Source organism: Sinohyriopsis cumingii, chromosome 2 (assembly GCF_028554795.1).
Source record: "Sinohyriopsis cumingii isolate HCF-2022 chromosome 2, ASM2855479v2, whole genome shotgun sequence".
Classification (NCBI taxonomy): Eukaryota; Metazoa; Mollusca; class Bivalvia; order Unionida; family Unionidae; genus Sinohyriopsis; species Sinohyriopsis cumingii.
Window position 1 is genome coordinate 61,316,172 of NC_142962.1, and position 72,089 is coordinate 61,388,260.

The window sequence follows — 72,089 nt, forward strand, 5'->3', positions numbered from 1 at the left end:
ATTAAAAATAACGCCCCATAACAGGAAGCTTTCAGAAACGAAAAACAGCAACGAAACGTAAAACCACTATACAAAAGACGAACCGGAAAGCAGCCCAAGGTGGATTCATAGGGACATTGCTAGCAGAAATAGTGGGAAGTCTACTTCCTAATCTGCTGGGAATAGGACGTGGGAGAGGACTAATAATACCTGGTACCAGGAGGTAGATCACTCTGCGATCCATCATCTAAACAACGTTGAGATCTTAAATAAACCGAAAGATACAGCGGAATTCAAGGAGTACTTTCTAAAAATGAGTTATCACTTCATCCTGGAGGGAGAAGTTGTGTTATAAATAGACAAATATTGAACGATGGATCTGGCACGCATTGGATAGTTCTTTAAAAAATCAATTATTTTAATTCGTTTGGGCTACCGCCAAGTGGTATTATCAAACAGACGTTGCTAGCATCCCAAAAGTAAAAAAGAATTATTCCTCAAATCAATTACTTCCAGTTGAAACTGCAGCTTGTGGATATTACTGCGTTATGTTTATTACACAAATGTTCCAGTCTGCAAGTGATTTTCTGAAATTTATATTATAATTTGCACCTAAACTAAGCTTGGAAAGCAATACAATTGCAATTTTATCTAACAGACAAATATAAACATGTATACGTATTGCCTGAAAGTAAAGCAGATAATGCAAACTAAACTACGTAAACTACCTGTGCCTGGAAAAAGAACATGTTTCTCAAACGTGACTCACTAATACCTGGAGATCAGACATGTCACAATTCCTGATGTTATTTTAGTTGTGGATTAAATGATAACAAAAATGCAAGACAGAGCGTGTACATGTGAAGCTGACCACGATCTATGTCTCAAGCAAGAAAAAATAGTAACGTATTGCCAGTGTTGCAATCAACAGACTGTAATCGGATCCGGCTTACATATTCACAGGTTAATTGGCGAGTTACCGAAACCTAAATGTGGATGGACCCTGCAACGCTCTGGTATACAGGTCCTTAGAATCCTCTTGATAAGCAGCTTGATGAAAATGACAATTCTTTCCCCGAGGAGGAGCCGTACAATCAGGTGGATGAAATTGCAATGCGAAATGATATATGTTACCCAGACAACCAAAACGAGAAATCTGGCTGCTACCGTATTATGCTTAATGAGCTAAAGGATATGAGACCGAAGGAGATAAGGGTTTGAAAAACTTGGGTTTGAAAAGCCCCGGCTCGGTAAAAATATACTTTATGACGATGGAGTGCAGAGCGCCCTTGCCCATGAACTTCACGAACCTAAACAAAGTTTCCTCGACGGAAGGTTGTCGCAAACTTAGTTGATGATATATGAACAATAGATTTACCTGATATGTCACATATTGCAAATTATAATGACAATAAAAGGTACCTGATGAATCCAATTGGCATTTTTAGTAAATACGTGTTAACTGTTCATGTTACAGATAAAACCAATACCGATTTGTTGCGAGATATAATCAGCACATAAAGAAAACCAAGTAAAGTATGGACCGACCACACATCCCAACTTTTTCAATAAGCAATTCGAGCAGTTTCTGGAACAAAATAACATCAACAAACACATCACAGGCAATGAAGGGAAAAGTGTCGTCATCGAGAGATTTAATCGTAGGCTGAAAGAAAAGATCTATAAGCAACTTACAGCAAGAAACACTTACAGATACGTCAACAATCTGCCAGAGATTATTTCAGATTGCAATAACACAAAATATGGAACAACTTGTACGTCACCAAATGAAGCTACTAATAACCTAATAATGGCAAACGAGACTATGTACCAAAGACACAATTTTAGCGTGGGTGGTAGAGTTAGAATTTCACAAGTGAAAAAATGTTTGAAGCAGGATTCACTCTTAACTGGTCCGAGGAGGTATTTGATGTGGATTAATTTTAGCAAGAATACCTGTAAATTACAAGCTGTATCATTCAGCAGGAAAAGAAATTATTGGAAGTTTTTATTAACAGGATCTATGGTGGACAGAGCAGGATATATTTATTGTCAAGTGAGTGATAACAAGAAAAAGAAAGAAACGTTTGGTTAAATGGAAAGGTTACGACGAGAGTTTTAATAGCTGGATGCCAACTAGTGAAATAAAAAATCTTTGATTAAATCGCTAGCAATCCAGTCGCTATAAATGTTTTCGCATTTCAAAAAGATAGACTTACTTTAAACTGGCCTGCATCGCGATATCAAATAGTGTCTTCATGCTGTTGCCATTACGCTCTCTCATCAAGTTAAATCTCTTCACAAACAGATAACAAGTTTTATATTTTTTCGACGGCAATAAACCTCTAACCGTCCACAGTTCATAATCGGCCATAATAACTCCCAGAAAATTTTATGTTCAGAGGCAGTAAAATTAAACTTTTTGTATCTTCTTAGCGATGTGATATTTTACATTATAACGCGATTTTCCTGTTACATGAACTTGCTCGTCTTGATGTACTATACATGGCTCATCTGCAAATTTATCTTCATCGACAGGAAAAACATGTTTCAAGATCAAATTTGAAATGTTTTGCATGACTGTCAGTATTGGATTTTGTGAAATTCTGATTCGCTGGCTGATGTTCTGTATCATGATCAATATCGGTGTAAAATCTAAGTCTTTTCGCAAAGAAGAAATTTGTTTGAAACATCTTATTCAATAAAACTTTTATATAAATTACTGTAATAAAATGCCGAATGAAATAAGAAGGATTAGCATAGCTAAAATCTTATACATGAACTTCTTATTCGACGCTGTCCAATTATTTATGAGCACTACGATCTTCACTCAGCATTTGAAATGCTGCTGACAGTTTCGGAGGAACTTGAGAAATATTTTTAAAAAATACTTGTTAGATACGATACAGACACTGTTTAGAAATGGACTCACTGCTATTTGACAAGGGAAAATCTAAAAAATATTCTGAAAATTGATATATAATGGAGTGGTTGGGGTACAAAGCACCCTGCAATCGCAATTTTAAGTCAGTTATTAAAGATGGACAGATATGTTACTCGAGCTAATATTATAACTCCCTTTCATCTAAAAGAGGCTGTGAGAAATATATTTCATGGATGGTGACAATAACGCTCTAGCTCGCTTTGGAGTAGAAAGAGAAAACAAGCATTTGATTTTGTTAAGCAGCGCAGGACTTGATCATATACTTTGATACGGAAAATTTTTGTCGAATAAAACAAAGAAACATTTAACAAATATCTCAATTACTGCCTGACGAATAGTGACGTCGCTAATGTATTAAATAGCAGGTGGTTCACATTGAAAGAAGATTCTGTCCCCAAATGTTCTTCAGAATGCAGATTTATAGACTACAACAGCAGCAAATTTTACTGCAAGTAAGTTAATGTTAAAATATTTTGATGCAACTGAAGTTGATGGAAATGACATTTCTTCATCTGTGATAGCAGTGGTTGCTACAACACGACGGATTGAATGTCTAAAATTAACACCACCTCCCCTACCAACACGATGAACGTTATCTTTCTGTGTAACAAGCTACAGATTTTCAAGTATATTATCGATTTTAATTTTCTTCCTGTGGTCGATGACAAAACTCCTAGGAATCGAACCATACAATATTTCAAATATGAAACGATGTGATGTCTAGCTAATTTGATTGGTATTAGTAACTCTGATCGTCATATTCAGATATCTGGTATTTCTTAGGCTTCCAATAACATTCTTTGCTTTTACATTTGTAACAATACCTCTGTCAAAGGCTTCGTATAAATTATAAATAGGCTATGGTTTTGATGACAGTTTTCGATTCGATATTAAACGTTTACTTACAAATTTCTCTGCCACAAATTTATATCATCTGCTTTAGCCAACAATCAGATCCTAGCTTGCCACGCACAAGTGTCTAAAGATCATAGTTCAGTTGTATATCAAGCTTTCTAAGCAAATATATCTCTAGAATCCCCACAGAGCACCTTGCAGTAGAGCAGTTTGCAAATCCTTATATTGCATCAAAATCTAATCGAATTCTTACAGGGCAGATTTCATGTCGTTGTCGATACTATATTTCAGGAGATATGGAAGAAAGTAGATGAGTATGTAACATCTGTGTCCGGCTGAAAATTTTAAAGATAACGGAAGTACTGTTCCACGCTATGAACGATAATTCATTAGAGTTAGTTTATATGTTGAGCTACCAATTAAAATCAAAAACTCAATATGTTGCATTAATATAAATAATTATGATAAAAAATGTTTCCAATGATCCATACTATTGGCGTTATTTCCTGCACGAGACTATCCTTATCCTTTTCGCGAATCAAATTATATTGGTTATGTTGACAATCTCAAATTAGCGGGATTGTCTTTCCTGTTTCTGAGTGTCAAATTCCTAAATTAAAAAGATAGAACAATCTCCTGTTACCTGGATGCATTAATGTATTTTGGTGTCGATGAGAAACAAAAGATATATCTCAGATACATCTGCGATCCAGCATCACAAAACCCCCAGTAACTTTACTACTTTATAAAGACCATTACGAGTGGATAAAAAACTTGAATGGGCTAGTCGGAGGTCAGCATAAAAAGGATAAGGAAAATAAATATTTATCTTTTAGGTGTTCGCACGGCTATATATTCCAACATATACTTGATAAACTTCTCGAATATTGCTCTAATGTTCAGACAATTTATATGCCTATCGAAGACGAAAACATGTGCAATTTACAAATTAAACACAAAAGATAAAGGTTCCTCTTATAGTATACGCAGATTTTGAGTCTGTTTTAATTCCAGTGCAAGGAGCAGAAAATAACCCTGATAAAACTTCGACAAGAAAAATACATGAGCATATTCCCTGTGGACCGTTGTATAAGATCGTTTGTGCCATTAATAAATCTTTATCAACACCAGTAAGTATTTATCGCAGAAAGGACCAGCTGTCTGGTTTGCTAAGAGCCTTATCGACGAAACTGATCTCATCATGATGTCACTAAGACAGTAGTAATGAAACCACCAACATTAAAACAGGAATCTGAATTTTCCGAATCAGAAATATGTTATATTTGGGAGCAGGTGCTTTTGCCTCCAGGCAGAGTAAAAGATCACTGCCATATTGCTGGAAAATATCATGAGTCAGCACATGACAAATGCAACCTAAAATATACCGCACCGGATTTCGTACCTGTTGCCTTTCACAATTTCAGAGGATATGACGCTCATATTATAATTGAAGCATTCGGCAATAAAGATGCAATAACCCCCTAAAAATTAATGACAGCAATACAATAAAGTGCATCTCAAATAACACTGAAAAGTATGTCAGTAACACTGGGCAAGTTGAAATTTATTGATAGTCTGCAATTTATGGCAGCATCGCTGGACGAGCTTGTGCGAAGCTGTAGTAAATTTAATTTGATTGAATATTTCGCTGTAACTGCTGGCAGTTTTTTTACACGAGAAGGTATCTTTCCCTACGAGTACTTTGACGACTGGGATAAATTTGATGAAACATGTCTACTTGGCAAAGAGAAGTTTTATTCAAGGTTAAATCTTGAAAGACTTAGTGACAATAATTATTCCTATGCGAACTCGATATAGGATTCCCTCAGCTGTTACAATTTGGGAGATTATCGTGACATGCAACTTACCACAGACGTTCTGTTGCTCACGAATATATTCGTACATTTCAGAGATGACAGCGTTGGTAACTGCGGACTCGACCCAGCTTGGTACTATTCGACACCAGGATTAAGATGGGACGGATTACCCAAGCACAGTAATATAAAACTTGAGCTGCTAACTGACCCTGATATGTTCAACTTTATAGAACGTGGAATCCAAGGCATAATAAGTCTAATGACAAAAAATATTCCGGGGCTAATAATAAACATTTACCCGACTATGATAGTGCAGAAACAGTGTATAGCATATCCAGATAGTAATAACCTATCAGAGTCTATGCCGGTCTGTCGATTTAGGTGGATCAGCGAAAAACAGTTTTTCAAAAAATACTGATAAAACTATACTGGATGGTGTTAGTGTTTTGTTGAAGTTGATATTGATTATCCTGTTGAGCCTCTTGACGCACATCACGGCTATTCATTCCGTTCTGAGTCGATTTTTATTATTAGAAAAACAGAAATATTATTCGTCTAGTGCTAGCACTAATGGTAAATCTGTTATTAAAAATAGATTCTAATCTGCTTGACAAACGGATATATATTTTACACTATACAAAGCTTAAGCAATCAGTTGATCAACAACCTGTTCTAAGAAAGGTTCATCTTGTGCTAAAATTTAATCACCTTGGATGAAGGCTTATATAGATTCAAACACAGCACGACTAACAACTGCCAATTCGGAAACTTTTTTTTCAAGTTTATGAATAACAGCGTCTATGGCAAGACCATAAAAAATACTAGGAAACGAGTAAATATTGAGATCATCAATAACGTGGAACGTCGTAATAAACTTTTAACATCTGACGATTAAAAATATTTAATGAAAATTAGGTACCCACTTAACAAAGAAAGAGTAATCTAAAGTGAAATACTTTAGTTTATGTCTATTAGTCTAAGCAAATACGAAAACAACTTTATAGAGACAACAACATCTATTTCATTATTGATTACCTAGTTCTAGGACCTATCACTGAATGATCATCGTTTACATACAAAATAGGGGTAGCTTAGAAAAATTCATTATAGTATACTATTACGGATTTTTACTTGTATCCCTGGCGATTTATATTTATATTTTCACACAAAATTGCTATACCTAACATTAACACAAAATTGCTATATCTAACATTCACACAAAATTTTAATCCGCTATTAATATATGATAATGAACAGTCAAATTAAGAGGGATATGGTTGGGCACTGTGGCTTGTAAATTGATTCGGGTGTATACGCCATCTGTCCTGAAGAAACTGCATCAGTGTCATTATTCTATCTATTGTATTCTATCTATTATATTATTCCATTGTATGCAAAAGTGCCTCAACGGTGGATTTTTTGACTATATTCAATTTGTAACACAATTTGTGTTCCTGTGTAGTGAGTGTTATTTTCTAAGAGCTTCCACCAGGACATACTGGACTTTGAACGCCACTACCAAGGACAGTATAACGAGATCATGATGGGAGACGAAATTTGGGGGCTAATTCGTGAAAGGGATTTACAGTTTAATTGTAAATCTCGATGAAAACCTACTCACTTCTAAATTTTTGTGGTCATTTAGTATTACTTTAATATAAATACATGTTAATTTTGATTCGTGTTGTATTTTTTTCTGACTTTATGTGAAAGAAAAGACACAAATTCGCCCATTTTCTCATTGGAAATAGGTAAATTTCAAAATATCACTGTCCTGGTCACACAAGCAAAGTTTGTCTGGGCTAATAGCCATTTTCTATACTTTTGAGGCAATTACGAAATTACATTTACTACCCGAGGGAAAAAAATTGTCACACGGTGATTTCAGGGATAGCCAATTAGAAGACCTTTGAGAGCCGCAATGCTTGAGGCATTCTTCTAAAATACGTAAATATTAATACCAGAATGACAGCATGGGAAGAGAAGTTTGTTTTGTAGAGAGTAATGGTAATATAAATTAATTTGTTGAACACTATTCATTGTTATTCAGTAAATTTTGCTATAAACCAAAAATAAAAAGTACGTAAGTCACAAGAGCTGAACCACAAGGCTTGCATGAGCCGCGCCATGGCCAACCCTACATATATATATATATATATATATATATATATATATATATATATATATATATATATATATATATATATATATATATATATATATATATATATATATATATATATATATATATATATATATATATATATATATATATATATATAGGATTGTTGTATACAGACCTTAAAGGGTAGAGAGACTAAAGAAAATTCAGTATATACTTGACAACAACGCATTATAACAATTTCTACAATAAAAAAGGTTATGACTGTACAGTCTTTAGTTCTGAATAAAAGGTTCCGGAAAATAAATCCAAGTAAAACTCTTTCAAATTACCTTTGTAGTGAATCAATGAAATGGACTAGTGTGCTGCAAATCTTAATACAGTGCAGTAGGATTGTGTGAAATGCAAACTATTTTTTAAATGACTGGCATATATGTGCCTAGATGTTTATGATACAATTTGAGTCTGATATCAACATGTATTAAGCCAATAGCAATCACATCTTTCATCCGTATATCCGTCCATTTGTCTTTGTATCTTTCTGTTCGTCCGATCACACTTCTTGTAACCGCCATCTTTATACAACCTTTATATAATTGGTTGTTTTTTATAGGTTATTTGTCAATTACATGTATATGTGCCTTATAAAGGTTTTGTCATATAATGTCCAATTGTGAAGAAATTTTGGCATTATTTATCCTGTCTATGTTAACTCTCCATGCTTACCTATCACAACTCCCAACCAGAACCACTTCTATATTCCCCTTGACATACACCACTGTGGATCTTTCATACTCGTTACTGTCGTCCGCGGCAGTCTATGTGAAAGCCCCAGTCAGTTTACGGGTTAGGGATGCGTGATTGATAAGCGTGACCTTACACACCCCTCCACTCACTGTCAGATCGATATAAACACTTATTTTTATTATCTTGATAAATTAATGATTTTAGGGAGCTAGCACGAAGTAAACTTGATGAAAACTAATTTAAAGACCAGAAACGTTGTATTATATTGTACAAGAAAATACTGTTACAAATCTATGGTCTTAAACAAAGTAACAGAAAAGAACGAAAACAACAAATTTTGTAAATTTCAACAAATAATTTATTTCTCTAGAAAACAAAGTGAAAATTTGAAAAGAGCTATCATTATTGTGAATTAAATATTAAATGCCAAATAGTCCGAAAGGTTTTAATACAAGTCCAAATGTATAAAGTTGCAGTTGAATACCAGTGGTATTTCCAGTTTATAATAGTTTCAATATATAATTTCGCCCAAATGAAAAAATAAAATAAATGCAAGAACAATATACTGATTCTACTTCAAGGTGATAACGAAACAATGAATAATTTCTCAAGTAAACAAAACTATATAAAAGGCTAACTCAAAAATAGAACCAGGATGATGATCAAAAGTTCATTCCTAGAACATTCTAAGTTGTCAAGAAGATGATATGTATCACTAAATTATAGCTGAGAACATGGCAAACATCAGGTATACCGGGTATTTCCATGGGGGATCCCAATGTCCTAGACTCAGACTAAGATAAACATGTCTATTTCCCTTGATAACAATTCTAATATTTCAACAAAACTCATAGCGAAGTATTAGTTATGTATTATCTTGATTACATAATCAATGTCCTTTGTCAGGTACACAGCAAACTAGATTTTGGGCAAAGTAAAGTTCACCATAGCAATGTATGTAACATATAATCATTAAGAAACGCCAATAAAAAAAACAAATTGAATATACATAACAACATCAAATCGCTATTGAGCGAAGACAGCTACGACAGCTATATTGTAACGTTCAGTAAAAGGATTTTTGAAGTGATCATCTATGGCGATTAGATCAATATGTTAATCTATTAGAAAATGCCTTTGGCGTATAATATGGAATCCCCACCTGACTATCATGAGCTATGCGAACTGATAGTTCACGCCGCAGAAGCAACGCAGGGTGACAAACGACAATCACTTGTCGTCGAACAGAACAAAGATCCTGATATCTCCTGTTTGTTTCAAAAGAATATTAATTAAACTGAAACCACATAAGTACACGTTTGTTATTTCATTAAAATTGTTGATGACAATTGACAGGAAATACTTAGTCTGGCCCATGAAATCATTTGGTTGGTCATTTAGTGATAAATAAGACTCATCACAAAATCCTGACTCATTTTAATTGGCTAAAATTTGAAAGTGATGTTTGTAAATACTGCAGATCCTTTCATACTTGTCAAATGGCAGGAAAACCCAATCAGAAGATACCTAAGGCTCATCTACAACTCCTACCTAAGACCAAACCAGGTAACCAATACATGTTGACCAAAAAGTGTGTGTCAACAAGATTCCCAGAAGCAATTCCTTTGAAGAATATTAAAACTTAAACAATAATAAAAGCTTTGATAATGTTTTTTTTTAATCAATTTGGCTTTCCCAAATCTGCCAAATCTGATCAAGGGTCAAATTTTATGTCTGTGAATTTCCACCAAGTTATGGTTGAATTTGGCATTCAGCAATTTAAGTCAAAAGTGAAATTAAGGTTCGACAGAACTTCAATGGAGAGAACTTTTGAGTCTGGTGATAGAGTTATGTCTCTCTTGCTCATTCTTCAAAATTTCCTTCAGATTAGCTATTACGTATCTTACAAAGTGAAGAATAAAATGAATGAGTTCAATTATAGTAATAGTACTCCTGGGATGTAAATAAATTAAAGGAGTAGCAGTATGTAGAGAAAGATAGCCAGATTAATCATGCAATTTAATTAATTGTACCTATCTCTTTGAGGATCCAAGTGAAGGAATGCAATCGGACTCTGTTGATTTTGGATTAACAAATCTTCTGAATTCAGAAATTATGAATAATCTGGACCAGAAATATTCACATTAGCAACAGCAAGAAAGGAATGAATTCAAACAGTTATTACTTACATACGAGCACATTTTCCAAATGTTTCTTCATGAACAAACAAAATATACCATGACGTTGAAATTATAAATTCCAAACTGTGAAACAACACCCATTCAGGACGAACCCTCTCAAACAGGAATGCTTGAAATTAGAAATCCAGTAGTTGCTAGAGAAAGATTTCATAGAGGCCAGTAAAAGGGACTGGAGTTCACCATGCATACTTGTTTCGAAACCATATCATACTTTCAGCATGTGCACTGATTATAGAAAGATGAACAGTGTGACTAAAACAGATTCATTTCCATTACCGAGAATCGATGACTGCAAAATTGGAAATGCAAGGTATGTCACCAAATTTGTCCTTCTGAAAGGATTTTGGCAAATTGCACTGACGGAAAGCGCAAATGAAATTTCGGCGTTCGTGACTCCAGATAGACTTTATCAATATACAGTTATGCCGTTTGGGATGAAGGGTTCAACAAGTACTTTTCAACGTTTAATGAACATGATTATATCTGGTCTAGATAATTGTGATGCTTAAATCGATGATGTCATCATCTACAACGACACTTGGAAAGAACATTTAGCAACAATTTTGGAAATTCTATGACAGCCTCACTGATGCAAGTTTGACAGTCAATTTATCCAAAAGTGAGTTTTGCCGTGCTTGTGTAACATTTCTAGGACATATGTTGGGGTATGGGCAAGTTAAACCTATATAAACTCAGGTCAGGCTATCTCTGAATTCCCTCTGCCTATCAGTAAAAGGCAACTGATGCGACTTTCGTGCATGGCTGGATATTATCGGAAATTTGTTCTTGTTTTCTATAAATGCTGAACCCGTGACAAATTTACTGAGCATTTGATAAGTTAAGGGCCGTACTTTAAAATGCACCAGTTCTTGCAGCTCCAAATTTTAGACAATCATTTAAACTGTTGATGCAAGTGATGTTGGCGTTGGAGTAGTATTGATTCAGGAAGATAAAAATGAATGTGTTATTTTTCTAAGAAAACAAACAAGCACCAGGTACATTTTTCCACAATCGAGGAGTGTTTGTCATTGATATTGGCATTACAACACTTTGAAGTTTTCATTAGTTCAGCTCCTTCTCCGATTATTTTGATTAGTGATTACAAACCCCTTACTTTCACTGGCAAGATGAAAAACAAACATCAGAAAGTATGAAAGTGGAGTTTGTCGTTACAGGAATATAATATTGATATCAGGCACATCAAAGGGAATGAATGTAATAGGCGATGCACTTTCACGTGTATATAAATACTTTCCTTTATGTATACTTATGTCATTGATAAGATTTCTACTTATGTTTTTTACCATATGCATATTTGACTTTTAGTGAAAAGAAAGTTTTTTTGTATAAATCTTTATTTTTCTTCATGAGGGGAAGTGTTATGTATATTTTATTTAATTATTAGTATGCTAGGTTTCTTTCATTACATGTTATTGTAAAGAAACATTGATGGATTTGACGTTGTCCAATATTGATTTCAGTTCTGTTTGACCGAATCGACATTTTATTTTTTTTATTTCATTCATGTAAACAACTAATAATAACTTCATTATTCTCTGTAGGAATTAACTCATTGACCACATTATTAAAAGATGTTTGCAAAGACTGAATATTTAATACTACACATAAATAGATATAAACCATACACACGAAACTCACATAGACGTGCCCGAATGGCTTTGAAAGCTGAAGTTATTATGTGTGTTTAGTTTAATAATTTGTCTGTTAGTTTTTATTAAATATTCTTAACATGTCATTGTAATGTAACATTGTTTGCTGGACTTACTTTGTCCAAAATTGAGTTCTATTGTGTTTGACCTGATTGACTTTTTTATTTTTTTATTTCATTTATGTAAACAAGTATTAATAGCTTTATTATTCTCAATGGGTGTGAGCTCATGGACCAAATTATTATTCAGGTAAACCTTGATTTGGGTCAGGGTTTTGGAGAATCCAAAGTTAATTGTATAGGTTATTATGTTTTAAAAAAACAAGGCTCATTATATCATGCTGGAAAGTTCTTTTCCATTAGGTAATGGTTGTTTTTGGAAAATGATAATTTGCGACCTGTGATCAAACAGAAAACTATATTATATTGTGACTCAGAATTGTACCGGTTGTCCTTAACATCTAGCACTTTATGTTCTATTATATTGTGTCCAGTTTGGGCTGAATTTTATTTACTTCAAAGTATTGAATTCGACTGACTATTTTCTCTGGAATACAAAGGTGCTCTGACACAATTCTTGGATAAAGACATTCATTGGAATTTATACTGAATTCAAACCTTGAATAATTTTTATGCATAACAGACTCGTCATCGTCTTCAACTTTAAATCTCTTTGGGACTTAAACTGAATTTTATTCAGGACTTTTTGCTATTAGAACTTGTTTCTTTAATTCTTGGAATAGTTTTGGATTTAATTCGCAATACCGTGGTTTTTTCCCCTTCCTTTTTTTAAGTTTGTATTCTAGGGAAATAAATTACTTTTTAAATTGTACAATGTTTGTTGTCTTCACTCTTTCTGTTACTTATTTTAAGAGCATAGACTCGTAACAAAATATACTCCTGGTATACTTTGGGATTAATACTGAATACGCCAATTAAACATGTAGAGAGGCACAATCGTTGGTTTAAAAAATGTGCGGCAAAGGTTGAGGATATTCAAGAAAAATTATTTTGATATAGACGAAAATATATAGAAATATTAGAAGGAAAAAAAGCGGTATAGACATAAACAGTATCAATCCTGTTAGAAGAAATGAAATATAGAAAGCAATGCATTTTGTCATTCTAATCATAATTTCATGATGGTTGTAACGACTATACAGATCGAAGTTACCAATGCGTTGGAATTAAAGATTATATTCTCTAATGCTCTCTTGACGATTAAGCAATATAATTTAAAACTGTGACGAAAATCCGTGATTGTTTAAATTTCACATCAAATTTGTATTAAAAACTATGCTATCATATACAGGACGATATAGGTAGAATATCGATCAATAATAAAAGAAATGTTTAAACTATCTGTATCAGTTAATACTTCTTCATATAATTTATTGTCATTTCGAAAGTATCACAGTACGAGGGTGTATTGTGTCCAAGAGGTGTGCCGTAGATGGAAATAGAGGTCCCTAAACTTGTATACGACACACACTCATAGACAATCAAAACATCCAAAAACGCTTTTTCGTTTTCTTTGCACCTAAAACAATTTCAAACCGACAGAAACTAAAAACTAACAGACGTACATATTATGTTTTCTACGATGCGTGAGCTTGCCGAACTAGCGTATGGAGAATTAGGACGGAAAGATTCAAAGCCTATAGACGAATACATAAAACATGTTAATGTAACAAGCATGCATTACATTTGTGAGAGAGAAAGAACTTGAAAAAAGTAAATGATGACGAGGCGCATGCATAAAATGTATAACACGTCCGGAGAATATGTACGGTATAAGGAAATAGTGTCACTCCATTCCCGTAAATTCATATGAAGCATTTTAACACGTGCCGTTACTAAGTATGGCCACTTATGAGGCAAATGTAGAAGTCCCGAACATGAGGAATTCTATTTGATTTTTAAATATCCAAAATATAGATTATTCCCTATTTATCATTTTTTCCTTCTGTCCATCAGTAGACTTGTAAAACATAATCCAGCCAAATGTGTAAAAATCATTAGACTATATTACATTCAGCAATGACTTCATAGTTGGCAGTTTCATGAAAAAAGGAAGTAATAGTTATACAGACAATCAAAACTGTAGACAGCTTTAGTAGTTTTGCACGATCACTCATACTAATATTTTAAAATATCAGCCGCTTAAAAGTAATTTTATTTTTGCCTCGTCACGATCTCCTCTGTCATTAATCATGCACAAAGCATTTATTCCAATGTATATATATCAACTAATAACTCTAAAATCTTCTCCACTTTATATTCAGGATTTGCTCATCATATTATAATGTTATTAGGCTCTCTACATCGTGGAGGTTATTTACTGATTTCTTAAATACGATTGATTTAACTGGTTGTTAATGTTCAACTAAGTGTCCGACCCGAAATAAGTATGTACTTTGTGAGCATCTATAAATGTTTATTTTTATTTTAAAGTAAATGACTTGTTAAAAAATTGTCTTTTTTAAGTCCGAAACCATATAATCTGTTATCAAGTGTGTACCTAAATTAAGGCAGATAAAATGTTTACCAACGAAATCTAGGCAGATAAAATGTTTACCAACGAAATCTAGGCAGATAAAATGTTTACCAATGAAATCTAGGCAGATGAAACTGCTATCAATGAAATCAAAGCAGATGAAATGGTTATCAATGAAATCTAGTCTGATGAAACTGTTATAAATGAAATCAAGGCAGATGAAATGGTTATTATCAATGCACCAATTATCAACAATTACATTACCAAGTTGTATTGGATTGTGTTGTTCATTTTTGAAAAACGGTGCGGCTTTTTCAAACTGTTTTGTATGTGTGTCGATACCAAACCCTGACAATACATCATATTTTGTCAGTCTTCAACATTAAGACTTCTTTCTACGCTTCTAGGGCATTCCTACATTTCTTTTGTACCGTATCAAAACCCCCTTTAAACTAAAAATGGGAAAACAGGGTCTGAGGTTCTTTATAGTTGTATTGCCTGGTAAGTTGATATTTTCTCCTTATTAATATAGTCATAAAGCGACTTCTATTTATGCTTTGTTCACTAATTTTATTATGGATTCTGAAGTAATTTCTCATATAACATGACGAATACGTAGCAGTTCAGCTTACCTAGGATAATTTTCATTCCTACAGTAGCATTGTACCGCATGTGTTTATCGCTGCACAGTTAGCAACTCATTTCACCTTGGTATATGTACCGTATTGTTGGTGTAGTTTAGCCAAGGTGTTAATTTGGGTTGTGTTATACCCAGCATGCTGCTGTCGAGTGTGATGTTGACCCAGAAGAAGATGAAGGTCATCATATGGTGAAGAACCAAGGCTTCTGGACCAGCGGGTCTGCAGAGAACAACCGATTTTGCGGATCTTTAGGCAGACCAGGAGGGGCAGACCGTTCGTGGTGGCTCCTCGGCCATTCGACAGAGGGTTGGGGATGAAAAGACCTTTCGGATTTGTGTTCGATATATGACCCAATGTTTTTTTTAAATCATATTTCACTATCTGAATGAAAACTTGTCATATTTCACTATTTGAGCGAAAACTCGTCATATCCCACTATTTGAGTAAAAACTCGTCATATTTCATTTAAATCACAATACATTATCAGGTTCGTGCATATTTTGTTAAATATCCAATATTTGGATTTTGTTGGCGCACGAATCAAACAGTCTTTTTTATTGAATCATTCATTAAAAAAACATATTTTCGTCACCATCAAAAGTTATAATCCGGCTCCAACCCGGTTATCTTGTTATACTTTCTATCTATCTATCAATCTTTCTGTCTGTCTATCGATCTATCTATCTATCTATCTAGCTAGCTAGCTAGCCAGCTAGCAGTTGAAAAATGGGTTCAACAGAGAATATACAGCTAAGGACCACAAAGTAAAGAAAAGCATAGGACGGACGAGAAACTTCTTCAAAAATTAGCAGAACAGAATGATATGAGAACTCTGTACGAAACAGCCTAGATGCTAAGAGGTGCCGATGGAACCACTCGAGATGTAATTGTCAAAAGAACAAATAGAGAAATAATTTCATCAAAGAAGCAAAAAATAAATAATGGATATAATATTTTGAGACAATTCTCAACAGACCAGAGCCCACTCAGACAAGCTAATATATCGCCAGAGAAAAAATGATCTGCATGGGCAGGATAGTAAAAGGAGGAAGTAATTGATGCCATCAAGAAAGTAAAATGTTGAAAGTCGCATGGTGAAGGTGAGATCAGAAAAAGAGAACAACCGAAATATGCAGCAGATAATATGGAAAACAACGAAAACACTTGAAAACTGGATGGCAGAACATATCATTAAGATCACAAAGAAAGACGAAGCTTGGCCATTGTAACAACATGAAGAGAATTAAAGAATTCTCTCTGAGCAGAACATTCTTCAGTCGGATTATATTAGATAGTATCGCACCTAATTTGGAGGGAATCATCAGGACAGACCAAGTAGGATTCGACAAAGGTCGCTCTTACACAAATCAAATACTTACTGCTTGATGAATTAAACAAATAGACAGAATGGATTAGTATTTCTTTGTGATGAAAACTACTTCGAACAGACATTTGATAGTGTCTATTGAGAAACTCTTTAGAATTTGTTTTAGTAATGGAATACCTCAGAAGACTGTAAACATAATCCAGATGCTACATAATTACCCCAACAGCAAGATCACATTTGGAGATCTGGTAACATACAGCTTAAAGGATAGGACAGGAATGAAACAATTCGATCTATCTATTCCCTGCCTTTGATTCATCACTGCAAAGGACTGGTTCATGAAAGAAACAATCAAGGACAAACAACGACGAATTCAAATGTCGCTAACATCTTTCTTCGAGGATTTAAACATAGCAGATGGTGTTCGATTATTGTCTAATCGCTACCAAGACATCCCTCAAAAAACAGAGATGCTGTCAGCAATAGCAGACACAATAGGTATGAAATTAAGCATACGTAAACATAAGCTTTTCAAGAAAGATTACACAGTTAAACAAAACACTGTCATCAGCATGTAGAATGTAGATGATACTATACTACAGAGTTATATACATTGGCAGCAATGTTCCAACCGATGGTGACGGTGAAGCAGAAGTTGTATCTAGATTGACAAAAACCACCCAGACCTTGGCTATACTCCATGAACTTTGGAGATCAGAACAGATCTCTTCATCCCCCCCCCCCCCGGACAAAACTAACAATCGATAAATCAAATGTACTAAGGAGTGAACTATATTGATCAAAATGGTGGAAGACCATCTTATCCATTAGAAATATGCTGGGCTCATTCCACACCAAGAGCCTTAGAAGAATAAAACTAATTGTGTGGCCTAATATGATACGGAATGGTGAACAGATGACAACACCCAAAGCAAGGCGTCTATCAGAAGAAGTTAGAAAACAAACACAAATGGAAATGGCTTGGACACGTCTTTAGGATGAATCCAGGTAGCCTTCCCAATAGGGCACTGAAATGGACACCACAAGGAAATGGGAAAAGGGACACCTGAAATGAAAAGGAGCTTAGACCGATCAGTCCGAGATAGGCAACAGCTGGTCACCAAGCAGCGCATCACCTAGGTTGGAAATGCTTTTCCTCATGTACTATCTGTGAGCATGACAACAACTGAGTAAAGTGTGAATATATAAGTGGACGTTGCTTCTGGCAAGGCTCTGCGACAAGGATTGTCCAAAACGGACAAAGCTACTTTATGTTGTCCATGAGAGAGAACGCTGTTTTATGCTGTCCATAAGGGACATCGCTTCTTTATGCCTCCACAAGGGACAACGCTTCTTTATGCCCTCCATAAGGAACAACGCTATTTATGCGTTCCAAATGGGACAAAGCTACCTCTATGCTGTACATAAGGGACAACACTACTTTATGCTGTACATAAGGGTAAACGCTAAGTACGATGTTTATTGAGCGTAAAATATACGTTACAGGAATACCATACAATTTTTTTCTTTCCCATTTACATATTATATGCCGATATTTAATATATTAATATTACTCCTCTGTAATTCCTTGCAATGGCCATTATAACTATTTGTACCAAAATCACAAATAAAATAAATGTATCACGCAGTGACTTATACAAAAGTTGAATAGTTAGCACATAAATAGTTGTTTTGTGTCATTGATTTGCTGAAATAAAGTATAAATTTGTAGATTTCACAAAAGTACAAAATTTATAAAAATGTACAGGGATGTAATCCCGCTTTAAATGACTACAAAATCCATTGATGTATTTGATACCTTTTAAAGACGTCTTTTAAATTCGTTTTATAAGCTAAGTTGTCGATCAGGATAATTCTGCAAGCCAACTGTATTACTGCATGCAACACAACATCTGATGATGGCAGTACCATTTTAGCATCTCGAGCATTTATAGAGATTTTAAATGTTCTCTTTACTTTTTAGTTCATCTTGCTTACGTGAGTTTTTATTGAATACGTGCATCTTTAACAGGAATTAAACAGAGTAAGATCATATTCAAATCAAGTAATCATAAGCATATTTTAATTCAGTTAGTGATCTTTTAATTAGGTTTCTCACACGAGAAAAAAGACAACTAGTGTATGTATGTATGTATGTATGTATGTATGTATGTATGTATGTATGTATGTATCTGTTATATTTAATATTTCACCTTTATTCTACAAACTTTAAGGTCATAATGAAAGATACTGCTGGAAATTTGTTTAACATGAAGACCATTCTTCACTGTTCCAGAAAATTCAAAGCAAACAAAATGTGTAACTAACATTACTGCTTCTGAATTTCATCATGTATATGAATTCATATGCCAGTCTGCAACAATATTTTCACTTGGAGATTGTTCTCTTTGAATCAATGCACTTCCTGTTGACCACTGAATTTAAGATACCATGCTCTGTTTTGAACTGTTGAAAAATGAAACCTGAAATGGAAATGAAAAAGTTGGTCGTTCTTTTTCTGATCACAGCATTTGAGATATTCTGTAAGGTGGATGTTTGAAGATTACTTTGACAAGGTAAAGGCAAAATACATAATTGTAGGTTGGATTAGATGGTACTTTGAACACAGAGTCTATCTCATAATGTGAAAATAGGAACCAACTGTTTTCCCAAGGACACACTTACCCAGCCGACCCAGTCTGAAAATTCATCCTTTGGACCATGAGTCAAATTGCACTACCGATGGAGCTACCATAGTTCAGTAGCAAACATATAAACTGCGCTATTGATGATATTTCTGCAAGTCGCATCGCATATTCCAAATCTGACTACTTCTGGATAAAGATACCAATGGGTACCTGGATATTCTCCCATTGATAATAACCTGGGTAATAAAACGAACAATTGGGTACCCGTTAAGAAAAGTGTTCCAAGCTCAGATCGAGACAGACTAATGATTAAAATTCGAGGCTCGTGTCGTGTACGCATTTATTCACCACAGGGGCTTGTGTGGATGCTTACAGTTTACTTGTCATGCGTGTTCTGTATAATAATACAATCCTTTCTTGAGTGACCTATTTAAGAAATAATGCTGATATTTCAAGCTTGACCGTCCTAACTTCATGCCTGTCCATGGTTCGTGTGCCAATTATCTCGTGACTTAAAACACTCTTGTTTTCAGATCCTGATGACATTAACTGGGTCAAATAAAAGAAAGCACAATATGAATGTCCGTTTAACTTGGCTACCGTAACATGCACTTCTTAAACCAAATGTTTGGAAAACAATGAACGAATGGACAACTATACAGACTGAAATATTTTGCTGAAATATTTAAATATAAAGGATAAAAGTTTGCTACTTAATCGCAGTAAAAAAATCGAATAAAATCCCCTCATGTGAATGTGGTAACTTCTGTCTAAATTTTAAATCAAACAGTTCCAAGAAAACAGACGGGTTCTTGAATGTGAAACCACTTGCCCTAGATTCATTCTATTATGATACTACACATAGCAGTCTAGCTTAAATTGAAAATAAATGGCGACAGATATCATTAAAAAAATACTTAGAAAAAAAGGTATGTATCAAAGAGACTGATGGATGTTATGCGACTGAAAAATGTTAGAGAAGAGGGATTTTGTTCAACTTACAAACATGTTGCACCGGACCGTCGTTATGGGACGAACCATGCCCGGTCGAGGATAATACAACAATCATCATTTATTTGACTTTACGACAATTAGCGAAAGTTACTGTAGACATGTACACTAGTCCAAGTGACTGCTATGCACAAATAATTTATCAATTTCTTCTGTGTCTATTCTCACTACTAATCCTCATGAATTTTGCTGATATGTAATTTTTTTTTTAACTGTATGTATGTTTTTCATACAGTTTACTGTAATAATGGCATGTAATATATACTCTTTTTGTGCTCAGATTACGCTTTTTGCCACTTATATTAGTAATAATTATGCTTGCAACTCTTTTCGGGGTTGGAACATGTGAACCTACACAAAGCAGTTCAGTTTTACATTTAATACAATTTTATTTGGATCCTATACTCTGGCAACCGATCGTTAGGACTGATGGATACCCAGTAGAATTTTCCCAAAATTTTGACATCTCTACTTCTGGAACAGTCCTCAGGGAGATTTCTCCAAAACTTTTAGGATACATTTTTCCAAAATACGTACATTTGCAATATATAAAGAAATTCAAAATCTTGTTTCCAAATTTTATATTTTTAAAACAAAATGTATTGGTGGTCAAATTTTAGAGTCTGAAATTGAAACATCTTATACATATCTTTACTGGAGTCGGAATTTCTCTAGCATGGCAATGTGGTTCTGTCTGACTTCTTCCTGTTGCTGTCGATGTTTTGCACTTATTTCAAATGATTGCTAATTTTGTTGAGTTGATTAAATTTCGTGAACCTCAAGAAGTTTAATCTGTAAAAAGATCAAAATTAGTATAATTGATCATTTTTTATCTATGCAGAACAGAAAGAATGCACTGAAATGGGGTTGAATTATATTTTTGAGTAAAATCTGAAACAAACCCTCGGCTTAATTTTAAACGACCGAATGTATGCTTACACTTATAATGTCGATGATTCAGGCTATCCACTTTGATCATTCCATATGGGAAAATTGTAAAACGAAATGAGTAAAGTAACTTCCCTCTTTCTCGGCAAAGAACCAGTCTTTCATAATCCTTGAAACTTTTCTAACCGCACGTCGATGTTTTCTATTTCGTATTGGACATTAACATCAGTACCGACGTGGATATAACTAGATGTTGATATTGTTTTGTTTTTTTTTTGTTAACTATGTCCACACTCTTCGGTCACAGATATATGTAAGAGCAAAAACATGTTGCAGGAGAATATTAAATAACTTTCTTCCTAAACAGCATGGTCCTTGCTAAGAGAACATGGCCCGCTCGCAAATTTCTCTCTGTTGGGTTTAAAAGTGCTATTCTACATGTACATTGTAGGTCAGCATGCAGCATCTGAAATCATTTGAGGCGCCAAAAAGGGTGAATTATTAGTAAACATTTTGTTATAGGGGCTTGTATCACTGATTACAATATAAATGTCAGTCATACATGAAGTATAAAATAATACTTTCATTATTGTATATTAATGTATGACTGACAGTTAAAATGTAAGCAACGATACGAGCCCTTGTGGTTTTACACTCCTTTGTACATATTTACTCGGGTATTTCTTAATGTTATATTTTATATATCAAATAAATGATATTTTATTATCAGATGTTTCATAAAAACTGAGCTATAAGTGAATTCATATCATTAATAAGTTAATTATTATATACGTAGTTAATTTTGATGTTTTTACAGTAGCTTGTGCTGAGTCATGCCCCATAGGACACTCTAATGGTTCTAACAAGCCGATTCTTCCACCGTGTACTCTAATAACCTGGGTCGAAGACAAGTTAACAGAAACGTCAGTGATTTGTTTCGTGATTATTTCATTAGGAAACTTCTCTTATAAACTATGAAATGACACGATCAAAATATTTAAAATGCTGCAAATACGCAACAGTTTCCATTGCGAAGAATATACAATTGCAAAAGAGTGCGAAACAGCTACACAACCAAACACGACTGGATTAGGCAGTTTCTTACGGATTTAATAAATTTTATGTACAGTACATATCGTTCAAGGCAATGATACTTTAGTGTTAGCATTAGTGAATCCACTGACAGCTAACAGAGAAGCTGGATTCGCATTTCCATACAATAATGTCACTGAAAAAATGACTAACGGAGCACATCGTTGCATGTAGTAAGGGGCCGTCCATTGAGTACGTACGCATGTCTTTTTATTTTTTTATAACCCAAATGCATACGCTTGCGGGGGGGGGGGGGGTCTACTGATAATGTACATTACGCATTGGAAACGGGGTGGGATGGGTAATACCTCGATAATAATTTGTCTAATAAGTAACCTTTTCGACTGTTCAGTCGGCGTTTTAATTTTAGCGGACACTAGACAAACTGTTTAAAGTTACGCGGCTTATTTCTTTGCTGCATAACATTCAACGTCGGTAGACAATCTGTTTTATTAAACACGAAAATATTATTAATCCTTTATGGTTTCTGCGTGGATTAAATATAGGCCGTTCTATAGAATTGGGGGGCGTCAAGCGTACGTACGCGGGGGGGGGGGGCAGTAAAAACGTATGCATGCGTACTGGGAAGGGGGAGGGGTCCAGCTTTGCCAGATTTTTGCGTACGTACTAAATGGATGACCCCTAAGCCGAATTACACTATTCAGTAAGTATAAGATTTTACTGACTTTTGTGTGAACGTTAGGCATAGAAGAAAAACGACTTAGTTTATTTTGTTCTCCAAATTTTCTGGAAAAGGATTTGAGAATTTATTAGGCCAAAAGGACTGTGCATCAGTGTTTATTTTTTTCAGATATGTGACTATGTATTTGTTTTGCAATTTTGTAGTGGAGTTTGAGACGTTTGATAATTTTGTAATAAAGGGTTGCATCATATTTTTATTGTACATAGCATTCATTATGGGGCAAAAGTTATTTCCTTTTTATATTTGTAAACTGCATATTTTGAGGAGAGAAACATTTCACCTTTTTACGGATTACTGAATTAAAGATAAAAAACGATCAGTTATACAAATTATTAACTCTTTTCTTTGACAGCTGTTAAGGTTTAATGGGTGGTCTGGTTATACGAGACCTTAATACTGAATTGTTTCGTTTTATGAACAGTGAAATGCGATAACTCACATGAGAAAATCCAACTTTGAATAAATTTGAAATAAGAGTTTAATCAGAATCAAAGTCCAAGTTTCTCACCTGATAACTCACGTGAGAAATTAGAACTCTGCCTTATTTTTAAACATGGTTGTATGTAATTGAAAAGACTTAAAAAGATTCTTTTTTAAATCCCATGCTTTAACGCTTTAAATCTTGATTTTCAAAGCTGGTCTTAAGCTTCGTGTTGATTCAGATATGTCATTAGCTTGTCGTCTATATTCAAAGATTGTTTCATCTATAATTCCCAAATATATCTGTTATAGACACTTTTTATATCAAGTGATTATGTTGCTGACTTAGTTATTGTTTTGTTTTGTTTTGTTTCTTTTAGGGGCGCTTTATTGTTATTCCAAGATCTATGATGGCCTCGACAGGTATCTAATCCCTGATTATTGGATTTCTAGTCCAATGCTCTGTCAACTGAGTTACTGCTCTCCTCTTTCTTAAATTAAAAATGATATGTTTGATGTAAGGATTACTGAAAACAGGTTATTGCATGGTCCGTATTGACATCGAGGAGGGTGGAGCTGCAGTCTTATAGAACACAAGAGCATAAACAAAATGTATTGGATTATATGTTTAATGTTAGTATATTGAAGTGTCAATTACATGGACAAATATATATCAATAACTAATTTCACAACATGCATATTGTATGACTAAACACACTAAATTTAAATTCAGTAGTCGTATCTAACTATTCACCCTGGTCAGATGTATACGATACTAAGACACAAAGAAATCCCACAATCGATCTCATGCTGTATGCAGTGCCTTCTCCAACTTTAGAATTGTGTGAATATATTTATTTGTGCACACGTTTACGTTCCTATATGCAGTAAATCAATGTTTTTAAAAACTGCCAAAAAACAATTTTGTTTTTCTTGTAAGTTAATACTGAATTATAAGCCTTTTCATTTTCCTTTCTTAATGCTACAACATGATTTTCTTGCCTTAAGAAACATCATGACTTTCCTATCTAATGAAACGGCATGACGTAGCAGCGTTATGATACAACATAACTTGCACGCCTTATGACACAGCATGACTGCATAGCTTTCCTGCCTTATCAAACAGAATGACTTTCTTGCCTTATCAAACATAATGACTTTCCTGCCTTATCGAACAGAATGACTTTCCTGCCTTATCAGACAGAATGACTTTCCTGCCTTATCAAACAGAATGACTTTTCTGCCTTATCAAACAAAATGAGTTTCCTGCCTTATCAAATATCATAACTTTCTGCCTTATGATACAGCATGACTTTCCTGCCTTATCAAACAGAATGATTTTCCTGCCTTATCAAACAGAATGACTTTCCTGTCTTATCAAATAGCATAACGTTCCTGCTTTATGATACAGCATGAGGTTCCTGCCTTATGAAATAGGATAACGTTCCTGCTTTATGATACAGCATGACTTTCCTGCCTTATGAAACAGGATAACGTTCCTGCCTTATGATACATCGTGACTTTCCTGCGTTACGAAATAGCATAACTTTCCTGTTTTATGTTACTGTATGGTGTTCCTGCCTTATCATACAGTATGACTTTTGGTGAAGAAAAAAATGACCGTGGTGGCCTTATATGTAATATGCTAAACAGACTTAGGTTAATAAATAATGCTTTCGCAAATGGAACGTGCATCCTTTATTTAAAATATGATAAATAAGGTTTCCACAAGAATTATCATATGGGTTCGTTGTTTAGTTCACAAGGTAGTAACATCAGCATTTACTCTTTCATTGGAGGGGACGAGATTGTCCATACCATAATGAAATCTACAACTTGCTAAAGAGTGCAAACAGACAAATACTATAAGGCAAATGGTTGTTCTAGACCTTAATTTGACTCGCACATAGCTTCTTAGATATGTCATTCGGACCAGTCGGTGTAGATAAGTAATAAATGAATCTAATAACGTGTGTGTGTGTGTGTGTGTGTGTGTGTGTGTGTGTGTGACATTGATTTTTAACGTAGCTTTAACAATTCTTCAGTCACATCGCTACGATGTCTGCAGTGTGGCAGTTTATAGTGTTGTCTAGCACTGAGACATCATGCCGCTGACATGTAACATGATGTCCCACCCAGTCACATTATCCTGACACCAGGCCGACCAGTGCTAACACTAACCTCTTTATGTTGAGCGCCTAGCGAGGCAGCTGTTAGTACCATTTTTGTAAGTCCCTGGTCAAATAAAATAACGAATGAATTAAACAACCAACCATTATTCAACAATTGTTTAATTAATCAATATGCTAATGATATCCTGAATGAATGAGTTATATTAATAATTAGTTAATTCATTTTATTTTAATTTCCAGTAATAAAGAGGCAACCTAGATTAGCAAAGAGTATGGATAATGAATCAAAGATGACTGGCATTTTTGTTTAATCGATGTTATCAAAGATATATTGGGGGAATATATGTTAAAATTGAATATATCAAATGCTGAGTTAATGCTTGCTGTTAAAACTTTATGAGTAAAGTTGGTGTTATAGGAAATATGACTTCTTTACTGTTTGATTGGAACTTAGACATTTCATCATTTAACTGCAAAACTTGGTCATTAATGCAGACAATATGCATGATATAAAACCAATAACCACTGCCTTAATTAGACTATACCTTGCAAAGGAAAAATTATATAAACCTGACTACTGGAAAAGACAATAAATAACATTTTAGATCTGTAAAAACAAAACAATATTTCACTTTTATCATCGCCAAATTTATAACTAGAACAAACAACTTTGAAAAATTGTCACGCAGATTCTAACAAAACAGTTAGATTGTAAGAACTTTAAGTTTGAAAACAACAAAGAGAAATAATGAGAAATATTTTGTCAACAACATATACAAACTGGAGATGGGGTGGGGTGCTAAATTGTTGTAAAAATTAAATATTCATTTAGGGTTATGCACATACAGTCATATTGTCCACAGGATTCGTTAATATTTCAACTGCATTCAAGGAAAAAAAAAACACATTAAACTGAATAAAAAATGTAAAACAATGAGACTATGCATACTCAGATAATCTTATGGTGTTTGCAGTTTTATCTATGTTGTGGCTTAGAAGCAATACTTTGAATACCACGTGGGAGCATGAATCGCTGCAAACAGTGTGACTGATGCTAGTTAAAATCACTACTTTTGGTCTTTATGTGATTCTAAATGCATTGGTTGAGATCTGATTCCTTCATGCTACATACTTCACACTACTACTCATACAATTCGAATATTTCAATCTAGATTTCAGTATCAAGTTTACTGCATGCTACAACAACCATCTACACATTTTATCATCTGAATAATCCTCAGATTTGTAACTGTTCACAGTACGATCTATACTAGATTATAAGTTGAATCAATTGCAAACAGAAAATATTCTGATCAGCCGTCGCATAATGCACATGCAGATTAGGGTCTATGCTGAGATCATTTTCTTTTTCTTTTTGAGGGATGGTGGTCTTTATTCTAATTTAATAGAAGCCATATATCTTAATTGAAGTAACTATGTTATTGCTAATTAATATTACAGAATATCATTACATATTTAAAGTTATTCCAAGTGATTTTATAATGATTTCACACAGAGATCATGCTATGGTTTGCTTTGAGGAACTGTACTTCATTCTTTTGAATCCACGTTTTGAGTTCTAATGAGGTATTCTATAATAAAACAAAAGCAATCAAGAGGCCCCCCATATATACCAAACATGATGATATCCTTGTAAATAATGCTTTTTGTCAGCAGTAATTTAACTGAGACTATGAACATACAAATTTACCTGACCTGTAGATGTAAACACAATGAACTGTCTTTGAAAAAAATATGTCGTCCTGATTGTTTAAAGAATCCTTGACTAAAAGACTTCATTCCAAATGAGTTAAGCTGGCTTACAGTGTGTGTGTATGTGTGTATGTAAATAATGTATGTGTACTTTATTTAAATATTACATTACTTTATTTGATAACTTTTTGGCAATACATAATACATTTATGTGAGCAGTAACCAAACCTGACATTGTTAAAGAAATTAACTAATTTACTAAAGTAGTCAAACGTTCATGACAAATATTGGAGCTAGAAGCTTACTCACAGTCAACAGTAGTGTAATGTCGTTTAGTGTTATATTGCATAGTTATATAATAATGACATTTAGTGACTGGTTAATTTCATTAACATGTAGTAAAAGAATTAGTAAAAAGTGTTCAGTATTAACAGTTAACAAAACTCTTTTGAAAGTTTTATATGTGTTCAATAGGTACACCAAGGCTTGTTTGAAAATAAAGGATTTTTGCTGCAAATCTAATGCGGTTGGTACACCAATAACTCCCACAATGCATCACTCTACTGGAAGCGGATCTGGGTCAGCGCCACACTTCCGTCAATCCTTAGGGTGTCAATACTAGACAGCTGCTTGATTCGGTGATGAAACTCCAGGAGATGCTGGTTATTCACAGCAACCTACATAGATAATTTTAACTCAGTACCGGTTTCATGTTGTTTTTCTATCAGTTGAATTAATTATCATATGATGTATTTTAAAGAAATACCTAACCGCAAACAAACAAGAGAATATATTGACATTTAAAATCATATTGTTTGAAAAATGAATGAAACTGACACCGGTTACTGCTATTATTTTTTTAAACTTATACAAACTGAAAATTCTAAAGTCGTTTATTAGTCACGTCAAATTGAAAATAACAAAGGTCCTGATCTCCCGTAGCATAATGCACCTGCAGATCAGGGACTATAATGTTTGTTCTACTGACTATTCCTAATAAACTGTACAGGCTCCGATCGATGGTGCATTATACAATAGCAGATCTGGGTCTGGGAAGTTTGCAGCTGCACTCTTGTTATACATGAGTGTAGATGGTATTCACACATCAGTGACTGAGCATAAATTTTCTGTATTATATTTTCTACGTACTGAAAATATGCATATAGGAAAGTCCAATGAAGCTATTCATAGACTGAGTATGTCCAAGAGTTTGCTAAGGGTTTCTAGAGGAGTATATTGATCTATCTATTATGGCAAGTTTGCCTATGCTCACTAAAAGATGCAGGGGATACCTCAGTGGTGGCGACGTACACCTCTTTGTCGAATACCACAGGAGGAATCTTTAACTTAAATAGGGTGTGACTCTCCTTGTACACGGAACCACTGTTCAATTTTGGCGTAATGTTTAGTATCATACCCGTCAACGACGCTAATGAATTATTCTGGAACAGTCTCTTGCTCCGCAGAAATTTCAATCGGGAACCATTGGTACTAGAGGTCAGTGTGCTAACATCGATGCCAAGCAAGATACAGAGTGTTTGGTCTTTAAATTCGTACACTGGAGAAGGGATCCTATTGTTTCTCCTGAACCTTATTATGTAATGTGGTCTTATATATGTGCATTGGAGGAAGAGTTACTATTGTTCCCCTTGAGGGCTTCTTGTATATTTGATCCTTGAACTGTTAGATTGGGGAAAGAATCCAATAGTTTCCCTTGAAGGCTTATTGTGCATTGGGTCTTCAAATTCATGCATTTGGGAGGGGATACTATTGCTTGTCTTATTCGGTTCGTTGGGTCAATAAATTCATAGATCAGAGAAGAGATCCTATTGTTTCCCTTCAAAGCCTATTATACATTGGGTTCTTATATTGGTGGATTGGGGAAGGGATCTTATTCTTTCCATTGAAGGTGAATTGTGCATTGAGTCCTTAAATGAATTGAATTGAAAGCACCCAAATATTTTCATTTAAGACGCACTATGCATTGGGACCATCAATTCGTGGATCGGAAAATGGGTCATATTTTTCCCCTGAAGACTTATTGTGTATTGGGTTCTTAAACTCTTTGACTGGGGAAGGGGATTATGTTATTACCCTTGAAGGTTTATTGTACACTAGAACCTTAACTCGAAGTTTGGGGAAGGGGATTATGTTATTAATTTGAAGACTTATTGTACACTAGATCCTTAAGTCATAGATTGGGGACGGGAATTATGGTATTACCATTGAAGGCTTATTGTAAACTGGATCCTTAACTCGAAGTTTGGGGAAGGGTGATTCTATAATTTCCATTGAATGCTCATTGTCTGTTGGGTCATTAAGGTTATGGTTTCTTGCAACCAGAATAAACGCAAATCGGCACCCCGTGAAAAATAGTGAATTTGTGGTATCTGGTACAAAGAAACTTCTCAGGGTTTTAATAGTTTTCAGCTGAATACATCAAACTCAAAAACGTAAACAAATCCAATGCAAACAATTACAATTGTAAAATATTGCTGAAACTGAAATTATTTATTTCTTCTATTTCTGCTATAGAGACTAACAGCTCTGGGCCCATAATATGGGTTATATTGGATACATTGCTTATGAGATAACGGACAAACTAATATTTAACAACAATTACAAATAAAATGTAAATTATTTTTTTTATATTAATGCAATTTAGAGAACTATTGCTTAGTTACTCTACATTTATTTACCACAAAACTCACATTTGAACACTGCTTACTTGATAGAGCTCTGGAGGTCAGATTAAACTTAGAGCAATCGCTATGGTAGCCATCGTTAATCACATAATTACCAGTATGAAAACTTCTCATGTTATCCACTTTTACATATACTGTAATCCAGGAGCTGAATCCAAAGGTTACTAACACATAATGTGTCTTACATTCATGACTCAGAATACAACACATTGGCATAATATATCGAAAGTGTTTTGAAATTTGAGTAAACAATTCCATGTTTAATAGGAAGGCATGCATATGACTTCCTGACCCAATTCCAGAACCGAAAAGGAAGAAACTAAAATATAATACCGCTATGTATACCACCAAACATAGAAAGCAGAACAGCTCAAACAGACGGACTAGGGGATTGATGAAGGTTGGATGAAACGTAGGGTATCAAAATGTGTATGTGTTTAGCATGTAGCCAACGCCCGCATAGTTAATGTCAAATATATCGATATCCAACCAAAAGCAGAGTCAACATTTTACTGTGGATTGCAATAGATAGAACCTTATATATGTAGATGCTTGGTGTGTTTAAACACAGAGTAAAACGTTCTTTTTTCTATTTTGTCTCCAAAGTGGTACGGTTTAATAATGATAAATTAGCACCAATGCATTGGACTTCTTGCCATCTGTTTCATTCTGAATCAAATAGTTAGCACGACCTCTAACCTTGACATTCTAATATGTGCCCAGTTTTTATTGCAGTCTGGAATTGGATGGTGCTACACAAAATCTGACCAAAACATTCAGCAAGGTCATATATAGGGTTGGCTACTTTTTAGAATAAAATGCCAACCAGGTAGTTCAGATATATTATCGTTGCCGCTTTTGACAAGAGCGTAAAGCATCTGAAGGTCCAGAATACCGACTTTATGAACAAACTGATGAAGTCGAGGCAGACGTCTCATTAGCTATTGGCTTTCATTAATCTAATTTATGGATGATAAGGAAATAAAAACATTTATAGTCCGAAAAATGTGATAATGTGCAGTAATGACTATCAAGTTATTGATATTATCATTGGATTTTGTGGATTAATTGAATGAAACAATACTATTCATTAACAACGAATTAGCAGGAAAAAAGGGTCTTATACATTCAGTGTGTTTTAGTACCTTATACTGGTGGTCTTCAATCAATATTATCATATCAAATGGTGCATTTGGAATGAAAGGGAAGTGCGACACATCTCTTTCCTCTCTTCCCCAGTTACCATGCTCACGGTGATTCCGAACTAAGACGTTTCTATCTGAATTGAAACTAAAGCGTGCATCAACCACCAGCCCAATGTGTCCTGGCTCATAGTTCATTCCATTTTGAAGATAAATAGAAAATCTGTGAATGAAATATTTCCATACATTATAAACTTGAAATATAAAAGCAAATTTCACAATCACGTCACCTTAAATAGCAAGGTGTGTGCGAGAGAGAGAGAGAGAGAGAGAGAGAGAGAGAGAGAGCATAAGAACAATGTTGTAATATGATAAATCATTTTCAACTATTACTAACTGTAAATTTGTTCTTATTAAACAGTCTACATACTACGGGTTAATATATGCGAGCATCAAACATTCCTTTGTATAAACCTACTGAAAGTATATTTCTCATGAAGCTAACGCCAAAGAAGCCAATAATTTAGAAGCAAGATCATTACAAAGATAACTTAAGTAGATCTAACATTGAAAGTAAAGCTAAAATTCACGCAAAACACATACATAATAAATCTGAAAATAAAACACAATTTTGCATCATATTACTATATTGTTTTCTTCTGAAAAACAATACATATATTTCGGTAGATGGGACAATTTGCCCCTCTGGCTGTTGTTGCTGTTGTGTATATGCATCCACTTCGTCTTCAGAATACCCCACTTAAATGGGTGCTTGCAGACTATTTTGAAATAATTATTATTAAAACTTTACTAAAAGTGTCTATCAATTAAAAAGTATAAGGAAAGTAATGTTACGTTTATAAATCATAGACCTAAACTTATATTTCTTTTCTCCTACAACAACGCTAAAAACAAAAAATAACCCACAATAAAAATTTTATCAACAATTAAAAACAAATTCGAAGAATGATCACTGTGAATACTGTGTAGTTTTCTCTGCAAGTAAAATAGCATATCCATTCCCACCAAGGAAACTAATATGCGTAAACACCTGGCATTACACTGTAAAAAATAAATATGGCATCTTCATTCCCACAAAAGAACTCACAAGAGTAAACAGCTGGTATTACACTGTACCACTGTACCAAGTAAAATAGCGTCTCCATTCCCACCAAGACAGACCGCTCCGCTGGCCTAGTGGTAAGGGCGTCCGCAGTGGTTGCGAGTAATCGCGGGTTTGATCCCCAAGAATTATTAAAAAAATATGGTACTAACAGCTGCCCCGCTTGGCGCTAAGCATTAAGAGGTTAGTGTTAGGACTGGTCGGCCTGGTGCCAGGATAATGTGACTGGGTGGGACGTCATGCTACGTCTCGGCGGCATGATGCCCCAGTGCTAGACATCACTACAAACTGCCACAATGCAGATATCGTAGTGATATGACTTAAAAATTGTTAAAGCTACATTACAAATCCAAATACCACACAAATACACACCTTACCAAAGCACTCCACGTGAGTAAATAGCTGGCATTACACTATACAAAGTAAATTAACATCTCCATTCCCACCAAACCACTCACATCATTACACTGTAATATGTAAAATAGCACCTCCATTTCCAGCAAAGCACTCACATAAGTTAACACCTGACATTATGCTGTGCTTAATATATAAATCCGAATTATCACCATTAAATGAAACAAAGAAGGAAGTTTTAAAATGCCACGCAGCATATGTGCAAGTAAGTGCAACTAACTGAAAATAAGTATGTTAATTAGCAGTGTCAATTGCCCTAAGAGTTGACCTTAAGGAATAAATATGGGATATAACATGGGCTCTTTAGAAAAGATGAATTAATCGTTGTGTGAGTTCAGTACAGAAATACATGTAGCTTAATACCGATCCGAACTGTTGTCAAGATAAATTCACTCAAGTTTTAGATATTGTTACTCAAATATTGCCAGTCAATGGGAACTGTCGCCTATTTGTTTTCCTTTTCATGGCGTTAGTGCCATTTTTATCACAATTCCGTTTCTCGAGAAACAAAAATATATTTTGCTGACTAGTTTTTGAAACTGTTGTTGCTGTACAGATCACGTGCATTTATCTAGTTGCTATTATTAATTATGGCATATCGATAATTTCAGTGTTCAAATCAGAATCTGAGAAACCTTTGATTCCTTTTATGACAGTACCACAGAAAAGGGCATCGTTTATTTGCCAACCAATCGCAGGTACCTATTTACGTACCCGTTAGAACACGGTTTATTTAAATTACTTCCGAACAGCCTTCGGAGGGGCAGTCCTTTCGCCAGTACATTTATAAAGATAAGGATTACCTGTTAATTAGAAAAAAAACAACGTCTTTTTTTTACCTGTTTACTTGCATAAAGCCAACAGCTATTCTGCAGATTAGCCCTCGCTGACCAAAATATGAAAAGGGGGAGCGTCCTGGGTATATATGAAGCGCGTCACGGGGACGGGTTACAGGGAGAAATGGTGAGTTCTTAGAGAATTTCACTCTGTGTGACGTGTGTGTGTGTGTGTGTGTGTGTGTGTGTGTGTGCAGAAATTACTGTATCTGTAACGTACATTATAATCAGGCCGGCAAAATATGGTAGAGCGAACTAAATACAACTAGGCAGCAAGAAGCATGCATCACATATACATACATAGCTACAGAAGCATACGAATAGTATATAGGTTGTCAGTGTAAAATAACTGGTCCTATATTATTATTCATAAAAAAGAACATAGACATAGTTTTGCTGCTGGAACATATAATCTGGAAGCTATACACACTCATGTACATGAGATAAAAAAAAAATGCACAACTTTTCATATATTCATAGGCACTAATCTGCCTTTAATATTACATTGAAGCCACTTACTGTACTCAGTCATGGTGCATTTTGTATTTTCTTCGTGCAGTGCAATTTATATATTAGCACTCTACTACTCCTTTCTATTTGTAGGAAATTCTCGTTGTCAACTTTCCAAATATTATTAAATCTAAGATTGCTGCAGTAAAACGCATTGTAAAGTCAGACCTCATTTATTTTAATAGAATTAGCTGTTTTTTCCTTACATTCAGTCCTAAGGATCCTAATCACGAAGCTAAGACAGGAATTTGGTGTGTGCTAGTTCTAGAGTTTCCTGCCTACTAGAGATTCTAGAGTTTACTGCCTTCAACTTGGAAATGGCATAGGGTACAGGTTGGGGAAACATAATGTTGGTTGAATATATGGCCATTTGATTACAGAGAGCAAGTGACAGCCATTAATCTGGAGTTATTTGCCACTGATGTCCGTAATGGGTGTAGATTTCCAAATTGATTTTCCGGGATACGAAGAAATCTAATAGAAGGCTTGTTTTCTCTTTCTGTTTCTCATTTTAACCACAACATATTCATGGTACTGGTGATCTGTCTTTTACAATCGTCATCTTTGGTCAGTGGTTCTTTTATCTTCATACCAGCAAATGATTATGGTAGTGTGTATTTGGAGAGCATTTTGCAGACATGTATAAAACAACTGTAGCTTGTTTCGTCATTAAGAGCCACCTGCCTGGATGCAATTTCATTTTCTAACATATCGTTCTGGAGCGTAATAAGTCCAAATAAGTTTAAGCTTATCATTTCAGTGTCAGCTGACATTGAGACCAGTCCAATCAAACTGTATACCTAAATTAGTGCATGTCTGTCTGGCAAACACTGGATCTGGCGCAAGACTTTATTTTTATATTTTACAAGAACAGCAACATCTTTAGCTTTTAATATCAATGCCTGAAAACCTTAGACAACATTTGGGTCTAGCAAGGATGATTTAGATTTAGTTGGAAAGGACTGAATTAATTCCATTTCTTTTATGCAGACCTGAACCTATAGTGCTTTGCAGCCTTTCTGTATGCATTCTTCTGTGTCCTGATAGATACCAAGATTGACTAGAGATTGAGAATTTTAATTGATGTCGTTATTGCAAAACAATTACTTCACTTTTAGTGGTGTTAGTGTTTAATCGGTCTTTGGAGCTAACGTGGTGTATTAGCGCTTGGCTGTCGTTCCAGCAAATGTTCACCACAAACGTCTTCTAATTTTAATGATGTTCTTAATTTTAAACAGCTGAATTCCAAATTGAAACATCACTCTTGTAAATGTCCACCTGTATCACTGATACTCTGAGCACAGCAAAGACTGGCCACGTGATCACTTTATTGGTTACACCTGGATGTTGCCCATTAAAAGCGTTTCACTGGTTTGCATCATTATGCATCATTATTGAAGGGCTATTTGTAGCATATGATTTTTATTTAAGTTATATTTTTCAATAAAAATACGTTTCTATTGGATGTCAATACTGTCACAAGCGGTTGGTACAACAACACTCTTTGTGGCAGTGTTATCCAATCTTTCAGGATCACATGACTAGTAATAACCTGTGTTCAAAATGTTGACGGTATTGGTCTAATTTCATTAAGACTTGTTTCAGTTTGGAATTACCAGCAAACGTACCATATCGTAATGCTGAAGTTGTATGAGAAATAAAGTATCATATATCAATAACTTCTGGTTTTGATGCTTTGTACTAACGAAGAAATTTGTCAAAATGTTTAAGGGGGAGAATGGACAAAATTTTTTCAAACACTTTCTTTGGAGTCTGAAAGGTACTTTAAAGTTGCTAAAATAATAATTCCTTAAAAAATACCGGGAGTCATACAACAAGAAGCAAAGGGAGTTTGATGCTGATAAACATAGAAAAGAAAAACCGAGAGTTTAACTTCCAGCAGGGATTACCAACAAACATTAAACTGTTTCCTTATAAACACCATATCTACCTACATGCACTCTAATTCAAAGCAGCTTCGTCGCTCACACTACATCAGTTTTACTTCAAAGTACTTTTATAAAAAAAAAATTTATTCTATGTACGTTTTCTTTAGTTTTTATACTGATCCGCTTACCCCATAATGTAGATTGATTATTAATTAAAATAACCCAAAAATGCATATTATATTCTGCCCCCTCCATTTCTAAATATAAACAAGTGCCAACGTTTGACTTAGTTAAATTCAATAAAGGAATAGTATTAACAAAGAGCAATTTATATCCATTAGAATGCCCAATTTTATGCATAAGGTCTCATAGGATAAATGAATTCAACACAAAACATTAAGCATGGCCTTACTGGTGACATACCAGCTTGGTATTTACAGTTCTACACAGTTCACATGTAAGATAGAAGATGACAACAGCACATCTTATGTTTAGTTTCCAGACTGTTCATGTTTTTATATTTTGTCTTGTGTGACCATAACAACAACTGACTTCTTTTAAGTACATGTACCTAACAGTGCATCCAGGGAAAGCAAGATACGTAAATCCAAAACTAAGGGACCCTGCCCATGTATTGCCACATACTTGGCACGTATATTCTTACAACATGATAACAAAAGTGTTTTAAAATTAGTCACGTGTTTTTAATCAATGTTTAGTGAACATCTAACATAAGGGACCAAATAAAAAGACATAAAACAGTTGTTCTTTAATAAAAAAGCATTAGCCTACAACGGATTCGTGCAAACAGACAAGAGATGCTTGTAATGTAAACATGGGCAAAGTTGCATATTTCTTTTTTTATATATTTAAGTATGCAATGCTAACTTCATACATATGACATCGAGGGCAATTATCCTGATAAGCTATCGTGATAAAAAATAGCTGGCGATATCCAGCTATGTTCAGGTCTGTGAAAAGAATGTATGAATATGACATTGGCTGCACTAAAGATAACAGCCTTGACTGGTCTGTCACATTTGTTTAGACAAGGGTGAGAGGCCACATTACATGTACATCTGTGCTAAATCCATTTACCTTGTTGGGTTGGAGCTTGGAACTCCACTTATGAAGATCATTTTGCCTGGGTAAATGCCACCTGGGATATTTTGCACAAAGGGTGTTGGCTGAAACATATTAAACAAAGTGTTGAATGATGTGAACCATATTGGTTTTTTAATTAAGACTTGATTTCATTCCGTATGCAAATAGGAAACAGACGTGGATACCACCTCATCGGAATATACCAGTCGCATTCTCACACAAGAGTAAGGTCTATTGTTGACACATCTTAGCTCCATCCCAGCATATATAGCTGGTTAGAACTTAGAAGTGACACCCTGATTATATCTAAAAGTGTATTTTATTGTGGGTTGACCCTGTCCTCCCATAAGTTATCTGTGTATGTTCATTGTATGAAAACAATAATGTTGATTTTGAATTTTGCAGGGTTAATTTCTTTTTTATCATCATATTTGTAAGTTTTTCTAAATCCCATGAAGTCAAAAGTGTATGTACTTTCCGACCTCAATAGGACTTTTTAGGGGTCCGAGTTCCATAAGTTTTGACTTCCGATTTAGGGTCGTACTATTGTCCCAGTGACATATTAATGTCATGGGCCAAATTCCTCCCCCTTGTTTTCTTTATATTGTTTTCTTATGTAGTTGACTTTGCCATAGTCATTTAACCCCTTTTATTCATGTATTTATTTTGTGCATATATGTACATACATATACACATGTATACATATATATATACATATATCCCCTTTTTTAATTATTATTTATTTATTATTTTTTTTAATTTTTTTTTTTTTGATTTTTTTTTTTTTTGTTTAAGTATGTTTCACGTATGTCTTTTTTTTTTTTTTGTATTGGCTTATCTATGTCAAATGGTTCCAGTCTTCCTCTTAGGTAAGTATATAAGAATAATAAAGTGTGTATATATGTTTGTGTGTTTGTGTATCTTGTGGGGGAGGGGGTGTATTGCGTCTTCGCATATTATATAGATTTTAGCAGGTTGTTGGTTTTTCTTATAGTTCAATTTTGCCACTTTTTAGTGCGTGCATCTTAATTCGGTGTAGTTCTCTTTTCCCCGTTTGTTGCACAGGGAGATGAGAGCTTTATTAGGTTTTAATTGATGTACCGTGGTACTCTTGTATTTCTAATCATTATGTAGACTTTTGGGTAGTATTATATTTCTTTTAGTTTCTTATTTGGCTGGGTCAAATTGTTTATTATGTAGGTATTATGTACCTTTGCTAGATCTTAATGTGTTACTTGAGTGTGTATATTATTTGCTCAAAGCTGGTTTCAGTACATATCGCTGAAGAATTTGCCCGGGGTCAGTCTTCATGAAATGATCCGTGGGCAAATTGACCTCCTGGCGCTCTATGTCAATTTGGTGTTGGGGCAAACATTTTCCTGCCATCAAGCAGCGGGATGCTCTGTAGTGGGTACTTCTGAGTCTGTCTGGAGGTTTTCTGCTAGTCCATCAGGCTTGTTCCTGTATATATAATTATTTCCTTAGGATTTAATTTTGAATAAGATGGTTATACGACCGTGGCACAGATTCCATCATCAGAAACTTTAATAACCGTCTGAGGTGGAACCTCTGTCACATTCATCGTTCATCTATTAATTTACGTCCGAATTTTAATGTTCAGTTAGTACTGTATTATTTCTTTATTAAAATATAATTCCAAGTCAAATTATATTCTAAGTAAAGTATTTCCTTATTTTTGTGTTCAATTTTATTTTAATTATTTATAAAGAAGAGGTTTGCGAATAAATCCCTTTCGGGTATCATTTTCTCATATGAATTTTTATTCTCCGCCCCGTCTTTATTAGATAGATATCTTCATATTGATCTAAAAATTTACTAGTTCATATTTACGAAAAAAGAATTATAAGGGAGGGTGAGTCGATATGAGTCCCTTTTCGGGTGTCAGTTATGATTTCTCACATCGAGTAAGGTCTAAACCCTCCTTTTATGGCATTCTGTCTTCCTTGCTATGAAAACTTTCACCAAGTTCTGTCCTAAAAGCCGATCTTGCTGATGTCGCATTTTATGCTGTGTAGATACTGCCTTCAACTTTAAAATAAATACAAATGACTTATATTAAAAACCCAAATGGCGAGTGAATAATGCTAATAATGATTGTGGGCAGGCAATTGCAAGTTTTGCATACAATTAATGTACTCTAAAATGAAGCCAAGACTTATGTGGTTAAGTTATCAAGGCGAAAAAAACTGCACTTTCTCTCTGTAGGGCTATGGATTATGCCCTTACGGACAAGATGAGTATTCAATTAAACAGAAAAGTATTGGCTACACTACTGCTTGATTGAGCTCAAGTAGCTTTGGGGTAGGTTTTGCGATAAACACTAAATCTGCGAAGACTGGAATAAAAGGTACTTACAGGGTTAAAAATGGGTGCTGCTGGGTACATAATTGGGCCTGGTGGAGGTGGGTATCCGCCTGCTGCCCCAGAAAACTGGAAAGACAATGATTTTGTGTCCAGAAATATGCCATACTAGCAACATTAAGAAAATATGTGTTTATATAATGGAAATAAAATATATTTGGATTAGTACCGAGCACAGCTTTGAACATATTTTTACTGGACATTGAGAATGATTGAAATTAAATTCTCCTAAATACATCTCGAAGTATTTCTTTATAATAAAACACGTTCAACACATTTTCAAAACTACTGTCATTATTTCAAATCATCTTATTTGTCAGATATTATATATTACAATTTCACAAAAATATTTAGTTATCAGAAAATAAGAAGACTGATATGTAACAACATGTAGCAAATGATTATTATAAATTTATAAAGTTAAGGCACATTTTAATTTGCACAGAAATAAACATTAAACAACGAGATTTTAAAGATAAATTATCTGCATTTAAATGTGTTAGACATACATAAAATTAATAATGAATTTATCTCTTACTGTTATATTGAGGTGCATACTAAAATAGAGCAATATTCATCACTGAATTGTATCTTATCATATAGTGAACAATAATTTTGATTGAACACTATATACGGTATACGGAATTTATACACCAGTTTCTTACCATATAAGTCGAGTCCAACAGCAAACAACATAGATCCTGATCTGCCACCGCATAATGCGCCGGCAAATCAGGGTCTATGATGTTTGTTCTACTGATTACTCATAATAAACTATATAAACCAAGAATTGCAGGCACATCATACGATGGCAGATTTGGGTCTGTGAAGTTTGCAGTTTGGGTCAACTTATTAACGATTATAGACAATAATTCACAGGACCAAACGTTACCATTTATCTCAAATAATTTGAATAATTCTAACGGGAACAAAATAGGAGCGGAAAATCAATGAATACAATATTTAATTCTGTGATCTCAGTTTGTTTTTTTGGGCGGTTTGTGTTGGGGGATGGGGTAATTGTTGCTAAAGATCTATATGACAAGAACTGATATATACAAATATTCTGGATCCAAGAGTGTACATTTTGGCGTCAAAACATGATGAAATAGATTTCTCAAATCCCTAATAAAACATTTACACATTCAAAATGCATGTAATAAATGACATTTACAAAACAAAAATGGCTTGAAATACAAGTTTATGTTGGTAATTAAATACTCCGAATATGCTTTTTTTCATCGAGTATATTATGGAAAGTGATTTTGATATTTTAATTTCTTTACGGATATCCAAGAGATGTGATCTCTTCTACTTGTGAAAGAAATGTAACGGACACAACATTCCGTCAACGTGCTTACAGACAAAAACAACTTGTGCTGCATGCTCCGTAAAGACTCATGGGTCGTTACACATTGGGAACAGAAACCAGTTACAGGATATTTTTCCTCGTAAAGTTGTTAAAAAAAATCACAACATAAGTGTAATTGAGCGCATGGAACACAAATATTCCCCGTCCATCAGTCGAAATATTACTCGTAATAAGACACGTCACTGAATCATGAAATATCAAACGTTCATTACCGTACTGAAAATATTGGTGGTGTTTAACAGCACATCATGTGACGAAAGGCTATATCAAATACATCTATGCCGACCTGACCTGGTTTGAGAATGACTTCAACCCGCACCTATCCGGTCGCAAGTCTGGTATGCGAACCAATGAGCCACTGTGGCTCCTACAATGTAATAAATATTACTTAATTGGTCACAACGACCGATTATAAGGGTAATGGTACATTCGTCGAATTTGCATTCGTCAACATATTTCCTGACTTTGGCGAAACAGAAGTAAACATACGAACTATTTTAAAAGCCACTAAAGAGAGAGCTGGATATGATGGACTTCTAGAAATACATTATTTCAACAAGTTTATTGGCTTCGATATCAACTGAGGACAGGGAATATATTACTTTAAAGAAATATCTAACCTTGGTTAACGCCACAGTTACAATATTTTGGCACTCTTGTATGCATGTACCCAAATAAACAGAACCCTAAAACAGGACACCCTTTCCAGTCAAAGAGACCAGGAACAAATCAAGCATTGTGATCTAACTGCATGCCCAGGAGGGAAGACAGTTTTGGCAAAATAAACCCCCAGAAATTAGCAAATTTCAATATGCACTCGAACACTCTACGGATAGCAAAACATCCTCAAAGTTCTTTTAACCTTAATGCAACGGATGTAGAGGAACATGATAAATGCCTTTTCTTGTTTGAAATACATGAATACATCCATACCTATGTCTTCATTGGTATGGTGCAGTTGTAACGCGCTTGCTTTACGCCACAAAGGCCCCAGGTTCAGTCATTATCTGCTGAATGTGCGTAGGTCGGTGATTACCGTCACAAAATTACTGGTTCTTGTCTCCTAGTTCTAATGCTTACACCAAAAGAATAGAGTATACTATGCCAACATCTAAGCCCTTGAGATTGATTTGTACAATTTATGCACTCTTGTTGCAAGATGAACATAAAATAAATAAAATAACATTTTACTAGAGACGGGCTTTCAAAATGGATCTGGTGGATTTTGACGCCTCCTTCAACTACGAGATGAGTAACAGCTGAAATCGGTGTTCTGTGTCTATATTTTCCAAAATGTTGTCCATTGACAGCGACCTGTAAAACAGTATTAGGTTAAAATAAACGCTTTAAGTATAGCTTGTTTGTGTACAAAAATATAAAAACCATCTGTTTCCTGAAAAGCATATGTTGTGTCACACACAAACTTTCCGAACCATGTACAATATCATTGATTGTTTGCCTATCTATAAACAGCTTAGAAACACATCCTTTCAATAATGAATATTGGGTAAAAAGTTCGATTAAATCTACGAAACAGTGAAAAACGCAATATAAGGGCTAAAACATGGCTAATAAACTTGATGTTACTCTGACATATTTTTTATCAATGCAGCGGAAAATGGAAAATCAACCCCTTCAACAATTATGAACCGATTACATTTATGATAGCTACAGTCTCTGTTGTGAATATGCATGACATTTTTGTTCGTGCTTTACTCGCAATATCCATCATGTTATGATTACATATGAGAAATAACAACATTTTAATAACATTTAAGAAATGTCACTTAAATAAACATAATTAATTTTACTTTGTAAGAAACGCTGTTATGAAGCATGTCATTATATATTGTGTTGACAAAACAAAGTCTGATTAGCCTTGCTAATTTCAAGACCAAAAAATGATCGTACGTTTCATGTGCACGGGGAAAATGTATATATATATATATATATATATATATATATATATATATATATATATATAGATATATAATGGTTCAGTATAATGTAAGTCTAAATAGATTACCTACATTGGCTATATTCAACATAGGTCTCCTGAAATGTGTAGGTTTGATACAATTCTAAACTTTTTTCGGAACAAAGAAGTTATTTTCTTTCCAGGAGAACTATGTTTTAAGAATTTGTTTCAAATAAGGCCTGTGTGATCTTTTCAAGGTTGTACAATTTTACATTTCTTAATGTAAGTCTGAAACATGAAGCAATGTTCTGTCTAATGTAACTCTAAACTATGTAGTAATGCTTTAGTCGAATGTAAGACTAAAACATGAAGTAATGGTTAAGTCTAATATGTCTAAAACATATAGTAATGGTTCTGTCTAATAGAAGTCTAAAACATGTAGTAATGATTTAGTCTCATGTAAGTCTAAACATCTAGTAATGGTGCAGTCTCATAAAAGTCTAAACCATGCAGTAATGGTTCAGTCTAATGTATGTCTAAAATAAGTAGTAGCGGTTCCTCCTAATGTAAGACTAAAACATGACTTAATGTTTCAGATTAATGTAAGTCTAAAACATATAGTAATGGTTCAGTCTAATGTAAGACTAACATATATTACATGTTTTAGACTTATTGGACTGTCAGACTAAACATGTAGTACCGTTTCAGTTTAATCTAAGATTAAAACACGTAGTAATGGTTCTCTCTAATAAAAGGCTAACATATATCGTAATGGTTCGGTCTAATGTAAGTCTAAAACATGATGTAGTCTTTCAGTCTAAAACATGTAATGATGGTTCAGTGTCATGTAAGTCTAAACATGTAGTAATGGTTCAGTCTCATGTAAGTTTAAAACATGTAATGGTTCAGTCCAATGTCAGTCTAAAACATGTAATGGTTCAGTCTAATATAAGTCTAAAACATGTAGTAATGGTTCAGTCTATTGTAGGTCTAAAACATGTAGTAATGCTTCAGTGTCATGTAAGACTAAACATATAGTACTGGTTCAGTCTCAGGTATGTCTAAACATGTAGTAATGGTTCATTCTAATGTAAGACTATAGCATGTAGTAATGGTTCATTCTAATGTAAGACTATAACATGTAGCATTGGTTCATTCTAATGTAAGACTAACATGTAGTAATGGTTCATTCTAATGTAAGACTATAACATGTAGTAATGGTTCATTCTAATGTAAGACTATAACATGTAATAATAGTTCATTCTAATGTAAGACTATAACATGTATTAATGGTTCAGTTTAATCTAAGACTATAACATGTAGTAATGGTTCATTCTAATGCAAGACTATAACATGTACTAATGGTTCAGTTTAATGTAAGACTAAAAATGTAATGATGGTTCAGTCTCAGGTAAGACCAAGACATGTGTTAATGGTTCGGTTAATAAGCCTAAAACATGTAGCAATCATTCAGTGTAATATAAGTCTAAAACATGCGGCAATGGTTCAGTGTAAAGTAGGTCTAAAACATGAAGCAATGGTTCAGTTTAATGCAGGACTAAAACATGTAGTAACGGTTCAGTCTAATGTAAGTCCAAAACATGTAACAACGGTTCAATCTAATGTAAGTCGAAAACATGTAGTATTGGCTCAGTCTAATGTAGGTCTAAAACATGAAGCAATATTCAGTCTAATGTAAAACTAAACCACGCAGTAATGGTTCAGTCTAACGTAAGTCTAAAACATGGAGTAACGGTTCACTGTTGCGAACTCAGCTTGTGACTCGGAAATAAAACAGATGAATGCTTGTGTAGTGCCTTGGTCAGATGGTACGTCTAGAAGTTACACATTCATAAAGGCGATTTCAGCTAGTAAATTTATATAATAGCTCGTACGTGGGGAGTCTTTCTGCTATCTTTGCAAATGTCGGGCAGAGATCAGTAAAATATCGATACGATTTATCACACTTAGCTTTTTAAACCTAATGTCTTTGCAATGTATACACATTTATTTTGAGTTCATCAATCTTACAGATTACGCTCTTGCTCCCCTCAGTTTTAGTATGAAGGATAGATTCATGCATTTTTATAATTTTTTTCTACCAAATGACATCCTCCTACCCATTAACCATCCCACAAAATCATTATCGATCCTATCTCATCCTTGGATACGATAAGATAGCCAGACAGATATCTAAATAGTTTTTTTTACTGCCCGTTGTCCATGTTGAAATAAAAATATATGGACATCTCCAATCGCTTAAATTTAACCCTACAAAATATTCAAAATCTCGATTTTAGACAAAGTCGCTGAAATATTTGCGCGCGATAAAAAGTCGCTTTTTTGTATTTAGAAATCATAAGAGATATTTTTTCATTGATTTATGAGCAAAACACGCATTAAGATATAACTTCACAACTTTTGTAATGAAGTAGTAGAATTGAAAAGAACACATTATCGTTGAGAATTTTATTTAAATTTTACTTTTATTGTTTCAATAAGGTAATATGTGATTTATCTGTTTTCGGAAAATGATATGTATTCCAAAATTTAATAAAGTACCGTGCAAAATCAAAACGATTTTAATGACTGAATATCGGTTACGCGTCTAGTTAGTATCTGACATGAAATGTCTTTTTATTCATTTGGTAGCTGTAAAATGATTAAGTGTTACAAGTACTGTCCAACAATTGTCAATGCATTGTACTGTCAAATAATACCAGTACATAAAAGTTTATTCCAAGAGCTAGTAATCGTTGAAAGCATATTGTTCAGTGAGTTACCTCCCATTGGAACGCATAACTGCCAGAACACGACGTGCCACGATTAAAAACACTTATTTTATGCTCTCATACAACTCGGCATGGTCGTGGTTTGTGTGTGTGAGAGAGAGAGAGAGAGAGAGAGAGAGAGAGAGAGATTGAGATTGTTCTTTATATGCCCGCTGTTGTTGTTGTCTGGGTTTAACGCCATTTATCAGTGCAATATAGGCTATTTAGATCATAGAAACCTGTATAACAGATTGAGAATGAATCCGGAAAAACAGGTAAGACCCACTTATCCGTGGGAAGCTCCTGGCAAGCTTTCTCACATACTGACACTGGCCGAGCCCGAAACGCCATCCCACGCAGAGGTGAGATGGCAATGATCGGTAGAAACGAGCGCTTTTGACCACTCGGCCACCTGGTATATATGCCTGTAATATGTATAACAGTAAAACGTGGCACTGGATGTACCTGGAAAAATATCACTTGGAGGCAGTTTATACAGTGGATTGTCACAGGGGTCATTATAAGTTAAGGCGGTCACAGATAAACAACCACCATTGCCCTTATTACTTAACTGACAAAAACAAAATAGCCAGAGTAATTTTGTATCGATCATGTTTAAACCATCTTTTATAAAGATCATCGATTATTTCGCAACCAGCGTCTTTGTTTTGATGTATATAGCTTGTTTCTTTGAGGTCAGAATTTTTACTCAGTATCTTGATACATGAGAAACGTGTTGATTTCATTATTTGGAATAGAGTGGAAAGGGGATTAATGTTTTTTAAATGTTGAAATACAGCTGTAATTCAAGGAAGGATGATCAGTCTGCGAAGAGAACAACCAGGAAAATGAAATTTTACAACTTTGAATGACTGAGTTTGACTTTCATGCTGCCCTCCGAGGGTTTTCATGCGGCCTAGGAACAAGTCATCATTCGCATTGACTCTGTTTGTGTTACTCTGTTTATCAAACAAATCTGCTTCTTTTGAAGTTTCAGTTTAAGTTTTCAAATATTAACATATTAACAACTGAAAATTAATTAGATGTTATTCAAAAAACTTTTTGTTTTTGCTATTTCAAATATTAATTGTTTTACTTAATGAACTATGCGGCCCGCGACAAGGTGTAAATTTGTGCGTGCGGCACTTGCACTGGAAATTTTGCCCACCTCTGAGCGTCCGTCTCGGAAGCGGGAGGTTGTGGGTTCGATCCCCGACCGAGTCATACCAAAGATTTACAAAAATGGTACTAACAGTTGCCTCGCTTGGCGCTCGGCATTAAGAGTATAGTGTTAGGACTGGTCAGCCTGGTGTGAGGATAATGTGACCGGGTGGGACATCATGCTACATGTCTGCGGCATGATGCCCCAGTGCTGGACATCACTATAAAATGCCACACTGCAGACATCGTAACGATATGACTGAAAAATTGTTAAAGCTACGTTAAAAATCCTAATCACATACACGACCACACACACGCATGCACTGCAAACATGATTCGGCAATTCTGGAGTTTATGACATCTGTTAACATAGTAAAGGACAGACGAATTGGTGGAGGGTGTCCTTTGCGGAGGAGGGGGACTCAGATTGTGTTGAAAAGCAACTTTCGGGCAAATATGGCTTGAAAAAATATTTTTGCTCAGATTTGCTTTACAGAAGAAAAAAAAACAGTTTATTTTATCCAGTATTTCAGGGGAGGAGAATCTTGAGGTAAACAAAAACAAAATTCTGGGTTGAAACAAACTCTAACAACACATACACACCACCACCATCCACTCACCCAACCATCCACCCCACCCCGGCCGAAAATAACAAATGAATTAATCTGTCAATAATATCAGATATCAGCGTGACAATGCACTCATGCAAAGTTCAATTCCACAATAAATAGCTGATGTTCAACGATACGCCCAAAACCGTAGTGCCGTATATTACGATATAGCAAACCCACAGTACATTGAACGAAAACAATCAAATGGTAGTGGAATGAACATATAAAATTAATACTAAAATGAAACAAGTCTACAAACACCTGCAAGCAGTCAGATTATCAGCAAATTAAAATCTGACTGCCAGTCTGTGTTTTAAAATTCCCAACTGCATATTTTATTTTTAGGGGTTTTTGTTTGTTGGGCATAATTTCAAAATCAATTGTTTTCATGGCGCTCGGGGACTAAGTTTTTTAGATGCGCCCCTACTTTGCCATAGAAAATAGTTTTTATGTCAGTTACCAACTTCGCCCGTCTCCCCAACCACCATCTTAATAAATCGTTTGTGAAGAATTACCCCAGTTACACTAAAATGATGGTGAAATACTATGAAAATTTCAGCTGCAGAAAAATCTCGAAACAGCGCCCCCTTCACCTGGCGCCCGGAAGTACTTGTCCACCCTCACACCATCCCTCGCGCCGCTACTGGCAATGACTTAAGTGCAGAATGTGTTATTTATATCTTATAACGAGGACAAAAAATGTTATGATTCTTTACTTACCAATGTACTAAAAATTTTAAGAAAAAACAACTGTGCAGCTATGACTGGGTCAGCTAATGTGGTTTGTATCTTGGCAAGGCACTTTACTCCAATTGCCTCAGCAGTAAATAACCTACTTGTGTAGTTGTGCTATAAAGCACCAAGCCAGACCAAAAATACTTTTAACGCCGACATGAAGAGTACATAGCCGTTTTGTAGTGAGCTTGAATCTGTGATTAGAAAAGGCACACATGATCCAGTCAATGCGCTCTTGTGCAAATACGAATAGATGATAGGCTAAAGTTTATATGACCCAGGGGCCAACAAACCTTATGGAAGCGATATCTTCTGAAAAAGTATGAGCTGTGCGTTGCTCGATTATCCCAAACGTGTATGGACAATATATTCTTATTGTACTTCCAATTTTCTGTCATTAGCCCTTGTCCATGCTTTGTCTCCATTTTGAACAGTGTGTTGAAATAAATCACACTTATCATAGTACATTAAAATGATCGAATCGCAACTTGTATTTTTATTAGCATAGGTTTTGTGCGATAAATATTACGCCATAGCATCGTCCATGTAATATCAATGTGCTTTTTTCAATCAAAATGTGCAAACATGAAATGATAACAAAAACTAAAGTTTATAATAATAAGTATTCTTCTCCGAATTTTACATTATTTGGTAGGGAATTGTATCTTCAGTGAAATTATTTGATGCTAGAATGTAAACATAATCTATCAGCATAGTAAACACAATGTAGTGCAAGAGAGAGAGAGAGAGAGAGAGAGAGAGAGAGAGAGAGAGAGAGATGTAAAAATGATTATATCTAGTTGTAAACAACTGGATGCAAATACCTTATACTTATTATCTTTGACCAGTATTTGGACATCAAATATCTGGCCTTGTTGGAACGGAAATCCTCCATGTCGTTCTTCAGGACCCCATGAACTTCTTGATAGGGTGTTTCTCACGACCTGATTCTCGTTAAATCGAGGATTGAACCAAAAGGGTATCTCACTCCGCTGATTTATGTTCGACCCACTTTGCAAAGCTATAACGAATCTGAAATGATAAAGGTAACTAACTACCTGCGAATTTAATATAGAATACACGCAGAAAGCAGTAATAGACTGGGTTCATGGTAAATTTTGTTTTTTTAACTAAACAAATATATAATAATACACTAATTCACATAGGCAAAATTGTAAAATGTTCTTGACATCATTCAGTATTGAACTTAACATTAATCAATGGGTTCATCTCCTAGGTAGGGATTTTCTCCACCCAAGAAAGTATAAAACATAATGCATTTAGAAATTGCGAACCTTAAAGGATATTTACCTGAGTCAAACTATGCCTAATTGATTTCCTACATGAAATGAACGGATATTTTTGTAATCATTACTTAATTTATGTCATTAGGTTCACAATAATTTTAGTAATACAATGTCTTAATGGTGCCCTGAGAGGACAAAAAGTACAGAAAAAATAGTTATCATTAAAAGAATAACAGTAACTGTCGCATGTGATTGCAGGATATGGTGACTGAAGCAAGTTCACTACAGGAAGGAAGAAACAGAACTAGTAAACTGCTCCATGTACAGGAAGAAAATTAATTGATTCTAGTGTGTGGGAATTTTTCCTTCCTGTTTTCGGTTTATGAATCATGGTTAAAATGCTTTGTTTCCTTCACTCTTGAATCATATCACAGCACGGAAGTATTGCATGTGCTTCCTTAAACACGCAAATTATTTATTATTATTTGGTCGGTGCAAGACCTTATCTGGTTTATATATACGGTTTAAAGGAATATAATACACAAGAATAACATTGGTTTCTCTTTTATTTTTTTTAGGAACCAGTGAAAATGGACGAGTAATGGATCTATAAGTTTCCAAAAGCTATTTGTTCTATTTGCTAAATATATAAAGTTTTAAAACATTGTAATGCACCCACCCCATTTTTAGATTATTAATTGGGGGGGGGGGGATGGCAAAGAAACATGTCATTTTAACAAATGAAAATTTGGCTAATTGAATGAGTATCTAAATTTCCACACGATAATATTATATTAAAGTTTTAATAATAGATTTAAAAGCAGTACCCTTTTTTGAAATTATAACTACAACTGCAGATCAAGAATGATGAGAATAGTTTAGTAAAATTTGAATCACAATTTTATGTAAACCATCTTCTCTTGAGACTTATACAAAGATTTTAATTTTATATTAAAAATTTTCCCTTTCGGTCCTCAATGTTAATTTAATATTAAACATTTTCCATCTCGGTCCTCGATGTGAATTTTATATTAAAAAAGTACCCTTTAGGTCCTCGATGCCGATTTTATATTAAACATTTTCCATTTCGGTCCTCGATTATAATATACAGAATGAATTAAATAAAAGAAATATTTTCACAGAAAGAATGTGTAAAATCAAGATCATAGAAAATTAGAATCTCCTAAATACTAATACTATAAAGAAAGAAAAAGAATTTTTTAACATTCATTTTCCACTGAGGAGAAAGAGCCAACATACGGTTGTGATACACGATGATCATGAAGTATTGAGCACACAAAATAATTGTCAAATAGTATTAAAGCAACGTGTTAGATATATAAATATAGCTTGAAAACCTTTATTTTTTTTATACAGAGAATGCAACCGTAATCGCGTTAATTAACGGTCAAATCTGTGTATGCAAGGACAGCTAGATCCATGCCATAATAACTAAATATTTCATCTAATAAAAGAACAAGAGATATGTCACATCAAAACCTGTAAAATAAACGCCAGAATACAATACTTACTGTGTCTGGTGATATTCAGGAACTCCCTGAATGTTAATTTTACTTCCATTCTGTAAACTGATTGAGCCAACATATGGAGTTGGCTGAAATATGAAAAGTATTCATGGACAGTTACAATCGAATTTCAAAAACCTATGTGGATTATCAATACAGTTACAACTGTCTGCCATCTCGTACCCATTGCTGGATAAGATAAATTATATATTCAACATTATAGTAAGTTGACATAGAAAGGTTTCATTGATCCATCAAGTAAACACTTTTCTTGATCAAAGAAAACTCTGACAAGCATCTCATAACCCTTTGGAACGAGCGGCGTGCTTCTACATTTGGATAATCCTTTTTATTTTCTAAAAATCAATAATAATCTGATCACGTGGTCTTATACAATGCTAATAAACTAGCCTGATAATAGCCCTACAAAGAAAGCGGTAGAGATGGAGTGGTAAAGTATTTGCCTTAAAATTTATGTTTTTGAAACTTTAATACAAGACTGTATCTTTAGGAATTGTGTACTGATGACTAATTTCGCAATTAGTACCAGGTGCGTTTCTGACCGGAATTATCGCTGTTCATGTACAACCTGAGTAGTATGTGAGCGGGTTATAAAGCAGACCAGTTATATTTTGAAATCTTTGTGCTTTCATGGACTTATCAGACGAGACACAAGCTTAAATGTACACATCTGTGCAAACAAAAGAGTTCGTGCTTTGCAACTGCCTGATGATCAATAGTAAATGATGGATAATATTAGCTATGTGGTATATATTGGTCGCAGTTACCTACTTTTGGTATGGTGGTCTGCTACCTTTATAATGCATGCTTTCTCCTATTAATTTTTATAATTAAACAGGCTAATTTGTCCAATACCAGACGTAACGATACCAGAAGTGTATGATTACTGAAGCTTAAAAGGTAATTTACATTGACCAACTTTTGTAAATGTTGTTATATTCTCACGATGAGTACACATATTAGGTTTCATAATTGTTAAAGCATCAGAGCTCAAGAAACTGACATAAACATTAAAGGTTTAGATGGTCATTTTAGCATGAAATAGGTCACAGAAACCTATCTCCTAATAGGAATATAGTACTCTTTATATTTTGTGTACACACCAAGTTTAATATCTAAACAAGCTTTAGAGAATAAGAAACTTGTATAAACTGAAATGAGTACAAATGGTAAATAGAGTATGAAAAGTAGGTCAGATTTATCTGTATAGTATGGTATATTGTAAAACAAATTGTCAGAAAAACAAGACAGAATTGTACCTTGAAAAGAATGTCACAGTGATTTATTTATTTATTTTATTGGGGGGGGGGGTGTCGGTCGCGTGTTAGGTTGCATAAGCATATAAAGTTTCAAGATTGTTCCAGAAACAGTGCCCATGAACTGACTTAACCATACGATATGAGTACTGTCAATGAGCGTGAAAGGAAAACGATGATATTTACTTTCGGTATGGTGGTATTGTAATTCTCAGGTTGCAAGCTTATGCGTACATGGTCTTTGGAACGTTACAAAAAGGTCACAGTTGTCTATTTTTGTTGTGGCGATGTAGTATTTTACAATGAGTTTTTAATTTTGTGGTATCTGATGCACGATGCACGTCGGAAGTCTACAAGCAACCGTGTATTACAAGTTGTAATGACTGCAAGCAACAGCGTATGAAAAAGTTTTCATATCTGCAAAACAACAAGTGCAAAATGTTTCACAACAGTGAAAGAAACAGTGTATGAAAATGTTTCATAACAGCGGAAGCAACAGTTTATGTAAATATTTAATATCCGTACAAGCAGTAGTGCAAGAAAACGTTTCATGACTATGCAAATAACAGTGTATGACAACATTTCATAACAGTAAAAGCCACAGTGTATGGATACGTTTCATGACAGTAGAAGCAACAGTGTATGAAAACTGAACCAAAGCTCAAATTGTGCGCAAACTAGCACCAACGACGCCAATGATGACAACGCTGAGAGCATTGTATACCGCTCCTGCTTTTCTGAGCAACGAAAAGTGACATTTATTTGTTATGTCATCAGAATAAAGCAGGGAAAATTGATGACATTATAAAAATTAAAGTTCTATAGAAATACTAAGCTGGATGATATTGTAGTATATTTGCATAGTAATTTTGGTAATATCTGGGCATGACTGTATAATATATGGGTATATTTGTCTTGCATTAGGGTCTATTAAGGTCTGTTCCCGTTGCAAACTGGTAGTTGCTCCAATATGCAATCGTCTGCAACATATGACCTCTTCCTGCAGTGTGGGAGCGAGACTTTGAATATTCGTTTCAGATAATTATGCTTAACGCGAGGAGGTTAGAGAGGAAGGGATCAGGGAGGTAGGGAGAAAGAGATAGAAACAGAGCTAATCCGATTTAGAGAAAACAAGGGATAGGTATCCTGCAATGTTGTATCCTCTATTTTCATGTGTACTTCCATTCATTAAACGAAGTAAATGCCTAGGAGACCGTGTGTTATTACATCCCAGGTATGTTAAATACAATTATAATGCAAGGTTATCTTGTTCGAGACCTGTTTTATCGTTGACGAATTTACTTCAAATGGTTTTACCAAGAAGTTCACAAGGAAGTACTGATTCAAAACACAAGTATTAACCGGAAATGCAATATGGATTATAGTGTGTATTGTGAGTCTTAGATAGAACGATAATGACAATCAATCCTTTTCTAAAAACAGGATCCAGCATTGCAGAGGCAATTTACAAGAATAGTCAACCGTTTTGAAGAGTACTTACCGGATAAGAAATCGTTCCCGACATTTTAGTGCTGTAACTGTCAGTGAATTCGTTAAATATTTTCAGCGCCGCTTGCTGTCATGTATGAAAAACAAGTTATTATTATTCAAGTGGAATTGGTCACGTGGGCGACACTTAACACCCCAAATACACATCAATTCTTGGTAAACACCGCCAGTATAATGACTCACCTTTACAGAGGAATGTACTTCACCTTAACCAGGGAAATTGGGTTGCGTTAAGTACATAACCAAGAACCAATATATTTTCTTTTTATTCTTATTATTTAGATGTCATTTTTATCACGTTACATAACATTAGCCGCTTGGATATGGTATCTTTATTTAATTTGCTGTCTTCTCGTACTGAAATGGTGAAATGTATATAGACAGTATAACAGTTTTTAAAGACAGTTTTAAATGGATTATTTGTGTCGGGTTTTCGCCATTTTTCAAGCTATGATAGGCTAGTATATTTTAGTGAAGGAAGGACCTGGTAAGAACCGCCGACCCAGGGCAAGCTGTCTCACGTACCCACGTTCGAAGAGCACCTTAGACCATTCGGCCACCCGGAGCTCCTCAAATAGATTAATACAATGTCACCTCGAGTTCTCAAATAGTGACGGAAACGACAGACGACATATTCTTTCTCCCATAATATTTTTATTCAGCGCTGGTTTTTCAGCTCACGCACAGTGACATGTACATCGTTTGACTTAATCTTCTTCAAGCATGTCGTAACCTGTTGCGCTTATCAATCTAACATGCAGTTCTGCATGCTATGGGCCTTTGTAATAAAAGGTGTATGCAAGAGCCAGGTTTTTATAAATGGGTGCATGCAAAAGCCAGGTTTTATTAATGGGTATATGCAAAAGCCAGGTTTTTATTAGTGGGTATATGCAAAAGCCATACTTTTATTAGTGGGTATATGCAAAACGCCAGGTTTTTATTAGCGAGTATATACAAAAGCTAGGATTTTTTAAGTGGGTATATACAAAACCTAAGTAGGCGTACACGATTGAAAATTATACAGCTGACTAACATTATACCGCCGACTAAATAGTAATAGCGATAATACCTTTGTGTAACACCTGCATTGTGATAGATATGTTTACTTGAAAGGTAATACAAAATAAAAAAATCATTCTAGATCTCTGATTTTTCGTCTTTTACTGAACCGTCCGCCATGCACACTCCATTACATATTAGTAGCATGACACTTTGAGCTTTATTGTCTCTACTTCTATCATTTGAGGTTACTCAACTTTTCATTTTTCTTTATTTATTCATTTGTTTTATTTAAATGTCCCTTCTATTTATAAATAATACAGATTACTTTGTACTGGAGATACAATTGTCGGTAGTTCAAATAACGTAATTCTTTAACTATTTTCAAGGACGCTGCCTTCTTTCCTTCTAAAAGCATTGCACTGTTCCCCCCATTTATAAGGCACACTAGTAGTGAATAGGGCCACCCTACGGACAATGGGAATTAGCATTAAAAACACCCCTGGGCCACTCTACGGACAATGGAAATTTAACATGGCGAAAAATCGTGGGCCACTCTACGGACAAGGGGAATTTAACATGGCAATAAATCGTGGGCCACTCTACAGACAAGGGGAATTTAACATGGGATTTTTTTTTTTTTAAAAAAATTTTTTTAAAAAAGGGGTAGGCAATGGAAAGGCTATCTCTTTTCGAGAAATATGGCTGGCCCTGAAAAGGGCCTTTGGGTTTTCTTCTTCTAATTTCTTCTTTTCCTCCACCAACTTCTTATTTTATCTCCAACACTCTTTCTCTTCTTTTTTTTCTCCTTCTCTTCTTTCTTCTCTTCCTCCTCTTCTTTCTTCCTCTTCTCATTTTCCTCTTCTTTTTCAATTTTTTCGTTCCATGTTCTTATTCTTATCTTTTCCTCTTCATCCTCCTTCTCCTCCTTGATCTCTTTCATTACACCACTAATCTTGTCCTTTGCTTTCCTTAAATTGTTAATTTCCATCTTTACACGATGGGGACTATAGGAATAATGGTCTTCAACGAGTCTTATTAGCATCTGTTCCATTATTCCTAAGTTGTCTAAAACGTCTTGCAAGGTTTGTAATTTGTCCATTTGGTTTGACGCCATCTTCTTTTTATTCTTTTTATTCTTTGCAGAATGGTTTGAACGACGAATACTGTGGGTTCTTATACGAAAAGCGCGTACGTGAAGGAAAACATCCCCCTAAAACATAAAATGGATCTTACCTAGATGATGACCAAACATCGCGCGGACGTGAAGGAAAACATCCCCCTACTTTCTCATTTCATATAATATAACCCTAACTATACTCTCCACATTTGCTAAGAAACCCATAATCTACTATTCACACTAACATACCTGAGCTCTTACAAACCCACAAACACATACACTTCCACTATTAATAAAGAGTTAGTGTTTATATTCACACTACTCTACCTACATACATTGGCAAATTGATCTTTATTTCTTTTCTAGAGTATTGGGTAGCCCTGAAAAGGGCTGTTTTGTTTGGAACTTCATGGGCACCTGGTTAATGGTGGCACCTTCCAGGCCTGGCGCCACATACGCATCTTATCCCCCAGTTACTTTTTACCTTTTGGGGGGAGAGAGCAGAGGCAGGATACGTCGCTTCAGAATCCCAATTTTCGCTCTCTGGGATTTTGAAATTTCTTCTCTCCTCTTCTTTGTATCTTCTTTCTTCTTCTTGATATCTTCTCTCCTCCTCTTCTTTGTTTCTTCTTTCCTCCTCTCTTATCCTTCCCTCCTCGACAATGGCTTCCGCGGCCAGTTCATTTAATATGCGCCTGGCATATTCCAGATGCACATGAAGCTCCAACAGTTTCTCAAGTCTCGTGTTCATTTTTTGGTGTTGATCAATCAACAAGGGTAGCTGGACTGCCAAACGAGTTTCAATTTATACTGAAAGCGCGGACGTGAAGGAAAACATCCCCTAATAACATGAAATGGATCTTACCTAGATCATGACCAAAAACAACAACAACGCGCGGACCTAAAAGAAACACTCACTCACTTTTTATGCTACCCATCACTATTGTAAAATTTTTTTATAAATCACTTCAATAGACTATCCACTTACGCAAAGCAATCAAATCTAACCCCAAATATACACCTCAAACAGCCCAAAAAAAACAAACATCATTTTAATCTACTATCCACACCAACCTACTTTATCACTTACAAACACTAACACACAAACACATACCCTCACATTTTTTTATAAAAGAGTTAGTGTTTATTTTCACACTACTCTACCTACTCACATTGGCAAATTAATAGTTATTTCTTTTCTAGAGTATTGGGTAGCCCTGAAAAGGGCTGTTTTTTTGTTTTGCTATGGCATTCTTTTTTAGTTTCTAAGAATGCGATGCCCTCTGAGGATAGACTTTCTGGCGATAGGTCTGCTTCTTCGGAAAGAGAAGAAGAACTCTTTGGTGTCGATACGGCAATCGACAAAGCCTCTGTCAGGTTCAGGTTGCTGCTGCTGCTGTTCTTGTTGTTGCTGTTGCTGCTGTTTTTGAAGTCTGTACTTCTCTGTCCATTCTTCTTTTTCCCTGTTCACTTCTTCTCTGAAGAGCTCTTCTATTAGGTCTTCAGTGATTTTTAACATTCTCACATTCTCTATTTCTTCTGGCTTCGGTATCAGACTGTGTCTGACCCTATGCAAATTCACGTAGGCTTCGTTGAGCTTAGCTAGTTTGGAGCACATCTTCGTAGGAGGATGAGTCGACAATGGATGGTTTGACTGGGAACAAACCGGTTCTTAAAGTTAAAGCGCGGACGTGAAGGAAAACATCCCCCACACGGTTTTCGAGCCGCAACGTTCATGAGAGGGATAGTAAGAAATGAAAGAGCATCAATCCAACATTCTTATAGCTAAACAAAAGACAAAGGCATTTTTTTCAAAACACAACATTTTTTATTTAAAAATCACTTAACACTAAACAACAACATTTTTAACAATAATCCAACACTATAACATCAAACAATTTTCTTCAAATCACAAACATTTTTTCTTCAAATACTAACTACTTTGAACAAGGCTGACAACGTTGTGAATGAAATTGTGATTTCCACTGTTGGAAATCATTAGGCCATTGATGGACACTACGTTTCCTAGCTTGAGACAAAAGATAAGCATAATGGTCACAAAACCATCGGTCTACTTTCACATCGTTTCTAGCAGAAGAACGAGGATCGAAATGAGTCACTAAATGTTCTAAGGAATAGCCCAGGCTGCGATGATGCAGAAAATACACACAATATTGTCCACACACCAAGGAATCTGTGCCTTGTAATTTCACATTATTGAATCGGGTGGTTTGAGCATTTCTTCTCATAAAGTCAATGATATCGTCTTCCAAAGGGGGCAATCCGTACGAATCGAAATATTCCACACATCCTTCTTGAGGAAAGTAGATGGCTACCCAGTGGGTTCCTGGGAGATGACTGTCGTCCGTGTTGATCACGTAAGCTTGATGGTCTTTAGGTTTGCGATGAGGGAGTTCATCTTTAGCACAGACGACAGGATTCCAAGAAGCCGTATACGAACTGTGGTTCAAAAGGTAATAAAGTTCCCAGGTATCCATTGATTTGTGTGTGCTTTTTTCTTCTTCACAGGTAATAATAAGTTGTCAATTCGATCCTGACTTTTTGCTTGAAAATGTCTGACGAATAAACGGTTATTCGTTCTGTTTCCTCACTCTGATTCAGGAGAGCTTCGATACGATGGATCTCTTGAGTGGTTAATGGTGGACAAGAATGTTCACGCAAGTCTTTATACCACTGGTGCAACACGTCTTTGTTCGAGATGAGACTCCAAGCTTCGTCCAGATACTCGTCCAATTTTTCTTCTTGACTTAACATCAGGCATTTATCGTGTTGAATTTGACTGGGATGATCGTTTTGACATCCATAGCAATTTTTCTTGATCAATTCCGTCATTTTGTCGACCAAGTGTTTGGCAAAACAGGAGACTAAATGGGCTTCTTGTTCTGGCCATCTCGACTTCATCATGACAATTTCTTCGTCTTGGGATTCTCCTTCCACGGTCTCCTCACATTCCATGTCCAAAGTTTCTTCACTTTGTAAAGAGGGATAACAGTCTTCCATGGCTTCTAGTAATCTAGAATGACTTCTCTCAAACTGTTGATTTCTATGGTATTATCGAATTCTGCATACAGGATGACGTTCACCGTCTCTGGTAGACCAACCGCAAACTGAAGTTCCACACGAATCTGGCCAGATTTTATAGGGTGGAAATGTCCCTCGTCGCTGCCCTGGTCAGGAGTGAAATCGAAAGCCCACAAAGCATAGCCTCCTGCATATTCGTCGTACGTAATGCCGTGACTGGTGTTAGTTCCTAACTGTCCGGTGGCTTCGTACAGGGACAAGTACGATCTCAAGTAATTCGACTTAGTCTTATCGGCGGCATGAAAGACAGGTTCGAAAGGTCGGGTACACAAGGTCTTGCCGTCGCGACTGACTTCGATCTTGGACACTCTGTAATGTTGAAACTGAAAAGGATTTTCGTTGTAGACACCATTGAAAGCTGAATTCTTGACGATACCAACAATCAAACGTTTGGGTAACTGTCCTTGGAACAGATGATCTTCGATCTTGGATCGGAGTCCAGAGGCAATGGTGAACGTTTTCACTTCTACGCGTCGTATGGGATACTTGGCGGTTGTTCTGCTCAATGTCTGACTGATGTCGTTACCTACTTTAGGTAACACTTCCACACGACGCACATAAAGTTTGGCTTCTTCGATGGTGGTTTTGTAAGTGGCATCAGCAGCACCAGTCATCAAATGGAAAGCAGCACTACTGCGATTCAGTCTCAGGCGGACATCCACCCCGTTCAGCAAATACTTCTCTTGTAACCACATGTCCAAATGCAAGCGATCCATCAGTTCTAAACTACGACTTAGATGAATTTTCTTTCTTCGTTCTACAAATCCCGTTGTATTTGGTTCATCCCCAGCAACAATTGTAGTTTTGTTGAACCTATCCGCTTGGTCAGGTTTCCATACCACGCAAGCATCCAGATGAGTGTTCTTGGCTTCTTTTCCGTACGTCAAGAGATTTTCCAGGTACGCTCGATAAGGGTAAGTATCCATGCTGCTGCTGACCAGTTTGTTATTCAAGTACAAGTCCACTTCGCTAAACAAGGAATGCATGAAATTGTTGACGGGAGCTACTACATCATCATTGTCTATGGCACCGTTGTTCGCTTCGGTTACTTTGACTTTCAAGTACAGGTAACTGCTATTCAGATCGATGTAATCTTCGGGCTGTCCTTTGATTTCAAATTCGATGGGAGCAGAATCGGTCAATGTGGAGATGGGATTAAATTCCACCCACTGGGATTCTTGCATGGTCATCATCGTGGGGGGCATGGCAAACAGATCCAGTTCCGTCTTGGAACAAGCACAAGACTCTCGGTGCATCATTTTTTTCTCTTTCTCAATAATCGAAAACGTCTAAGTCTCGAACGGTTCTTCTTTTCTTGGCCTTTCTCGCTTGAAGTCTGGTAAAAGGGTGTTTTCTTCTTCGTCGTCTCTTTCTGCCTTGTCCTTGCTGAATGCCAGACTCGGTAGCGTGCAGGGCATTTATAGGTGTGTCTCGTCGGCCCAAAATGTCTTTTCCCGTTTGCAGCAAGACATTTTTGCCAGCCCTCATGAAGGCTTCTTTAGGGTTTTGTTTGTCGATGATGACATTTTGGAGAAATTCTTTGCCTTGCGTCAGTGCCGCATCTTTCAAGGCGTGCAATCCGCGTGTCACCATCGGTTTCAACACCGGGGCCACCGAACGAAAGGCCGATTTTAACATATCTCCTAAACCGTGTCCTCGCTGTCGTGCAACCCCTCGGTACACTGGATACATGACTTGCTTACGAGTCGTGAGAGAACCGTTTTCGAAAATGGAGTTTCACCGTGACTTTTCCTTTGGTGAATGAAATATTTTGTCCCAGATCTCCTTTTATAGCAATGTTGACCGTGTCCAAATACGACTTGCTGACCGGCAAATAGTGAGGATGGACAAATTCGCGGTGGACGTGGTAAGTGTTTCCACCTTCCTCGTCAGCGTTCGTGGCAGAATCCACTTTGAAAGGAATGACACGCAGTAACGGCACGGAGGTGTGTCCCACCACGTTGTATTCCACCACATCGGAATACACAAACATCAAATTCAGTCCTTGGTTCAGTTCTACCGGGGTACGAAAATACTGGCCAAAAGACTCGTTGCTGTAAATGACGGTTTTTTGGGCTAGTGTTTGTTCTGTTTTCTTCCTCATCTTTATGTCACCACCCAACATGTCAAACAATTCATCATTAAAATAGAAACCCATGATTTTATCCCCCTCAGGAAATTTGATCAGGAAGCGACGAGCTGTTTTGTGGTATTCCAGGGTGACAGTTTTGTTCCTGGTATTCTTAAAAGCTTCCCCAAACACGCCATTAAACTTGGTGGCTATGGTGTTGATCAAATGTTGACCACTAAAATAATAACCTGGGGGAATGAACAACTGATAGTCGGTCCACTTTGGATTGTCTTTGTTAGGGTTTTTATGCTTATATTTACTATTGTCATCCATCCACTTTTGCAGTTGTTCGTCATAAACTTCCACATCAAATTTATTTTGATTGGGAAGGACATTGAGGACTTGGGTCGGGTGAATCATTTCGACTAAAGCCACTTCCCAATGGGCTTCGTGATCTAAGGGGATGGCTTGAGGTAATTTGGCCGTGTAACAGCACAACGTGTTGTTGGGAAACACCTCCATGGAACTGTCACTGGGTAAGGTTAAGTAAAATTGGTTTTGGTGACTCATAATTCCAGAGTTCTGTGGCTGTCCGAGGGGTTAGTGGATGTCAGAGGCGTGTCTCCGCCCAAAATGGGGTTCTGGTTCTGGTTGTGGTTGTTGGTGGCACTGGACACAACGTTCCCGTTCGAGGAGAATTTCAGGGAGGGATTGGGAAGCAGGTAACCGATGCAACTGCTCAATAAAATGGTCCACAATTGTTTGTCTCCTTGTTGCAAACTCAAATTGGCGATGGCTGCCCCGATGACACAATACACCACGAAGATTTGGCAGAAAAAGACGATTTGCGTTTTAGGCACACGTTCTCCACACCACACCCACAAGGGTTGTTTTTGTAAATCTTGCACAGAAGAACTAGGGGAAGAAGGAGTGGTCGACGTAGCTGCGTCTGCTGTGTGAAAGGGCATGATGGTCACTTCTTCTTTTTATAGTCGATGACTTGCGAAGCGTCGATCCAAGAATCGAAACTGGGTGGATATCCTTTCCAACGTACTTTGACTTCTTTGACACGTCGTTTACCCACTTTACGGGTTCTGCGTTCGAGAATGCTTTCGATGTCGTACACGTCGTCTTCTTTTTTGGTGACACGTTGTAACTCGGGCAAATAAAACGTTCCTTTGAGTACTTCTCCGTTCATGTCTTCCAATTTATAGACGGCAGGATGACGGCCATGCACTCGTCCAGTGACGCGAAACAATTCGGTCGTCCAGTTAGGTAAGTAACCTTTGTCGAAAGTGCGTTTGGTTTTGCCAATGCGCACCCAATCTCCTACGGTCAACTCACCACTTTTCTTGGGGACAGCCCTCGTCGGGGACGTACCAAACAGGCGCTCGAACACCAGCACTTCGTTGTCGGGAGTCACGTCTTGCGGGGCACGTCCGATGCTTCGATGGTAAGATTGGTTGTACGCTTGCACCAGGTGCGGTAAGATGTCGATGTACTTCAGAGTGTGGTGATGCGTAAAATATTTCCACATGCGTTCTTTCAAAGTGCGTTGAAAACGTTCCACGATGCTGGCTTTGGTTTCGGGATTCTCGGTGGTAAAAAAATGAATGTCACGTTTCTTTAATTCTTTTTGGAAAGCTTGGTTCAGAAATTCGGTGCCTTTGTCCGTTTGCCATCGAAGAGGGTGACGACCGCTTTGTTTCAACACCCGTTGCAGGGCTCGCACTAACTCGCTGCTGGATTTGGAAGTCAAGGGCACGACCCAGGCAAATTTGGAAAAGACATCGATGACACAAAACAAATATTTGTAGCCACGATTGTAGCTGGCCAAATGAGAGACATCGGCTAAATCGGCTTGCCATTGATGATCGATGCCTTCCACTCGGGTGCGACTTCTGGCAAACTTGCGTCGAATGGGTTTGTGTAAAGTGTAGGTAGCTTGTTCTTGTAACCATCGTTGTACTTGAGGTAAACGGAGACTTTTCTGTCGCGTTTTGGCAGCACGATACAATTTTTGAACTCCTGCGTAACCTGCAGGATGGGAGGGATCGTAGTAAATGCTGGCTAAGACTTTTTCCATTTTTTATTTTTTGTGTTGGTGTGTTAATAAGTCACCCACTCTTCGGTGATGCTACTTTGGGTGGGTCGAAAGGGTGGTTTGGAAACGGATTTACGTGTCCGATGGGCTACGGGAGTAGAAGTCGAAGGTAGTGGTGGTGGAGGTGGAGGTGGCAATGGAATGGCTTTGGTTTTCTTTTCTTTTTTCGCTTCTGGTTTCCCTTCTTTCTTTTTCACTTCTGTCGAAGGAGGCGTGGACATCATCTTTTTAACCCAAGCTTTCATTTCTTCTCGTTGGGGTGTGGGGGACGGGGTCAACAAGGATGCTGCAATTTTACTCGAAATGGGAGCTGCTGACGGTGTTTGAAACACTTCGCGCGTCTCTTCTTCCTCAGGTCTTCGTGGGGTAGCATCTCTGGTGACGGTTGGGGATGACTGTAGTGGTGATGGTAGTGGTAATGATGATGATGGTGCTGGACTTTTCATCAAGGTCTTAAAATCTTTCAAAGTGGGTAGAGCTGTTTCGTCTAAAGCTTTCTGGTGAAAGAGTTGCAGTCGTTGCAAGAGTTGACCGTACTTTTGCGATTTTTCTGTTTCGGACAAATCTTGGCGATCCATCAAGGATTGCAATTCGTGTTGTAACTGGGACATCTCGCTCAAATTGGGATTGAGAGGTAAATGCGGGGTGCGTTGTTCTTGCCACCGATGGTATTCCATCCATCGTTTGTAAGGCACTAAAGCTAGTTTTCGTCCTTCCATGGGGTTGTCAGGGGTCGATTCTGAGATCTTGGGACTTCCGAGGGCCTTTTTATCTTGCTCCCACCAGTCCTCCCAACATGGTTCCCAAGACTCCTTTCAGTATGGGGCCTAACAAGAGAGGTAAAATGCCTCCACGTTGGACCAACATCTTCTTTTTTTGACGAATGGGAATTTTCTTTTGAACCATTTTCCGAAGAACGTGACGATGTTTGCCTAAGCATTGTTTCTGGTGTTTGGACAAAGGGATCGTGCCTTTCAAGACGTTCAAACAACATTCGCACACGGTATCGATGACCTCTTTGGAGGCCGTTTGAATGAGTTTTTTTCGTAGGGGTGGAGACGCTTTGGACAGGACAGATAACATGTCCCCATGTTTGGCTAAACGTGGTGGCAGTCCTTTCCTTTTCTTTCCTTGGGGTTTTCTGGAGGGTGACATCTTTGAGTCTTTAGGAGCACCTAAAAACACTGATATCCTACTCGGTCACAGGCCTTTTTTATACTGGAACGCGTCGCCATTGATTGTCTTTACGTCGTATCAGTTTGAGGACAGGCATGACACGTCGTGCAGGGGTACGTAACGGACTAAATCGAGCCAGTTCTTGCTTGGACAAATCCAGTAAACTTTGTAACATGCCCGATCTTTCATGGACTTTGATTTTGGGAGAAGGTACTTTGTGAGCAGCAGCCACTGCCGCTAAATTGGAAGGTCCTGCCACTGGGGAAGTTCTTTTGGGGGTCATCAACGGAGAAGTTCTTGGTGTAATCAACGTCTCCAAGTACTCTTCAGTTCCTGGTGACATCAACGGAGAAGTGGACAAACGTGAGGCTGCCGGAGACGCTGTGGCAGGTCGTGGCTTGCGAGTGTAAGGTTGCGTCCTGGCCGAAGTGCCTCTCTTGCGACTAGTTTTCTTCTTCTTCTGTGGACTTTTCTTTTTCTGGGGACTTTTTTTCTGTTTCTTTTTCTGGGGGCTTCTTTTCTTTTTCCGGGGTGATGGTGGTGGTGTCTGGTAAGAGGAGGGTCCTGCCACTGGAGAAGTTCTTCTTCTTGGGGACTTGGTCTTTTTCTTTTTCTTCTTGGGGCTTCGTTGAACTTTTGTCTTGGGGATAACTTTGGGGGCATTAGGATCCCATCTTAAGAGTGAGCGAATGATGACCCCTCCTAGAGTACCGCTCCCTCCAGGTTTCAAAATGATTTGTTTTTTGGTTTGAGTGTCGATGCGGGGATCGGCCAGTTGGACCAAAGCGACTTTGTTTCGATCGAAAAAGCGTTGGGTTTGATGAGGAATCTGAATGATTCCTTGGAGTATTTGACGTGCCGTCACCGTGAACCATCGTAAGACTTCTTTGAGACTAGCTTCTAAGACACGAGCTCGTGTTTGTGGATCTTTTTCTCGACTGATGCCATACAAGGCACGAATCAATTTGACGGGAAGATGCGACTGAAGGGACGTCATGTTCACACTGTGTGAGACAGACGATAAAGGGTCTGAGGTTTTTATAGATTTTTTCATGGGGAGTGAAATGAAGTCGAGGACGGAGACGTGTACAGGACAGGCCCTCCGTCTTGGCACCAGTGGTGAAACAAGTGGGTACGAAATCGCAAATCCTCGGGGGTCGTAGGTTTCAAATCGACGAGTAAATAGGCGTGTGGAGTTTGAGTGGCATCGTCGTACGCCTGAGTCAGCCAAGGCGTTCCTAACTGTTTGGCTAAGACTTGCACTTGCGATTTATCTCGAGGACTTTTAAACAAGACCACGTAATGCGCATTGAGACTGATGGTGCGATGGGCTTTACTTTGTTGAAACAAATTTTGGGTGATGTAAACGACACTGGCATTACGGTGATGCCCTTTGCGCGTAAACCACAATTTAATTTCTTCTTCGTCTTCTCCTAACATGTCGTCGAAAATGACCAAATGGGTTAGACGGGAGTCAGAGACGATGCCGTCGTCTTCTTTAGGAATGCCTTCCACAAACACGATGGAATCGCCTTGACTTTCTCGCAAAAGGCTGTACGCCGATTGCCACTCTTTGTAACACCACACGATCCGTTGAGGGGGCCGATCGATCAAATGATGTTTATGTTCGATCAAACGTTTGACGAATTCGGTTTTGCCAGAACCGCTAGGTCCAGCAATGAGCATGTTAAAGGGATGGCGAAGATACAAAGCCTCCCAACTGGCACGATCTAAGTGTTCGTCGATGACTTTGACAGTAGAGGAAGAGGGAGCAGAGACAGCAGAGGTAGCCATGGTGTGAGAAATGTCACTTGTGACACGAAAAACAAACAAGACAAGAGTTTATATACTTTTTTCAGAACACGTTTATTGAATGTTTCAAATATGAACACGAAAGACAAAAATACATACAACCCAAATAGTGATGTACAGGAATATAAAACACAGCAAAGCGATCAAAGTGGAATATAAACAAGTGTCTGTACAACATGTTTTGGGTAACGAAGATGTCCTAGGGACAGTGTGTAATGTTCTTACAGTCTCTACATGAGGTATTGTCACACAAGTGTCCTCCCGGAATGACCTTTCAGGAATGTCCATGACAGTCCTGTCCTGAAGCGAGTGGTTGTTCTCGGTGACGGGTTCTTCTGGCACCGTCACTAACACAGGTTGAAAAGTAACTTTTTTCCTTGAACAACTCTTGTGCATACTGGGCCACTTCTTGGGTCCAAGCCTCAAAACCCCCCTTTTTCCAGTCACGAACATCTGTCCAATAAGGGTGTAAGTCACAAGCTACACACACATCGTCATACACGTCTTGGGTAGCTAAAAGTTGACGAATCTTTTTTTCCTGTTGAGGTCGAGAAGTATCCAGATGAAACCGCAAGGCTTTGAGCAAAAGGAGTTTTTCGTGACCATTTAAGGCCATGGAGGTGGTAAGTACTGATCGTAAAGAGTCCACAAAGAATCGGCTGGTAAACGAAATCCCAGAAAACAAGTCACTAAGACACACACCACTTGTCGTCCCAAATTGAATGGATACAGTTCTTGTAATAATCGATGGTAATGATCCACGGTTTGAATATGGTCATTGAGTTCCTTCCACGGAATCTGTTGGATGACATGTGACATAAACCGTGGCATGGCAGCCTGTTTTTATATTCTCTTTTTTTTGGATGCAATACACGTACTTTCTAGCCAGAGATCTTCGTTCTCCAGTAGGGAATCTAAATCTTGCATACTGTAACCGAAACGTCAGAGTTCGTTTAGGTGTTTCCTCTTCCGCTAAGCAGATTCCATGTAACAAATGTTGGTAATCCTTTAACTCGTCTTCCTCAATGCGTTGCACTAGGTGAATCTCGAAGTAACCATAATCATGAACATGTCGATCATTAGCGACCTCAAAGTTTTGAACAATGTCTGACCACTGAAAGAATTTCTGACGAATCAGTTCTCTTATACCCTTCAGGTACCAGTGGTTAAAGATCTGGTGACGTAACGGATGCAATTGTTCTTTACGTTTGACTTGTATTTTGACCAGCTCTCGGTAAATGCGTTCTCTCAACTCCACAGGCAAAGCACGAATGTTCTCTTGTAAAGTATCCATGAATAGGTCATACTAAATCCTCTTTGGTCTGACACAAGAAATGTACTCTTTGCACAAACATGGTTTCACTTCAGTGTCGAATTTAAATCGTTGAGTCACTAATCTACACATTACAATTCGTTCAGAAGTTTCCTCTTTCACCAAGTTGACATTGTGTGAAAGATGTTGGTAATTCGTTAACTCTTCCTCTGGAATTCGATGCAGTACGTTTACAATGATGTAACTACAATCGTCCATACCAAACCAATCCTTTTTAAAACTAGAGGATCGTTGATCAATGTCTGTCCAATGGAACACTTTCAATTGAATCAGTCCTTGTATAGCCTTCAGGTACCAGTGGTTCAAACACCGGTGACGTATCGGATGCAATTGTTCTTTACGTTTCACTTGTATTTTGACCAGCTCTCGGTAAATGCGTTCTCTCAACTCCACAGGCAAAGCACGAATGTTCTCTTGTAAAGTATCCATGAACAAATTATTATGGTAAGAAGTTACTTCAATGTCTCGGTCCCACTAAAGGTAAGTAATGACAATTCGGTGACCATCGAGCATGTTCAACGTAGGCCGAATCTTGCGGTTCCCAGTGGTGAAGTGACACACCGCAACTGAAGCACTTGACTTTATCTCCTTCGCCCAAGTAGAAAAATCCGGCTCTGGCTAATTCTTCGGGGGTCGGTCCTCCCAGATACTTTGGCCATTTTCCTTTGAACGATTGAAGACGATTTTCAAAGTCGCAGTATTCCGACAAACCCACAGGAAACGAATATTCGTTTTTCACAGGTTCGTTTCGATGAGGGTTGAGTGACATGGGCAGGAGTTTGCTCAGGGCTGGATGACATCCGTAGGGAGGTAAACGTGAAGGTGGACATTCCCCTTTAAAACGAAACCCAGTAAAATGTCCAAGAGGACGAGCAGCATCGCTTTCGCATCCCACAGGTTTGACACGCACAGCGTCACTTTCCATGACAGGGGTAGGGGCACTAAAGTTCCCATGATGCTTTACGGCATCGCTCAGGTCACAAGGTACAGCATCGTACCCATCGCAAGGTTCACAATCGCATTCCACTTCCGAAGCCTCACACTTGAATTGTGCCCTTCTAAACAACTTGTTCTGTGTTTCTCTGAAAGTATTCATCTTGTTCGCTCGGTCTTGGTAGTCCCAATGAACTATCGATTTTGCCTAGGGTTCCTTTTTATATACAGACCAATACCGACGTGACCGTACGGTAAGGTGAAATGATTGGGAAGTCGAACTCGCTTCTGGTACACGATTTGATAGACTTTTTCCAAGGGCCGACTGACGATGTGGTGAGTGGGTAAACGTACAATCTTGTTCGGTTGGTGAGTGGTCACTTTAAAGTTTCCATCCTCTCCCGATTGCAAGGCTTCTTTCAATACTCCAAAGTTGACCACTCGACTGGTACGATAATTCAGAGTCAGTCCTTTCACTTTGCACGTCGTGTGCACTTCTCCTTGTTTGTCCCGGTATTCGTAGCCGTAATTTTTGGGACCGCCACTGACGAAACTTAGAATCTTGTCGTCGGGATGCTCGTCTGTCCAGGCTCCTAAACGGTCTCCTTCGATGTTAGGGTGATGTTGAATCGGGTGATGGATGTAAATGCAACTGTCCGTGTCAAAGTACAGGACACGTTCTTCTAACAGTTCTAAAGCTTCGTACAATTTTAAGCGAGCATGGGCTGTCACGTAAGCCGCAATGATGACATTTCCAAAAGGGTCGTCTTGTACAAAGTCCAGATCTTCTTCGTAATTGACCAAGATCAAATTCTCTCGAACGACGTCCACGTGTTTCATGTATTTGGTTTTGTCGTGAATCATCTGGAAGTAGCGGGAAGGTTCTGTCAAATATTCCGTCTTGGGTAAACACGGTCGTTGTGCCATTTTACCCCACAAGCAATTTAACATCACTTTGGCAAACGATCGCCTGCCTTCGTTTTTCTCGATGTGGTCTAAAGTGATGCCTTCTTGTTCGTAGTATTTCTCTTTGAATTGTATTTGGTCTTCGGGAGTGTGACACCAGGAAGGATAGCCGCTGGCTTCTTGTTTCAGTTTCAAAAAGGCATCCACGTAGTCGGCGAAAATGCCTTTCTGAGTAGGGTCACCCTTGCGGTATTGTTGTGTCTTGGGAAAGTGGCAAATTTCGTACACTTCTAACAGTTGGTATCCCATGTCCAGAGCTTTGAACAATTCTACGCTGACCCAGGTTCCCGTCAAGGCCCGTTCTTCCTGGCTGTGATGGCAAGGTTGGTCCTGGTTGCACGTTTCGGCACAAGTACGGCACAATGGAAACATCAGTTTGCCTTGACAATGGTGAGGTAAGACGGGATGGTATAGGTTCGTGGGAGGCAAAACTTTACACTTGATCAAGCCTTCGTATTGTCGAATGTTTTTCAGGTCGATGTGTTCCGTGAACAATTGCGGGTGCCCTACAGGAAAGCGACAATATTTGCACACGTAGGGATACAGCGAACACACGTCCAAGTATTTGATTTCTTCTCCTTTCTCTTCGTCGGCTTGGTACAGCAAACAGGTGGCATTGGTCCTTCCTCCGTACAAACTATCCCTCGGGTTCAGCGGGTCCATGAACTGGTAACTTTCCACGAGGCGTTTAAACTCGGGATCGGTTTTCATACGGTGATCGTACTCGTGTTCCCACATTTCCACCACTTGGTATCCTTGCTGTTCTAACTTTAGGCGTCGCTGACAAGTGTCCTGGTACAAGTCTTCCATGGTTCGTTGCAAAAACTGATTTTTAGTGCCACGGTCAGGGTAACAGACGGGACATCCGTGAAATAAGCAACCGTTAAACTCGTACACGATCTTGGGGTTTTCTAAGTCCCAGCCATCGACCGAATACGTTCCGATGGTCTTTTCGCCTCCTCCGTTGCGGGCATGCTGAATCCACTTGTCTTCCTTGTCGCACAAGTAATGTAACCAACGTAGGGCTTTGACCGAGTATTGACGCTTGACATAGTGGGTCGTTTGAGGACTGATGACAGCCACGGTGTTTTCAGGCATGAATCGTTGGCGGTACACTAAGGAACACGCTTTGGCAATGGTGCAAGCTTCTTTCAAAGGATCGACCCCTCCGTGTTCCATGAACAGTTCTCGAAATTTTCCACAGCAACGCCGTAAAATGTCCACGTCGGAACGACAATACTTTAGCATTTCTTCCTGAAAGTCGAAAGGGTCCGAGGCGTGAATCTGGTACCAAGCGTAGAAAGCTTCTCGTTGTTCGGTACGCATGTTGTCGGGGTCGTAATAGTGAACGTCTGGTAAATGGGGTAGAACGGCATGTTGATTGGCTTCCTTATTGAAAAAGTGTGGAAAGTACCCTTTAGCCATTTCTGTCATTCCAAACGTTTTAGGCATTCGACTCAAAGGCATGGCCAAGTAACTCATCGAATCTTTAAACTGTACTTGTCCCACTTGCATGAAAATGATTTTGGCTCCGTTCAAAGTGACTTTAGGACGTTCGGTGCCTTGTTCCGTATAGTACCTCAAAAGAAACTGTCCATCGTATCCGGAGAAATTGTGAGCCATCACCGTGGCATGGCGATGACAATCTCGGTAACGTTCGATGTCCTCTTGGCTCCACGTCTTGTCGACGGGGTCTAAGACCCATTGGGCAAAATCGGCTAACGTGTTCGGTCCCCGAAAGATTTTTTCACGCCCTCCGGGTATCTTGCTGCAGTGAGGGCAATGACTGAAGATAGGTTCTTGAATGCACTTCTCGCACGCTCGATGAGCCACGCAGAAATTAGGAATGTGAATGCCAGTCTCTTGCATGCATTCGAAATCGAAAAAGATGAAATTGCCTTTCTTCTTGTGACCGTCCTCTTTCTCTGGTGGGGGTTGGTATTTTTGCACGTAACATTGGTGTTCCAAGTCCACGATGTGGTGACAAATGTGACATTTTTTCTTTCCTCGACATACGTGTGCCTTGGCAGCATTGGTACATATGACTTGTTCACACGTAGGGCACAATCTCAGGAGTTGACAAGCACATTTCTTCTGTGAACCTTGCGTTTTCAGATGTTGTTGGTAACAGGTAGGGCTGACAAACGTACGCAGACAAGTTGAACAAGGCACTGGTTCTTCGCTCAGACAGGGTGAAGAGGCCAAACATCCTGAGCATTTCGATCCACAATGCTTGTGTTGCTCTCGATTATTATAACCATGGTCACATTTCTCACAGTAATATCTGTATCTCAGGAATCCAGTGATACTGGTAATGGTATCGAAATGTTCATCGTGATGATAAAGGTGAATGTATTTTCCATCCTTAAAGTCTTGGCCTCGAAACAACAGAGGTCCGCGCACTTCTTGAGGATGCACTTTCAAGGTGTATCGTGGAGCTAGGGCATCTTGCAATTTTTGCATCTCGGGAATGCCACAGGGTGTGTCTTTGGGCAGTCCGGCTTGTTGTAACAGGAGTTCTGCTTCGTTTCGTTGTTTGGCTCGGTCGGAACGTTGAATAGTGTCCCAAGTTCTTTTCCATTCTACCGTGTCGTTCTTGTTGGCATAGGTTCGTCCCACCACGATGGCACGAGCTAAACACATCTGGTCATGAGGGTTGTTAATTCGGACGAGACTCGTTTTGGTGTTGCGAAGGACGTCCACCAATAACATCTTTTTGCGTCCTGTCCCTTGAGGAGGAGAGACGTGGGTCATGTCCAGTGTGGCTTTACCATCGGTAATGTCAAACTGATCATTGGATTGTTGTACGTGTTGAATCTTGTCCATGACTTTGGA

The 72,089-nt window shown here is 36.9% G+C and overlaps 1 protein-coding gene across 1 annotated transcript; it reads right to left on the minus strand.

The window, feature by feature from the left end:
* Positions 1–24,174: 24,174 nt before the first annotated feature.
* LOC149805012 (galectin-9C-like) lies at positions 24,175–53,798 on the minus strand. Its single transcript, XM_089946487.1, has 8 exons — positions 53,631–53,798; positions 50,859–50,941; positions 48,904–49,111; positions 42,075–42,197; positions 39,506–39,580; positions 37,124–37,212; positions 31,257–31,476; positions 24,175–28,083 (listed from the first exon to the last, which is right to left on the minus strand). The coding sequence occupies exons 1-8, from the start codon at positions 53,652–53,654 to the stop codon at positions 27,967–27,969; spliced, it is 939 nt and encodes a 312-aa protein (XP_089802613.1). The 5' UTR covers positions 53,655–53,798; the 3' UTR covers positions 24,175–27,966.
* Positions 53,799–72,089: the final 18,291 nt, after the last annotated feature.

Excerpts from the sequence above, each read along its gene's own strand:
- LOC149805012 (XM_089946487.1), bottom strand. The coding sequence starts at position 53,654 with ATGTCGGGAACGATTTCTTATCCG. Across the intron at positions 39,581-42,074 it reads ATTTTGAAAGCCCGTCTCTA|TTTTCTGGGGCAGCAGGCGG; the intron begins GTAAAATGTTAT and ends TTGTCTTTCCAG. Across the intron at positions 28,084-31,256 it reads TTGAAGACCACCAGTATAAG|GTTGCTGTGAATAACCAGCA; the intron begins GTACTAAAACAC and ends TTATCTATGTAG.